General features: G+C 47.0%; 5 protein-coding genes, 1 long non-coding RNA gene and 1 pseudogene across 7 annotated transcripts; 5 read left to right on the top strand and 2 right to left on the bottom strand.

The window, feature by feature from the left end:
- The first annotated feature begins 9,189 nt into the window (after positions 1-9,189).
- Positions 9,190-11,305, top strand: LOC120683928. The gene is made up of 4 exons (XR_005678989.1): positions 9,190-9,612; positions 9,732-9,950; positions 10,059-10,372; positions 10,959-11,305. It is a non-coding gene; the product is annotated as an uncharacterized LOC120683928 (long non-coding RNA).
- Positions 11,306-13,802: 2,497 nt separating this feature from the next.
- Positions 13,803-18,595, top strand: LOC120682661 (uncharacterized membrane protein At3g27390-like). Its single transcript, XM_039964634.1, has 9 exons — positions 13,803-14,266; positions 14,408-14,516; positions 14,722-14,917; positions 15,051-15,184; positions 15,488-15,776; positions 15,866-15,972; positions 16,083-16,260; positions 17,476-17,918; positions 18,058-18,595. The coding sequence occupies exons 1-9, from the start codon at positions 14,140-14,142 to the stop codon at positions 18,224-18,226; spliced, it is 1,752 nt and encodes a 583-aa protein (XP_039820568.1). The 5' UTR covers positions 13,803-14,139; the 3' UTR covers positions 18,227-18,595.
- A 4,260-nt stretch (positions 18,596-22,855) lies between these two features.
- LOC120681553 (probable protein phosphatase 2C 40) lies at positions 22,856-27,547 on the top strand. 2 transcript variants are annotated; one of them, XM_039963072.1, is made up of 9 exons: positions 22,856-23,506; positions 23,628-23,799; positions 24,087-24,237; positions 24,324-24,387; positions 24,967-25,074; positions 25,481-25,606; positions 25,700-25,947; positions 26,644-26,846; positions 27,153-27,547. In XM_039963072.1, exons 1-9 carry the CDS (start codon positions 23,216-23,218, stop codon positions 27,191-27,193), a joined length of 1,404 nt encoding a protein of 467 aa, XP_039819006.1. In that variant the 5' UTR covers positions 22,856-23,215; the 3' UTR covers positions 27,194-27,547. The 2 variants fall into 2 exon arrangements, with proteins under 2 accessions (XP_039819006.1, XP_039819007.1); XM_039963073.1 differs by having other exon boundaries at positions 22,859-23,506; positions 26,931-27,547.
- Positions 27,548-27,986: 439 nt separating this feature from the next.
- On the bottom strand, positions 27,987-33,556 carry LOC120681158 (annotated as a pseudogene).
- A 5,961-nt stretch (positions 33,557-39,517) lies between these two features.
- LOC120683039 (probable fucosyltransferase 7) lies at positions 39,518-41,683 on the top strand. The gene is made up of 2 exons (XM_039965049.1): positions 39,518-39,837; positions 40,067-41,683. The coding sequence occupies exons 1-2, from the start codon at positions 39,615-39,617 to the stop codon at positions 41,557-41,559; spliced, it is 1,716 nt and encodes a 571-aa protein (XP_039820983.1). The 5' UTR covers positions 39,518-39,614; the 3' UTR covers positions 41,560-41,683.
- Positions 41,684-45,730: 4,047 nt separating this feature from the next.
- On the top strand, positions 45,731-48,000 carry LOC120682551 (probable fucosyltransferase 7). The gene is made up of 2 exons (XM_039964510.1): positions 45,731-46,405; positions 46,514-48,000. Exons 1-2 carry the CDS (start codon positions 46,213-46,215, stop codon positions 47,977-47,979), a joined length of 1,659 nt encoding a protein of 552 aa, XP_039820444.1. The 5' UTR covers positions 45,731-46,212; the 3' UTR covers positions 47,980-48,000.
- A 36-nt stretch (positions 48,001-48,036) lies between these two features.
- On the bottom strand, positions 48,037-51,964 carry LOC120682552 (mitochondrial uncoupling protein 3-like). The gene is made up of 2 exons (XM_039964511.1): positions 51,515-51,964; positions 48,037-48,833 (listed from the first exon to the last, which is right to left on the bottom strand). Exons 1-2 carry the CDS (start codon positions 51,881-51,883, stop codon positions 48,297-48,299), a joined length of 906 nt encoding a protein of 301 aa, XP_039820445.1. The 5' UTR covers positions 51,884-51,964; the 3' UTR covers positions 48,037-48,296.
- Positions 51,965-52,584: the final 620 nt, after the last annotated feature.

Below are 52,584 nucleotides of genomic sequence, written 5' to 3'. Positions count from 1 at the left end.
TAGATAAATCTATAACTCAGTCATATATGATCTAATAATCATAAAATTTTTACTATAGCTCAATCATATAATGATTAGCCCACCATAAAAATTTCACCATAATGGGACGACGAAAACTGTAGCTATAAATTAATTACAGAAAAGTATATATCTAAAGTTACAGTAAAAAAATTGTACTAAAGTATACCATATAATATATTTACTGCGTATATCTACTCATGTGGAGTCCAACAAAATTGGATTTTCTATTTTATGATTTTTTTGTGATTTACTATGATTTTTCAAAGATTCAACTGAATTTTTTTTAAAAAGAAAAAGACAAAACTACGGTTACTGTAGCAAACAGTCTTCAAAACCGCTCGAGGGAGGTAAAATGGACGGTTTGAAAAGTTGAGGGAGGTGAAATACCCGGTTTTATAGTTGTAGGAGGAAAACCAAATTTTGGTGATAGTTGGAGGAGGTCAAATAGACTTTTGCCTTTCAGATAAGCCCGCCTGTTGAACAACTGAGGCCCAATGGGCTAGGATGGAAAAGAACTCGGTCAAACTGACTGGCTCCAGGGCCCCCATGGACAAGCACTTCCTCCATCCGTGATGGAGACGGCGTAGTTAGCCCTTGTTTGTTTTCCCCATGCTATTCCATTCTACAAAAGAATCTCACATGTATAGTGTACTAAATGAAATTTATTTGTAAAATTTTTTCAGGGATGGGTATAATTTTTCGCAACGAATTTAATCGATGATTTGCTATAGTGATGCTGCAGTAACCATCCTCTAATCGCGCGGTCAAAGGCCTCATTAGATTCTTCAGGGTCACTAGTGCAGGGGTTCTGAAGTTGTTTTTTGTAAACTGACTTTGTTTGACACCATAATTAGCAGTCAAAATATCACTATTCACTAACACAACACAAAATAAACGGGGCCTTAACCTCTTGGTTCTCTCCGGGCAGGCTCCAGCATGGCGCTGACAAAGGGTTGCCCATCTAGAACGGAAGAAACCCAGCCTACGCCGCTCAGCCGCTGGCTGCCTTCTTCCATGGACCATGGCCATCTGCTTCTGGAAACTTTGACGTGCCGGCTTAATTCCTTCGCGTCCCGATCGAGTCGCCGGCCGTGCGCGCGCGGCGGCGGCCTGCGGATGTGCGTGTGGCAACAAGGGCGCAGACGCATGCGTATCTGTCGGAGATGACCATTGCCAGATGCGGGCACCATGGAGTTCACACCTGATCTGCCACTCCTCTTTGCGAGCGATCACACCTGTGTCCTGAGAAAAACGGGTTTTGTCTTGAGTTCTTGGCCGGGTGATGGACGGCCGATGCCGTCTGCGATGCAGACGTGTGTTCTGACCTTCTCGACCGGCGGCGTGCGCACGTGTCGACGAATACATTGACTCGACACGTGCACACAACGACGACGACTGGCCTTCTTTCGTTGCCAACAACGTTTACCGGTGCCTTGTAGTACTTGCTCCTGCTAGATTGCTACGTACATGACACGTGTGTGATCACAACATCTGGAAATATACAAAGTGAAATTCGGAGTCTCTTGCCAGCACCTAACTGAGTCTGGGAGAGAAATTAAGAAACCACCAGTGTGATGCAAGCCGTGACACCAGGCACGCGCAGGGCGCGGCCTACCAGCCCGTGACATCGGAAAGGAAGGCGAGTGCCCCCTTTGGCTATAGCGGCCAATCTTGGTTTCCGTGTCAGCATCCAATAGACACGCACGAGCGTCGTCAGCATGGAGCCATCGCCAGCGTGGTGTCGTGCCGTGTCCCAGCTGGGAGCTCCACGTCTCGCGGCCGGGGCCAGTCACCTGCTCCCTCCTGGTCCTCTCCTGCACGCTGCTCGGAACGCTGCCATCTATGGATGGCAGTGGGTCGGGTTCGGAGCGGGTATCCGCGGGTTTCGGGTTTGCGGGTTTCGGATTCGGTTTTTAGTTTAGACCCGCGGATTTGCGGGTTCGGGTACCCAAAATCCTTCGGGTTTGGGGCGGATCCCAGAAATAACCCGCGGAGCTCCATTTGGGGCCCGAAATCTTCAGCCCAGCAAAGGCCCATCTAGCAACCCTAGCAATATATACTTGGAATCTTATCCTCTCCACCTCACCCTCATCCTCGAGCTGCCTCCTTCAAGCACGCCACCGCATCTGGCCACCCATGCCCTGCCAGCTCGTCGGCGCCCCCCGCTCGCCGGCTGCCGCGAGCGCCGCCGGCCCCGCCTGCTCGCCGGCCCCGCCTGCTCGCGGGCTGCCGCCGGCTCCCGTCGGCGCCGCCCGCCCCGCCCCGCCTCGCTGCCTGCTCGCCGGCGCCACCGGCCCTGCCCCTGCTCGCCGGCTGCCGCCGGCTCCCGTCGCCGCCGCCCGCCCCGCCCCGCCTCGCTGGCTGCCGCCGGCTCCCGTCGCCGCCGCCCGCCCTGCCCCGCCTCGCTGGCTGCTCGCCGGCGCCACCGGCCCTGCCCCTCCTTGCCCAGCCCCGCCGTCGGCTCTCGCTGGTGCCGCCCGCCCCGTCTCGCCGAAGTCGCCGCCTGCTCGCGCGAGCTCCGGCCGCCCCGCCCCCACACGCATGTCGGCCGGCGCCGGGAGCCGTCTGCGGCAGGCCTGCCCCGCACCCCGCCCCCGCATGGCTGGCGGAGGGGCAAAAGCCGGCCACGCCCCGCACGCAGGTGCGGGCGTGCGGAGGAGCTTCGTGGAGCGAGCAACCTTATCCTTTGTTGCTAGAACACTTGTTTGTAAAAAAAAATCGGATTTTGGATTATCCGTCGGGTTTCGGGTATCCGCGGGTTTCGGTTTTGGGGATGAATTTTAACCCGAAATAGAGTTCGGGGCGGGTTCGGGTTTCAAGTTCGGGTTTCGGTTTTGGGTGCCCAGTCACTCCACCCGAACCGAACCCGACCCGTTGCCACCCTTACTGCCATCTCCTTGTCCTGGGGGCTGGGGCCATCTCTCGCTATGGTCGTCTGTCTGTGTCTGGCTGTCCTGGAGCTCTCCCTCTCGTTGCCTCCACCACCCCCACAAGAGAACGCGTGTGATTGGCTGACTCATTGGCATCAGGAGCGCGGCATCGATGCCAGGTGGGACTCCTCCGATCTGACGTGGTCGGTTGGCAGTCCGTGCCTGTCGCAGCTAGCGGGCCGGTGCTACTGTGCTAGGAGCCGCCATGGAATGGAATGAAGGCTTTATCAGCAGCCTGGTGGGGCCCACCGGCTAACCCTGTCTGAATCGGAAACCGGAACACGATCCAGATTTTATGTCTAATCCGTCTACGCGTGTGATGCCCCCTTTTGCTCTCCCACAACTTGCATTGAGCCGATCTCACTCGATGCGTTACTGACTCGATCTCCTGCGATGGAATCGCGTGCTCACTTTTTTTTTTTTTTTGAAGTAAGCACTTATTTCGGTGGTGATCAGTCACCGCTTGGCGCGCTTGAGCTGACAGCCTGAAAGTGTTGCTGCATGGCTAAGCCCTGGATCCGGACCGCGGGGTTGAGGAGATGGAGCTGCAGCTGCATGCCAGGCAGCGTTAGAGTTACCTAGCGAGCAGGGAGGAGTGCTGAGGGCATTCTCTGGTTGCGACTTGCGAGTCTTGCACGATGAGGCAAATTGGTGGTTGGCTCACAAGTGACTGCAGCATAATCTAACATTACGCAATCTTTCAGTATCACGGTAACAACAACAGAAAAAGGAACGGGAAAAAACAATCACACGCACACACACACACACACTAGTCAGTCAGCAAAAAATTACCTAGAAACACGCTGCCAGTTAGCAGTTAAGAGTACAAGTTCCCGACGAGTTCTTTCCGCCCTCATACGTTGCATCTTCCCGACGAGTTCATTCGCAGGGAGAGAACAAAAAGGATACGAATCTGATTATAATCTATTATATTATTAAAGGAGTGTTAAAAGAAGCCACCAGATTTGCCGAGAGGGGCTAAAAATTACCACATTAATCTAAAAAAGAGAAGAATTTGCACCGTTGGATTTTATGAAGATCTAACGGTCAAGATTAACCCAAAGAGTTCATATCAGATACGATTAGTATATATAATTTCGAAATAAATAAATTAATAAAACTTGCCTTTGATTAAAAATCCTTACCGAATATGATAAGTAAATAGCTACTTAAAAATTAGCGCTAGGGCACCTCTTCACGTCCAGCGAGGTCATGCTCACCGCCACGATCTCTCCGTGCTGCTCGCCTTCGCCATACTTCTCAACAGGGTGCAGCCCGTCTTCTCAGGCAAGCTGCCGACGAGCCTCACATGTCATGACCTTTTTCCATAGGCCACAAGCTGACATGTACGACATGCTGCATCTTCAATGTTGTTGCAGGGGTGACCATTGGTTCAGGATGGCAAACCGTTGGTCGCATACGTGAACGTCCACTACCTGATCGGATTCCTCTTGATATATATGTTACACGGTTGGCCGCTTCATTTCGGAGTCGGGGTAAAAATACTACAAACACTGGTTACTAGATGATTAAACAACAACATGATGTGTATGTATGGATCGGTAGCATCCATCAGACCATCACGGCATCAATTTTTTTTTGCAAAGCACGACAAATAAGGCAGCGTTAAAAGAAAATCACCACATTCATCGAGAGAGGCTAGACACTACCAAGTTGATCAAATAATAAAAACTGATATTTGATTTCTATTGAGTTTGTGAAGCAAATTATATATATATATATATATATATATATATATATATATATATATATATATATATATATAGCCCATGTAAAATAAAATTATTTAAGATAAATTTAGAAATATGGCTTGAAATTGCCACACTAATAAAAGATAAGTGATAACATTGATTGTTATGACAATCCAATATTTTAAACTATTTTAGAGGGGTTTGTTGAATACAGTATAAAATCTAAAAATAGAAATACAAAAATAAAATATCCAAAAATAGGGCCAGGGCCGGCCCATGCACTATGGGCCAGTCGGGCCGTTCGGCCAGCCCAGCACAATAAAATGGCTATTGGGCCAGGCCTGGGCTGAGAGGTCGGTCCATAGTGCCGGTCCGGCCCAGCACGAAATAGCCATCGGGCCGCATAGGGCCGGGCCAAATTGGGCTGGGCCAAACTGGGCTAGGGCCGGGTTGGGCTGGGCTGCCCATTTGGGCACTTATATCCATCACGACATCAATTTTTTTGCAAAGCACGACAATTAAGACAACGTTAAAAGAAAATCACCACATTCATCGAGAGAGGCTAGACATTACCAAGTTAATCTAAAAAAGAGGAGAATATACACCGTGGAATTTTATGAAGATCTAACAGTCAAGAGTAACTCAAAAAGGCTATATCAAATATAATTTATATATATAATTAAAAAATTGAGAAAAATAGGATTTGATAAAAAAACTTGCCAAATATGATTAGTAAATAATTAAATTAGGAATTAAAAATAAAAAAATCGGACTTGACTACAACCAAATAGCTAAATTTAGAATTTTAAAAAATAGCACTTGAAAAAAGAGTGCAAGTTTACACTAAGATGAGCTTTCCTCCGGTACATTAGTACCGGTTAACTTTTGGTTCGGTACTAAAGTTGGTACGGAGCTATTTTAGTATTGGATCCAAATTAATGCTATTAGTAAATAGCTTTTGAATAAGAAAAATTAAGAGTTGATCAAACAATAAAAACTGATATTCGATTTCTATTGAGTTTGGGAAGCAAATTATATATATATATATATATATATATATATATATATATATATATATATATATAGCCCATGTAAAAATTATTAAGATAGATTTAGAAATATGGATTGAAATTGCTACACTAATAAAAGATAATTGATACCATTGATTCTTATGATAATCCAATATTTTAAATTATTCTAGAGGGGTTTGTTGAATACAGTATAAAATCTAAAAATAGAAATATAAAATAAAAGACCCAAGTAAATAATAAAATAAATTAATGAGAAATAGTATCTAAATTTTGAACAGATTACTTAAATAAAGGGACGTAGGTTACTAAAATTTTAATGCTACCTCCTTTTTTCATGCTACTAGCAGTACTGGTATATACTTTTATAGACATTACCAAGTTAATCTAAATAGAGAAGATATACATTGGATTTTATGAAGATCTTGGCGCATAGTAGAGTTTGCAGCAGAGGAACACGGGCGACGACCCAGGGTCGCTAGGCCCTAGGTTCGCCAATGATACTAAAATATCCAAATAAATAGCTTATATAAAATTTAATTGGTTTAACCTAAAATTAGGATTAAAGAATGAAAGCATTATAAGATTAATATTTTACCATTGGGGTACATAAGGCCAAGCTATCGGTAGAGGACATGGAAATCCTATTGGTCAAAACCAAATGCTGCAAAAGGATGTGGGCATCATAATGGATATATATGCCAGTGAAAGCCAACATGATAAATGGGAACACAGATAACCTACGGATCAATACGAGCAGGTCATGACAGAAAAGCATGATGTAAAGATGAACCATTCTTAGAAGACAAGAACAACAACATATAGAAGGCAAGGCAAAAGAGAAAGTATAAAAGAAGAGACAAGGTAAATAGGGCTAAAAAGACTATGAATACCAATATGGAGCGGTCTAGATCTGTCTTGGGCTAAAGAATTCTATTAGAATATCAAGGAGGGGAGGTTTAGTTCAGAATATTAATGGACTAAACGTGCATCAAGATTGTGATGATTAGAGAGGAAATTGGCTTGCTCAAGGCGTGGAAAAGAGGATGGTCTATTGGTGTATTTGCTAAGAATGATATCAAGACCATAGCAAAAAAAAAACAAAAACCAAAACTTAATGTCATAAAATAATAGTATAGGAATATGAAGTCCGTCCAGCTTAGGGTGTCCACAGGCTTGATCAAATCATGCCGAAGAAAAGTAGGAGAATATAAAAGAGTATAGATCTATTATATGATGTTCATGGATTAGATGTGCACCAAGATCTTGATCATTGATGAGGAAATTAGCTTGCTCAAGGCCCAAGAAATAAGTTGGTATATTGATGTAATTGCTCAAGAAGACAATGGGAGAATAACAACTTAAAAGAATCTACCTCATCACTATGAGAAAAAGGTAAGAAACTACCTAGACCAAAAAAAAAATTATGTACATACTATGATTGCTGAAATCAGACCAGACGCGATATTAGCGCGGACCATCTTACTAGTTATATACAAGAAAAGGATACGAGCATCTGATTTTTTTTATTTTTTAAAGAGGGATACGATCGAATCAGCCGGCGGCGTACCTATACAATACAGTTCGGCGTAGAGAAGTTGGGGGCCAGGTCGCTGCAGCCGGCGGCGTGCCGCATTGCTACTGGCTTACCAGGTCCCCGGCCGGTGACGCGACGGGAACGGGACACGGTGCCCCTGCCGTCCTTGATGATTTATTGGGAGGCGGCGGACGCGACCATTCCCTGAAGCCTCAACTGACCTTTTTTTCTTTTCTTTTGGAAGTAAGACCATTCAATTTGCAGTTTGATCTCCTTTCCCAACTGCTGCTTCAATCACCGGACACCTACCCGTTCCAGGCGTTCTTTATTGATGCTGCCTGGGGGAGGAGGCTGCAATGCGCGCGCGGCAAGGCAGCCTCGTCAATGTCAACCCAGGATAGCTTGCTTCCTAGCTTCTCCACGGTCCGATCCGAGCGTCTGACTTGCGCGCGCGCGTCAACGGTCACCCAAAGCAAACTCAGAAGAATATCGTGTGAACCGTGACAGGGCAATCGAATGGATGGATGTTTTCCGCAGAAACTTCTCTGCGATTGGGAGGTTTCGTGACAGGAGCGGGCGAGCGAGCGGCCGGAGGGGGGAAAAAAATCAGCGGCCCAGTATAGTAGTACCAGCACCCGCCAGAGGTTACATTGTTGGGTGCACGAGTACTTCCTTCGTTTCAAAAAAGAATGCGACTCTCGTCTTTTCAAAAAAGTTAATAAATATTATTATATGAATTAAGTAATATATATTTATACTAGATCTATTTAAAAATATAAAATATTAGTAATCTTTTATATATTTTTGATTAAATTTAAAGTTGTTTGACCCTCGGCATGCGAGAATTACATTCTGTATGTACGAGACAGAGGAAGTAGTACGTAGTATCATTTGTTTTGGCTCATCATTCTCTGTCCCGTCGGACGGTAGTTTACTTGATCTGGAACGGATTATTGTGGTGGTTACCTTCGTATCGCACGTACTCATACCCGCTTCATTAGTTTTTCTTCTTCCAGAGCAGGTGACACTAGGAGTCTTGACTTCCACGAAAGAAGAGAAAAGAAAAAGGAAGAAAACGGGTGTCGCCAGTAGGTGATGGTGCACGTTTTTTTTAGTTTTTATTTTAGTAAAACAGGCCATTGCCCTGCCGCTCCTTTATTTTTTAAGAAGAAGCGAAGCGAGGGTGTTACGAGTCGATTACGAGCGATCCGAGCTGTCACGGCGCACGGGCCGACTGGGCCGCGCGGGTTAATGTAGCGCACGGCTAGGGTAGCGCCGCGGCTCAGCTTCTTTAGTCCTACACTGGAAACGGAAAGGGAGCCGAACCAACTTAAATAGCCGGTTCTTGGGAAGCTAATAACCCCGGTTCGAACCTTTTGCGTGAAGCGAGGATGAAAGCGCAAGAGAGTTATTTAGCAGGTGTGGTTTACTCAACGTGTGAGCACGTCGACGCGTGGAAACACAGCGCGGTTTCACACCACGTACGGACAGAAGTGCGCGTACATGAGCACGTCGACGCGTGTAAACACAGATGCCAACAGTATGTGGATGGACACACATGGACTGCTTGGCAGTGAACCCACGGGCGTGACACATGGGATCGTAGCACTAAACGTATGAGACGTGACTTAAGAGAGGAGTTCCTGCTCCTTTGTCCAGACTGGAAGCTTGCAACGAAAACGAAGTCTCGTTTTCAGATGGCTCCAACTGGACTCTTGGCCAGCTAGTGGCAGGCCTGGGCGCCTGGCCCCTAGATATCTGCCTCCGTCCTGAATTGTGTCGGACGCGCAACAAGTCCCCATCCCACAGGGGAAATTAAAATGAGCCGCCCGTGGCCATTCCGCCGGATATCTGAACGGACAGACACCCATCCTGTTCGACCGCTCGTTCTTGGGATACAGAATCGTCATTGAATTTTCTTCCCTTCTCTATTATATATATTTAAATTATTAAAAGAAGAATACATCAGTATACGGGCCCACGTGATGGGCAAAAAAAATCTTGATCTCGATGTTTCTTCTCCGACCGGCCATCTTGCATCTTCCTGGCCTCGAGATAGAGATCCAAGGACAGTGGAGCCGCCGCCACGCCGGCGAGGTGCAGGAACTGGGGAGGTCTCGGAGGCGGCGTGACCGGGGTGCCGGTGCGAGCGCAGTGGTGGCGCCGGCGGCCGGCGGATAAGGAGGCGGCCGCATACGACTTCGACGCGGACCGCAGACCAGCGCTAATCTCGTCGGGGCCTCCGACCAGCTCTAGTGTCGCCGGGGGCCGCCGCGATGAAGCCTCTCGACCGCGGCGGGGAAGCGGTTGGTGGAATCTTCCTCGGCGTTGACCTCACGAAGCCGGCCGGCCGCCCGGCACGTTGTCTCCCTCGGCGCACTAAGGTTGGATCCTGAACCTTGGAATTCGAGGGGACTAGAAACGATTTCCCCCATTTTTTGCCCCCTCCAATCCGTTGGTTGGTCGTGTCGATTGGCAGTGATCTGATCTGTTGATTTCATAGGGGCGTGGGGCTCATGGTGTGCTTCCAGTTTAAGCTCTGGTGGATGGCGCAACGGATAGGCGAGGAGTATGCAGGTGTTATCGGTATCGATTTCAACAAAGATCGATTACTGGATCTTAACGAAGATATGATGCAATCAGAGCAGCAAGCCTTGGATGCGCCAGCAACGAAAGAGGATTTGGAAACGGGCTCACTGGGCCAACAAGACGGAATGGGAAGGTACGTTCTAGCATATGAGTAGTCATGTTCTCGATGAATTAGTCGTGTGCATTTGCAAATGTTCCATGATTTAGACAGTGAGCAGCATGATTCATCATGTGGCTTCAGTGAATCAAGCAAACCATATGGGGGGCAGAACAAATTGTCCGTATACGTGCAGAGGAACGGCGATGACGACTAAACGGCAGCCAGATCTCGTGCATTGTGTTGAATCTTGCTTAGCAAAGCTGCTGCGGCTGGATCTGGCATCCAGGCCAAGTGCTCCATGTGTTCACGCTGCACTGAAGCTCGAGCTCCTGCCTCTGGGTGCGCAAGCTGCAGTGCTTCCTTGAGGGAGCATCACTTGTTCCTGTGCATTGCCTCAATAAGCAGTAACTGGTGGAGGGCGATGCTAGGCATCACAGCACAATGCCGGCCAAGAGGTAATCTGTGAACCTCAATTTATGATTCTTGTGTGTTCGTTTATTGCAAGAAAAAGATATAACTTTCTACACCAAATAGGATGCTTCATTGTGTATCGAACATTTAGATTGATTCTTGTTTGAGAAACAGTCTCATCATATTGAGGTGAACAAATTTCGAAATTTTTTATTGGCACAAAATATGTGCAGCCTTTTATTCCACTCTTGGCTAATTCCTTTTTGTGGTTTGTAAAGAATATGCATCTAAATATTTTAGGCAATAGTCTATTTGCACAAGAATACGCGGAGTCTTGTACCTTTTTAATTTGTATTAGTTGTTTATGAAGAATGAGGATCAACACACATTTTATTGTGATATTCCGTGTGCACAAAACTATGTGCAATCTAGTATATTTCTATTGCTTGATTTATTTCATAGCTTGTAAAAAATGATATGTGCACACAAATTTGTGCATCTCCTATTTTCAATAGTCTCGACATTTTCTATCTGCACTAAAATATATGCATCTCACATGTTCCATGGTTTGGACATTTTTCTATCTGCATCAAAATGATATGTGCATATTCATGTTTTTATTATTTACAGTTGGATCAAGTCAGGTGCGCAAGGGAAGCACTCGACCTCTCATCTAGCCCAACCTGCAGTCGTCCACATATGTCATAGAGCAAAGAGCACGTGTGTAACAATTACTATTATTTCATGTTTGATAACATATTTGCGTCACCCGCAAATTTTGGTAAATATCTTTTGCATAGATATTGATTAAAATATAATTAAATATTTTTAGCATCCAAAAATATATGTGCATCTTGAACAAATAATATCTCAAATCGTGTGATGCACAAATAGTTGTGCATGACCTCATGTAATTAGTTGTACGTGTTAGTGTACCAAATAATTGATTGGATGATGCTCTCAATTTCTTGCAAAAATATTTGTATTCGTGTGTTAAATATTTTGATATTCTTTATTTCTTCATGCACAAAGTTATTTTCCTTTATTTTGTGATTCACAAAAAGTTGGCGCACTTATGAGGAGAAATTTAATTGCTCAACTGTTGAAGTTCTTTTATTTTTCTTTATTTTAATCTGCTAGGGCGTGATGAAATTGGACCGCCAGTCCTATTTACTATGGGTTCTAATATTGAAGATTCCAACTCTGAGTACCGGGTTATACAAGTGGTGTTCTACAAGTGTTGTACTGTGCGAGATTCCCTCTCCGGAAACCTCTGAAGCCACGCGTCCACCTGCTCCCTCGGTCCATGTGCATTAAAATATAACGACACAACTCGAATACGTTGCAAGCTGTTCCTACATACACTTAATGTACACCCATCGTACCTCCAGTCGCTGATCTCAACGTCATCCCCACCGTACAGATAGCCGGCGCATTGGCGCCGCGCGGCACAAAATCCGCTCTCCACAGTTGTCGTGGTCGGAGCCACAAAAGGCCCTGCACGTGTCGGCCGCTTGTGGCTGGAGCAGGGGCTGCCCTGCAGCACCTGGGTAGGCAGGGTAGCGGAAGCGGAGGCTGCTGCTGACACGAGCCAGCCGCACTGCCACAGCCAGTGAGCCAGAGCCAAGGGAAAGCGAAGCGTGGACTCGGGTGCCGAGCCGAACGCCGTTACCCGCCGGCCACATGAGGCGCCGTCCCGAACCTTGGTGGTGACGACAAAGCTACAACTGTTTGTACCGTGGAGTAAAAAAAAAAACACACTGTTTCTACTGTCCGATCACCGGTACTCTGAATTGTCCAGACTCCCGGGTTGATGGCTGATCAACTGAAAAGAGACAAAAGCGGATGAGTCCAGCAGGGCGGCCGTGTTTGGCCAATTTCGCGCATATTTTTTGAGAAGAGAATTTCGTATGCATGAAGTATTAAATAAAGTCTATTTGTAAAATTTTTTCAGGGACGGGTGTAACTTTTCGAAGAGAATCTCGTATGCATGGAGTATTAAATAAAGTCTATTTGCAAAATCTTTTCAGGGACGGGTGTAACTTTTCGCGATGAATCTAATGACGGTAATTAATTGATGATTTGCTACAGTGATACTACAGTAACCTTCCTCTAATCACGCGGTCAAAGACCTCATTAGATTCGTCTCGCGATTTACACGGGGTTGTGGAGGTGATTTTGTAATTAGACTTTATTTAATACTGGTAATCAGTGGTCAAAGTAGGGTGAAAAATTTTTCACCCTACAACCAAACGCGGCCAGTAGGTCGATGTGGAGATTCAAAATTGGACGGCTTGGGAAACCGCCGCAGGCCAACTTCGGCTACTCAAAGAATCCATTGAAGGCCAGGACTCAACAGTTGGCATAAAAGGAATATGGAAGTGACGGTGTGGTCATCGAGAATACTAGTTAACTAGAGAAAAATGACAAGAAGGTTTGACAGTAACGGAAAGGAGATTTGGAGACAAAAGCAGCTGTTTTATACAGTATGCCCCACTCATATAAAATTACTATCATACTTGCAATACCTTTTTTCGAGTTCTCTTAAGCTAATATATGTCCATAAAATACAATAAGTAATTAAGTTTTTTTCCCTAGTATGCACTAGCCTAATTGAAGATCTTATGAGCACCCAGTTTCTAGGTCCCAACTATTTCTCTCCAAATTAATATCTTATCCAGGACAAGGGATCAACGAACTTGTATGACACGGTTCTGCACCTCCAATTTTATTTAGAAATGGTACGTATAACCCAATAACCTACGTAGTTGACGTTTTCAGATTGTATAGTAGATTAATTTTTTTTTGAAACTTTCGTCTACTCGACTCCAGAGGCAGCGAAAGTTTTTACGAGAACCTAGAACCAGAGATTAATCCCAGCACGAGCTTCTAAGGTGCCTGTCAATTCATTCACCTTCACCCCATCGCTTGCGGATAAACCCTGGCCACCGTGTCATGTCACCCTTTACCTGCCGTGCCGTTAACTCTGACCTCCACTCCCCGCTGAACCTGAACGCCGTCAGCCCGTCAGTTGCCACGGGGCCCACCGGGGGCGCAGACAAAAACTCTCCAACCCCTTGTTTGTTGCATAATTTAAAATTCTAAATATTTTTTCTGACACCTGCATGGAGATTTAAATCTAGACGAAATAAAAAACGCATTGCACGATTTGCCTGTAAAATCACGAGTCGAATCTAATGAATCTAATTAGGTCGTAATTAGATGCTAAATTGCTACAATAATACTACAGTAAACAGCCTCTAATGACAGATTAATTAGGCTCATTAGATTCGTCTCGCGATTTACAGATGAGCTCTGTAATTAATTTTGTGATTAGTCTATATTTAATATTTCAAATATAAAAAAAATCAAAAAATTTACACCGAGCAACAACAAGGCCAGCTGCTTGCAGCAGGGCGAGCAACCGCCGGTTTGACCCGCCCGCGAGGTTTATAAGCGGCGGCTTCCACGGGGACGGGCTTGTCGCGCAAGCCGCTCACGTTTTCCCGCGCCGGACGCCGCCTCCGGCTGCCTGCTCGGTCTCGGATTCCCTCGACCCAAAGCGAGAAGAGGAGAGGACCGGCGGGGCGGGCGCTTGTTTTCCTGTCCGCCTCTTTCTCTCGTCTCGCGCTCTCCGTCCGCGACGATAGTTTGGGGGGAGAGTCGCTTCGTCTCTTGATTCCGGCGGCGGAGGCGTGGTTCGCCCGTAAGTCCTTGGCGGCGGCGGAGGCGGGGGCCGTCGATGTGAGGGAGTCCTCTGGCAGCAGAGCGTCCGTCGGCGGCGGGCGGCGGGCGGCGGCGGCGGCGATCGATGGACTCGGTGAAGGCATGGGCGGCGGCAAACTACGCGGAGCCCATGACGTCGATGCAGCAGTCGCTCCGCGTCGCCTACGTGGTCTTCGCCTTCTGCGCCGCCTTCTTCCTCGGCGGCATCAAAGGCACGCCCCCCTCCTTGTGAATTGCTGCCGCGTCTTGGTCTCGCCATGTTTTGATTTCTGAGCCTCCTGCCGTGCTTGGGGGGGGCTTCTGCGCCTGCGTGTGCTGAATAAACTTTGCTGGCTTCTCGGATGGATGTGCAGCGATGGTGGTCGGCCCCGTGGCCGCGGCGCTGATGATCCTGGGCAACGTCGGCGTCATACTCGTGCTCTTCCCGGCGCACGTCTGGTGGACAATCTACTCGCTCATCAAGTAAGCCACCGAAGCAAACTCCGGTTGCTGTGTTCATGCTCCGTCAATTCGTCCTCTTTTCTCCCGGTTGCAGTGAGAATCCTCTTGGCGAACTATTTGATTTTGCTGTCCCCTTTGTTCCCAAAAACTCGTTTTTTTTGTTGCTAATTGCATGGTCGCGAGGACGAATTGTCATACTGTTTGACTGATGGCATTCTTTATCCAGGACTGACCGCATCAACGCGGGCCTGAAACTGGCCGTGCTCCTCGCGCTGCCGGTCCTGTTCGTCCTCTGGCTGGGGCTCGGCATCTTCGGCAGCGCGCTGGCGGCGCTCGGCTACGGCTTCTTCGCGCCGTGGATCTCCACCTTCGAGGCGTTCCGGCAGGAGAGCGAGGCCAAGAAGTTCGTGCACGGCATTGTGGTAAGGCAGTGCTCCTCCTCCAGAGCACCATCCTCCTGCGGCTCGACGCAGGCCGGAGGGCGTTCAGGTGCTGCGGCTGGTAATCATGCATGCCTCATAACTGACAACGCGGAGATGGTTCCGGATGGAGCAGGACGGGACATGGGGCACGATCAAGGGCAGCTGCACGGTGGTTAGGGACTTCGCGGACATGTGCTTCCACTCCTACCCGGTCTACCTCAAGGAGCTGCGCGAGAGCTCCCAGGATCGTGAGCCCCATTCGATAAGGTACCTGTCTGCCTGTCCTCCCGCTGGTTGCCAGTTGTTTAGGATTAGCTCCGTGTTGTGTGTAATCCTTTGTGACAAGGATGGGTTTGTCACGACAGGGACGTGCTTAGCCATTTTATTCTTGTCTGCTCTAAAATACCCCTGTCCTGGTAGTGTGTCATGTCTCGTGTTAGACTGCTACTGAAGTATATTCTGCACAAATCCCACCATCATGATTGTTGCGCAACGCACATCGCCTGCGTTTTCTTGAAATCAATACTGCAATTGGCACATTCAAAAAATCATCTTGAATGTTGTTTGCAGGTTGCTGGATGTGCCTTCATGTATAGTTGTTGCTCTCCTGGGGTTGGTCGTGGACATATCGCTCTACACGGTGATCGCGCTGATCAAGAGCCCCTACATGCTCTTCAAAGGCTGGCAGAGGCTGCTGCACGACCTCATCAGCCGCGAGGGCCCGTTCCTTGAAACAGTTTGCGTGCCGATCGCTGGCCTGGCCATCCTTTTCTGGCCACTGGTGGTGGTTGGGAGCGTCCTGTTGGCTATCGTATCGAGCATTTTCGTGGGCCTCTACGGAGCAGTCATTGTCTTCCAGGTTACTAAACTGCCAGAGATGAATTATTGCTAAACTGTGGGAAAGATTATGTGATCCAACTTACAATTTTTCTTGCCTTATTGTTGCAGGAAAAATCGTTTCAAAGGGGAGTTTCATATGTCGTGGCCATGGTTGCAGAGTTCGATGAGTACACCAATGATTGGCTTTACCTCCGTGAAGGAACAATTCTCCCAAAGTACAGCATTTCCCTTGACCATTTTGATCTGAACATCCTGATGTCCTTTGTCATGTGCTTCTTCCTCACTGCCCGATTGTTTAACCTTCTATCTTTTGAACAATTATTAGGCCTTCCTACAGAAAGAGGAAATCATCCAACTCTACAGAGTTCTCAGTCAGAACAAATGCCTCTGTCAAAGGCGCTGAATATCCTTCTGGTTCCAGTGAAGCACCAGCAATGTTGGTTCCGAATTTGGCTCCTGCAAGATCAGTAAGAGAGGCTATACAAGAAGTCAAAATGGTCCAGGTATGTTTCCTTCTTTCATGAATCATGCGTTTAATTCATGGCATTCCCATCTTGTCTGCAAACTTCACACAATTTACTCAGACACAAATTATTCGGGCTTTCACCTTAGAAAACTTTTCTGATACTCCCTGCAAACTTGGTAAAAATCTGTGTTTCATGTTATGAGCTGTGTAATTTCCTATAATTCTAGTTATAGTTCACACTTTTTTTTTTACTTAATGTATGCAAACGTCTTCCTGTGTATTCTAAAGAGAGGAAGTTGCTGCTACTCATCAATGTTTCCCCTGTCTTCAGAGCAAAGCAGTGTCGAGTTCAGAGATTTCAAGGGGCCTGTTCCTAATTTTATGCGTGTTAATGTCACAAAAGAAAGAAGCACTTTTTCGATTGCTGTGCACATGCTATCTTTTATTAGGTTTGCTTGCTCCATGTAAGGTACTAATATCATGAATGGGACTATACTGTGAACTATACTGCTCCACCACCCAAGTAGGCGATAGCAAGACAAATTTGTGTTGCTGTGGTCACGCTTTCTTTGGTAGGTGAGCCTATTCTAATTGAGGAAATTGCATGAATGAAGGAGGCACACAAGAGTAGCTACAGGTAGACGTTTGAATTGTTGCATTGATGGTATCTTAGATTAGGTGGGCTATTTCTAAGCGAAGCAATAACATGATTCACAAACGAAAGGAACCTCATAAAAGAAGCAATTGCAAATTTGCAATGCTTCTTTGTATGGGACGCGTTGTATTGTGACCACTATAAAGAACAGATAAGCCTATCCCAAGTGGCAGTTAGTTTATTGATTAATAATCAGGTTATCCAGTTCTTTAATGAATGGTAGTTTAGTAGTTCGTGTTGGTAGATGTCCTGTCAGGTGAAGTTTAGGGATTTTCAGTGTTGATAATTCAATATTGATTTACTATAGCAGAAAAATCTTAATAATAATGACTCTGTTCGGCTGGCCGTGGCTGGTGTCTGGTGTTGATTTGTTGTGAGAGAAAAGTACTGCTGACTAGTGGTTAGTGCTGATTTGGTGTGAGAGAAAAATATTATTGACTGGTCAGCTGACAAGCCAGCCGACTAGTATGCATATTGTACTCCGATGATTCCAGCAGTTTGACTTGCTTTGTAGCAAAGATGATACAATTATACAGCCTCCTATGTTTCTCACTCGCAATCATGCCTGAAGTCCTAATTCGGCCCCTTGTTTTGCAGATATGGGAGAACACGATGAAGGCATGCGAGCAGAGGGGCAGGGACCTTCTGAACCTGAATGTCATAACGGCCGTCGGCCTGTCCGAGTGGCTGAGGGGAAAGGAAAGCGGCCACGAGACCATAAGCCTGGGCCTGCCTTCCTACTCCCTGCTGTGCAGCGTGCTGCAATCGATCAAGGCCGGCGCCGGGGGGCTGCTGATGGGCAACGTCGAGGTGAACCAGTTCAACAGGCCCCAGGACCGGCTGCTGGACTGGTTCTTCCACCCCGTGCTCGTGCTGAAGGAGCAGATCCAGGTGCTGAACATGACGGAGGAGGAGGTGAGGTTCCTGGAGAAGCTGACCCTCTTCGTCGGCAACGCCGCGAGCGCTAGCGGGTGGGACAACGGCGCCGAGGTGCCCCAGGATCCCGTGAGGCTGGCGCAGATTCAGGCCATCAGTAGAAGGTGCACTTGCTGCCCCCCTGATGCTGTTTCTTCAGAGAACCATGCCTGATTTCTTCAGTGCAACCATCTCGCATTCAGTTCATCTTGCTCGTCTGTGTCAGTCCCTGTTCTGATGGTGGTGACGCGCATGTATTGGCAGGCTGGTCGGGATCGTGAGGAGCCTGTCCAAGTTCCCGACGTACAGGAGGAGGTACAGGCACGTCGTGAAGCTGCTCATCGCGTACTCCATCGAGAGGGATGGCTCGTGCAGGTCGTCGGCGTCGAACCACTCTGTTTCGTTCTTCGAAATAACACAGGTCGACGTGTAAATTTCGGAGCGATCCCGAACTGCAATTAAAGCCATCTTAGGATCAGATAGCTCCAGTTTTTTTCGTTCTTTCTTTTTTCTTCAGTAAATACCGCACGCCGTTTTGCCAGTGCCTGCCCTTTGTGTATCTTAAGCCTAGTAAGGAGGTTTCTGTACTAGACTTAGTCGACTTGTCGTCGTTACAGACAGGAGATAGGCGCCATTTTGCAGATGTTGATCGGACAGAGGCGTTCACGTGCCGAAACTTCAGGCACAAGTCAGCCGCTGCACCGCACACTTGTACATTTTTTTTCTTTTGTGTATAGCTTGTCAATCCAATGCACATGTGTTGTTCTCTTATCCCTCGAACAAAAGCTGCGACCTTTCCTCACACGGTTCATACTTTCTTTTATCTTTTATCTAACAAGAAAAGGTCCATCGATCGCCTGTCGAAAGCTGGCACAGCGGGCACCTGGCACCACAGGAGCAACCGAGGAACTGAGGGTGTGTTTAGTTGGTGAAAAAATTTGGATTTCGGTACTATAGCATATTTCGTTGTTACTTGACAAATAATATCCAATTATGGACTAATTAGGCTTGAAAAATTCAGCTCGTGCTAATCAATTAGACTGTATAATTAGTAATTTTTTCAATTACATTTAATGCTCTATGCATGTGTCCGCTGAATATCTCTTTCAGACGGGCTTTGGTGGATAATAAACTCAGGGAATGGCTTACTCTAGTAGCACAGATTTCATATTTTAATCTGGTGGCAGGATCAGATACTTTTAATTGGAACCTAACCAAATCTGGGTTGTTCACAGTCCGTTCCATGTATCTGCATCTCATAAATAATCAGCCACCTATCCGAAATAAGTTAATCTGGAAAATTAAGATTCCTCTAAAAATTAAAAATTTCCTTTGGCTTTTACAAAGGAGAATTATGTTAATCAAAGACAATCTCGCTAGGAAAAACTGTAAAGGTAGCCAAAAATATTGTGGCTGTAACAGCAATGAGACTATTAAACACCTTTTCCTGGATTGCCATTATGCTAGAATGGTTTGGAGGATTGTGTATCTGGCTACTGGTTTAACTCAACCTATTTCAATAAACCATATGTTCGGTTATGGCTTTCTAATCAAAATAAAAAGATTAGATTCTTGATTTGGGTTGGTGTTGCTGCTTTTTGCTGGGCCATTTGGCGTTGTCGAAATGATATTGTTTTCAACAAAATCAGAATTAATTCGATTATGCAGGTGATCTTCAGAGGAACGTACTGGATGCGTTTCTGGACGCAGCTGCAGCGTGATGAGCAAGCCAAAAACATACTCTCCTCGCTGAGCAAACTTCTTCAAGTGGTGGCTTTGGAACAAGCGAAAGAAGGGTGGAAGCATCCTTATCGTCTACTTTAGTTCTTTTTGTCATTTGAATAGGCTGTGCTCTTTCGGTTTTCTATAGAACTTTATAATAATTGGTATTGTATGTCTCGCGACGTAGAGGCAGGATGTTTATCCTTTATCTAAAAAAATGTGTCCGAAGTAACCAGCTGCCATCCAAAGACCAGCAGCCGAATCGGTCAGTCTCATCCGTGGTCTCGGAATTATTTTAAGTTCTATCACGTCGAATGTTCCGATACCAATTAAAAAGATTAAATATAAACTAATTACAAAACTAACTGCACGTCACTCATGAAAAATTTCAGAGATTATAGCTTATTTTATCATTAATTTATATTTAAAATTCAGTTTCAGTGGAAAGTGTCATCGCACATATCGCAGTTACCAAAAATACCACATCAAATTGACACTGGAATGACATAGTCACTTTCAGTATATAGCGTCATAGCATAGTTTCATAGATAAATACATTATTAAATGATGCAATGCTTGTGTGATCAAATATTTCATGACTCAACGAAGATCGGTCTCAGTGGAAGCGTTATCCTCGTGTTTTGACTTGGCAACCATGCCATGAAAGGGTCACGATGAAGTCCCGAATCATCTCTCTCCTCTTAACTCTATTGCCAAATTAGTCATTTTATTGATGTGTCGTAGCCTTATACTTATGACATTCTTATGATGTTAGCACTGAGACTAATCTTAACGTTCAAATATTAGATTCGATGTGACAAGACTTAAAATAAACCAAGAAACCAAACACCTCTTGAAACGTCCCCGAGGCCAGGCCCCGATTTCCTCCTCCGCTCGGCCAATCCGGCCGAGATTCACGGGGCGCTATGCCCCCTGTCGCCTGGTTCGTCCAGTAGCTGAACTTTCCTGTGCGCCCATTCGGACATTGGGAGCTATACCAAGCTGCGCTTGTGCTGACACCAGCTGGAGGACTCGGATTCGCCGTTGAAACGGACTGTTCCGATCAGACCCGTTCTCCGTTATGCCCGGCCGGCCGGCCTGCTGTTCCTGCTCAGTTCGTCGCCTGAAACTCCAACGAAATTTCCAGTGCATTGTAGCTTTATTAACAGCTTGGTGACAGTATGCGACGAGGTCTCGTGGCTCTCGACCTCTCGACGATCGAGCTTATTGCCAGAAACGTTCAGCGCCGTGGCAATCGGCGGCCGGCCTCGCACGGGCTCCGTCGTCGTCTCTCCACGCACAACCACCAGCGTAGGGACACAGCAACCAAGTCGTAAGCAGAGACACCAACTTGGGAGGAAGAAGACAGGGGCTAAACCAAGTGTAGAGAACACAACAACAGGGCTCTTCTCATCTTTGTGGAGGATACAAGAGGCCAGGTGTGTAAACCGGTTCCAAGCTGGAAAGGGAGGTGACAGGAATGGCACCAGAAACGTTGCTGTTTGGATCCGGTCACGGAGGCAGCTCGCGTCGATCCCGCCAAGTTGACGCGAGGTAGGAAACATGCAAGCAGGAGTCGGTCGATGATAAGGAACGGGCGAAATCAGACGGGCGCTTCCTCGGTTGCATCCACGCAAACACACAAAGAAAACCGAACGAAAGCTCTGCTCGATTACCCTTTGCTTTTCAGCCTTGGATCGTTAGTTTCTTGTTTTCTTTTGTGGAGTTTGACTGAAGCTTTCTTGTTAGGATCACAATCATAGAAAGATTTGTCGCAGAAACACAGGGAATAAAATACAGAGCTTGACATTGGATGGCCGGATCCTTAGTTTTTCAGTCGGTCCACACTGATGAACTAGTACAGTGCAAGGGCATCATGGCTAGTACCTAACGGAAGACGGAGACTTGACGTCAAACAATCAACAAACAGAAAAAAACAATTTACGCCCTTCAAGTATAGCTAAAGTAAGAATAACCTCTAAACTATAACCTGATTCAGTTTACTCCTTAAACTGTACCATTTAGTTCATTTTACCCTCGTAATACAATTTATCTTTTTTTCCTGTTGAATTTTAATTTCAAATTTTACAAGGAGTAGTGGACATCACAAGGAAGAGCGGCCTAGTGCAGCGGTAGAGTCTTACCACCTGTGACCGGAAGATTCCGGGTTCGAGTCACGCTCACCTCGCATTGCACAGGCGAGGGTAAGGCTTGCCATTGACATCCTTCCCTAGACTCCGCAAGACTCCGCACAGTGCGGAGCTCTCTGCACTAAGTGTCTTTTTTTAGTGGACATCACGATACATATTAAAAAATTATTATAAGATTTCATCGTTATTTTTTCATATTTTTGAACTCCAATAATTAATTTATTATTTAATATTATAACCTATCAAAATAATAATAAAAAATATGATGTATTTTTTCTAACATGTGTTGTGATGTGCTCTATCAGTTTGTTAAATTTTAACTTAAAACTCCACTTGTATATGGAGAAATAAAAGAAAAGATGAATTGTATTAGGGATAATTTGAACCGTAGGACATAGTTTGACGAGTAAAATGAATCAAATAATAGTTTAGGAGATATCTAGACTTTGGCTATAGTTGGGGGTAGATGTGATCATGGGCTACCAACCCGACGAACCAGATCCGACCCTAGTCCCTTTGAAGATTCTCGTGAGTCGCGATGCAAGCCCCGGGCATAAAGGGAATGCTTCAGTTTGGAAAAAAGGAAATCTGGAAATGCTTCCGAGAATCTAGCGCTTGTTTAGATGTATAAAAGTGAATCCGTAAAATACTGTAGTACTTTCATTTGTATTGGTAATTATTGTCCCGCAATAAATTAACTAGACTCAAAAAATTTGTCTCACAAATTATAGACAAATTATAAAATTAATTATTTTGTTTAGCTATATTTAATATTTCATGCATGCGTTCAAAGAATCGATGTGACGTTGAATCTTGTAAAGTTTTGGAATTTTGGAGGAAACTAAACGAGAGCCTAATAAATGCACATCAGATCCTGCCTTTTGGGACAGTAACGCCTCCGCAGCCACGGTCCACATGCAAAGGGAGCAGAAAATTCATTCATACTGGTGCTGGTGTGCAGCAGCTGCAGGTCGCTTGCCCAAGACCCCGGACGGCTCCCCGGCGAGGACCGAGACGCACCAGTCGTCACGACCGCGCTCCCAGTGGCCGGCAGCCCAGTGCGCGCACCCGCTCGGCGCCTCGGCCGTGCTCACCGCCCACCCTTGAGTCCTTGACCCACCCCAACTGCCGCGCCCCGGGCGTTAAACCGCACGCGCCCCGCCCGGGTCATCAGTGCGCCGCGGCCGCTTTGCGGGGATTTCGTTTCACCCGAGAGTGCGAGGCCGGCGCGCGTGGGAGCGGGCTGGATTTGCGCGTCCTGTACCGCGCGCCCCATGTGACGGGTCGCTCGCCCGCTCTCCCTCTCCATAGCCCCTCCCTCCCTCATCCCGCAGCGCAGAGCGAGCAGGCAAAGCAAGGCGCCGAGCGGGGCAGTGCGGGGTCCCCGGCCAGCCAAACCCCGCCCACCACCCCACCCCCCAAAAAGGCGAGCGCGGCAGGCAGCGGGCGGAGGCCGGAAAGGCGGGTGCGCGCTCGTGCTCGTGCTCCCCGACCAGGCCAGGCCAGGCCACAGCGCGCTAGCTAGGCGCCAGCGCGGCGGGGGTGGCGATATGCTGCGCGGCGCCCGCGGCCGGGATCTGACGCCGGCGGACCGTGACGCGGCCGGGGTGGGGTGGGACAGGAGCGGGATGTCGGCGACGCCGCGGGCCGGGAGCGTGGCGCTCGGGGACCTGCTGCGGCGGGAGGCGTCGGCGGAGCGCGCCGCGGCGGGCGGGGCCGAGCGGCCCACCGTCGCGGCGGGGCAGGCCGGGCGCGCCAAGAAGGGCGAGGACCTCGCGCTGCTCAAGCCCGCCTGCGAGCGCCGCCCCGGCGCGCCGTCCACCTCCTTCTCCGCCTTCGCCGTAAGCGCTCCGCCCCCTCGTCCCCTCTCTCGCTCTCGACCGATTTCCCCCCAATGCTACTCCGCTTGCTTCGGGTTCTGAGACGGTTCGCTGCTCTGCTGTCCGGTTCGCCTCTCCTCAGCTGTTCGACGGGCACAACGGCAGCGCCGCCGCGGTGTACGCCAAGGAGCACCTCCTCGGCAACGTGCTCGGCTGCGTCCCCGCCGATCTGAGCCGGGACGAGTGGCTCGCCGCGCTCCCGAGGGCGCTCGTCGCGGGCTTCGTCAAGACCGACAAGGACTTCCAGACTAAAGGTGACCCAAATTCCTTCCATGCATGGAAATGGAACTCAACTGACTGATTGCTTGGTGCCCTCCCGAGCAACTACTACATAGCAAGTACTCCTTCACCGTACCAGTTCAGTAGAGTACCAACACATCTATCTGGCGTCCTGTTAAAAAAAAAACTGGCGTCTCTATGGCCAGGCGGCAGTTAGGTGCTTCATTCGAATTGACCGTGTGCATGGTCTGGTGGCACGCCGTACTAACCAGTACAAGAGCCGAGCCTTGCTTGTCAACTAACGTGGTATCTTTCATTTCAGCTCATTCCTCAGGGACAACCGTGACGCTCGTCATAATTGACGGCTCTGTTGTGACTGTTGCTTCTGTGGGCGATTCGCGTTGTGTCCTTGAAGCTGAGGGATCCATCTACTATTTGTCGGCTGACCATCGTTTTGATGCCAGTGTAGAGGAGTAAGATTGCTTTCTCACTGAGCCTGGCGTCGGCCTCTGTTGTCTATACGTTTGGCTCCTCTCAGTGGTTAGTTTTTGATTTGCAGGGTTGGACGTGTAACAGAATGCGGAGGCGAAGTTGGAAGGCTAAATGTCGTCGGTGGTGCCGAGGTTTGTTCTTTTGCCTTTTGTGGCCACTCAAAATTTTCCCATCTAATTTTTGCAGTTGGTAGGCAAAGAGTTGTCTTTATTGAAAAACAGCCGGCATGTTTTTTTGTTGTTGTTCAGTTTTTGGTACAATATTCAAAATTTTTTTGTTGAAGTTTTTGAGGCGGTGCTTTTTTTTCCCCGGAAAACAGCCTTGGGAAGTTTGATGTCTGTAGTGGTTAATATGGCGTATATCGAGTTATTCAACATTTAGTGTTTTCATTGGGTAAGTGGTGCTTCAAGTCATGCTAGATGGTAGCGGGATGCAGCTTTTGTTTTTGTTGTTTGACTAAAATGATGCAGCTCTTAAATTGACAAGCAAATCTCTGTTTCTGCACCTAGTATCCATTCTATTATTTTATTATTATTTTTGAATTTATGTGACTGATAAGTCAACCTGCGTGTGAGTACTGTCTTGGACATTTTAGTAGCCACATTTATTAGATAGCTTCCATATGTTTTCTTTTACGGTGGCATCTTTTGGTTTGTAGATCTGATTTACACCTTTCTCTTGATCCATGATTCCTTATTTCCTCCATCCAGATTGGTCCCCTTAGATGTTGGCCAGGTGGTCTGTGCCTGTCAAGATCAATTGGTGATCAGGACGTAGGCGAATTTATAATTCCTGTTCCTTATGTGAGGCAGATGAAGGTACACACCATTTCTGGAGAATACCAAATTCCAAAGTTTTGCAGATATACAAAATGATCTACTGTTTTGATATTCTTATTATTTCATCACCTGTACTCTTGTTGCTATGTGATTGTCCTTGTAAATTGGTTAATGTTTGAGGTCAAACCGTACTCTATTCTGTATATTTACCTGGTTACATTCAGATGTTAGATCATTTTGTCAAGTTCGATATCTTGCAGTATCTATGAAGTGACTGCCGGTTTTCATTCTTACTTCATTAGTTCCAAAATTAGTCCATTGCTGTAGGCTTGTAACTATGTTTTCTTTATGACAGGATTATTATGTGGTTTTCTCTGAGTACCTTTTAACTCATTTTAGTTTGATCACATTCCGAAAAATTATAGTCTCATAATCCTTGCTGCAGTTGTCTAATTCTGGAGGCCGCCTTATTATTGCAAGTGACGGTGTTTGGGATGCTTTAACTGCCGAAATGGCTTTTAGTTGCGCACGAGGTCTTTCTCCCGAGGCTGCAGCTGATCAAATTGTCAAAGTACAGTACTAATACCCTACTTGACCATCATAACACATGTCCTGAAATCCTCTGCGGTACTATTCCTAACTATCCATTGTTTCCACTTTCCAGGAAGCAGTGGCATCAAAAGGATTGAGAGACGATACAACTTGCATTGTCATTGATATAATACCACCAGAGAAACCAAAATCCAATATAGAATCTCCAAAAACACCAGGAAAAGGCCTTGGCCTTCTCAAAAGTTTCTTTTTGAGGAAAACATTGTCTGCCTCATTATCTGTTGCTGATAAGGATAATTATCCTGAGCCAGACTTGGTGGAGGAAGTCTTCGAGGACGGATGTCCATCCCTTTCAAGGAGGTTTGTAGCCTTACCTCATCTTGATGATGGATGCATAACAGTTGGCAAATAAATTGACTATCATTTATGGAGCACCATTTCACAACTGCTAAGGTGCTTGTAGCTAGCAAAGAAGTATGTTGTTTCCTGCTACTTGCTTGATTCCATTTGAGCTGGAAGTATTTACCTTTTCATGGAGCACCTTGTCATGTGCAACTGAAAAGGACCTCTCCTGGATGCAGAAATTGTTTGTGCTGGAGTACAAACTATGTTTTTTTTAAATGGTCGATGACATGCCGTGACTACAAAAATTTAGTTCCTGACAGAGCATAACAAATGCTTTTGTCAAGTATATAACAGGGAAGTTAATAGTGTTATAATTTGGGACTCTAGGTGCTATACTTGTTGTTATTTGAGTATGTGCTGCTATGTTACTTCAAGCATGTCGTTCCCCATACATTTCTCAATCTATGACATATCTTTAACTGATTGCTGTAGTGTTTTCATTTGCATTTATATTAATTTATAAATTTCTCAAAGTCATCAAGGAGCAACTTTTAATTATGGCGATTTTATGATGTGAGAAGGCCATGAGATGATGAAATAAGTGAAAACAAGATTGTTTTCTCAAAACATCATGTGGAGTTGGTGCCCCAGAAGCATCCCAATTTTTAGATCATGATGGCACGTCTAACATTTGGTATCTGGTGAATGCAGGCTTAATTCTGAATATCCAGTCCGGAATATGTTCAAACTCTTTGCATGCGCAATTTGCCAAATTGACTTGGAATCTGGTCAGGGGATATCCATACATGAGGGTTTGTCAAAGCCCGGCAAGCTGCGTCCCTGGGATGGCCCTTTCCTTTGTCACAGTTGCCAGGAAAAGAAAGAGGCAATGGAGGGGAAGCGTCACTCACGAGGTATATATTTGTCCAAGTTATATTTCATACCTTTTATCAAATCCAGCAGTATTAGCAATCAAATCATTAATATTACATTCACAGATTCCTCATCAAGAAATAGCGGGTCAAGTGAATAGTACCCAAGGCCAGGAGTCATCTTGATGCAACCAACTAGTGGTGTGCACCAGGGCTAATGCTTTTGTTGCAATCAGCATTATCCCTGTAACAACAGATGTTGGGAGGCACTGTGTCTAGCCTATATATATTGAAGAAGTTATACAGTACTGGATTGTAGAAGCAAATCTGATCGACTCTTGATATCAGGGCTCTGGCAGTGGCAGACAGGCGTGATGCGAAGAGATTAGCAAACAATGTTGACGATGGCCAATAGTCATGTAAATTATTCATGGTATAGAGGTGTGAGTGACAAATAGCTGCGGTTTTGTAATTCTCGACTAGGATTAGGCATTGAGACCCTGTAATTCAACTGGGAGACCTAAATTGAAGGTCAACAACAATGTAGCCCGTTCTCATGTAGAATGTATGATGCCCTATAATCATCATGATTCAACACTGTAATTACTACATCCGAGAAGACCGGTGTAGACCTGATGATTTCTTTTACGTGTAAGCATTGTAAATACTGCGCTGGCATGCCATGCTGTACTGAAATGCTGCACTTGAACCTCGAGTGAAGAAGAATTGTTCATGGTTGTCTATCTTGTCCCTCTTTTTGTCCCTCTTGTTTCCCTTGATGACCTACAACTGTTTTGATAAGGATTCTGTGGTTTGTGTGGCTTGACCAGATGTAGGGAATGTCACTAGAATTTCGTTTTCCTTAATGCAGTGTCGCGTGCTTACTGGTGTACAATTGTGTGGCTGATGATAGGCGTAGTGGCTGGTGTCTCCTTTGATGCTATCTTGACGGCGTTTAAGGGGGCAAGCGGAGCCCTCCGCCATGGCAGCCAAGACCGACTAGAGGGAGCGTGACATCCACCTGGAATCTTGGTGCGCGCAGTGGCCGCCGTGGTCCGTGATGCACGGCAATGGTCGCCGCGCTTTGGAATGTTGCATTTTGTAGGATTTTCTGGAATATTATTATAGGATTGTGCGCATTATTTGAAAGAAATCCCAGTGTTTTGAGTTTTAACTCAAGGCTAAAGTACTAAAGTATCCGTATATTACATGACCACATTGTTACTGTGTTCGTTCTGTAATTACAATATGCCTTCTTGGTGTTCAATGTTTTCCTTTGATGGTACACAATGTGCACAATCCGGCAACAGCTGAATTGCCTATCCGTACTGTACAGCTCAGCTCTTCTTGTAGAACTGAGATTTCAATCCGTTATGTGCTAGTATTTTACCTGTTTGGCATATGGATGGATGCAAAATCACATCTGGTTTTCCCCGATGTAGTGTCGTGTTTACTGGATGCTGTCTCCACTCATGCTGCCTGAAGGACTTGCTGCGGCTGCGGCTGCTGCTGCCCTCTTCTTGCGTATTCATATGGGGTGTGTGTTCAAAACCTTCACCCGGAACATGACCTGTACGTTTGTGAATTCGATCAGGACTTGGAAGAAATGGTTTCGCAACAATTCAAGCCTCAATGATATAAATTTGATCAGCTGAATAATTGGCCACACAAGGGGGACGAACCAAAAATGTGAAGGAAAAAAAACAGAAAGTGGTAAGAGGGAGCGAAGTTGAGCTACCTTCTTATCGTAACCGAACTGAATGAGATCAGAAGGGCGGAAACGAACTGGGAAGTTTGGTGGCATGCGGTCAAGTCTACCTGCATTGCTGGATACTCAAATGAACGTGATTGAGTAAAATCTTGTTACTGAAATCCTAGAGCAAAGTCATAAAACCATGCAATTTTCAGGACTTACTCAGTAATCCAGGTGCCATGTTCGCTTCCAAGATCAGTCACATAGAAAGCCTTATTCTTGCACGTGATGGTAGCATGTCTTTCTGAAATCTGCAAGGAAGTTCATAAACTAAAGGCTGGCACTGACAGCTTATTGGCCAAAGCCTTATACAATTATGCAATGCAACGCACGAGAAGTTGGTTAAAAACCCTGTCATCATTTGGCTTAACGAACCTGTGGCAAGGACAATGATAGGGAAGAACCAGACTCACTGGGATCTGACTGGCTCCTGCAGAAGAAAATGCAGCTATTTTTATTCCAGAAAGCCTAAATTGAGTGCAATTAGCAGAAAAATGATTTTGCTATTTAGACCTACCCAACAGAGAGTGACCACTGTTCGTCCCTGAATAAACGAACTGGTTGCAAGCAACTGCTTTTTCCTCGGCTTGTGGGGAAGAGGTACCATCTGCGAATAGTATTTTTCTATGAATATTTTTAAAGGTGCTGACATCAAGGAATAAATCAAACATTTTGCTTAACTAAAATGTAATTAGAGAAGAAGTGAAGATCACACTCTCCACCCATAGCTTCTTCCATTGCATCGTCATCCTCCAACCATTGATAAAGCTTGTCATTTGCCTTCAACATGATGCTAAGTTTCAGTAAAATTTTCATGATGCGACCAACTGACCATATTTTATAGTTCATATAGAAATATACCTTGTCAGAAAGTAGGCATCTTAAAGGTCTTCCTTCTAGCTTTGAGCTGTACACCATGAAAAGATTCAATTACACAATGAGAGAGATAGAGAGAGAGTTTTGTTTGTTTGTTTGTTTTTAGAACGGGACATATAAAAACAACGAGAGAGAGAGAGAGAGAGAGTTGGGCTTGTGTTTGTTTGTTTGTTTTTAGAACGGGACATCTAAAACCAACGGAAAACTTACTTCGGTGAAACAATATTATCCTAACGTTAAACAGTCGATTACATATTGTTTAGGTATTTGTTTGGCCTAGATATTTATTCGGTATAAACAGTCCTTTTAAATAGGATAAACAGTTGATTAAACGACTTTGCTAGCCACCGTGTAACCTTTACATGCTGTCGAGACATGTTAAAATCCTATTCAGACGAACGGTGACCTAAAATGAGAACAATTTTTTGTCAATTAGAAGTTTTTATGTACCTGTTACCAGTAAGCACCCAACTCAGCATCATATCCATTCCATACTTAATGAGGAGTCTGCTGCTCTTGGTCAATAACTACAGGTGAAAATAACATCATAAAGATAAAATTAATTTAGTTATGCAGTTCAAATTATTTCAGTGTCAGTTCTTCAGTGATGCTCTTACAGGGTTATAATGAGGCAATTCAGAACCTTGTCTCATAAATCGAATAAAATTGTCGATAGCATACTTAAAAACTAATTTTAATTTGGATCGCCGACAAAATCAACTCTATGTATTGAGCCATATAAAACCGTTATGTTTATGACATACCGCTAAAGGTTCCAGACCAACACCCGAATGTGGTATATAAACGGTAGCCATGATTGCTGCCATTCTTGCCAATCCATGTATAATAGCAACACGCAGCCTTCTCTCCTTCTCGTAACTGCAGATCCAATATGCAAACATTAATTATGCCTGCCAGTCAACTTACTGAATAGTAGTATTTTTTTTAATCATGCACTAGGTTAATTGCATGGTCTGTATTGAATATCGATAGAGAAGGTGATCAAACTTTATGAATTTACAAGGACAAACAAAGGCACACCTCAAATGCATACAACACAATAATAGCTTTGGAGTTGAATTCAGTTGAAAGGTTGAAATATAAACCAGTGGACGCTGAAAGCAAGACTATATAAATGCAGCTAACATGTTCCTCCATTCTAAAATATAAGACATTATAATTTCGTCCTAAGTCAAACTTCTCCAATTTAACCAAGTGTATTAAAAAATGCAGCAATGTGTACAAAATTAAATGAGTTTCATTAAATCCACCATAAAATATACTCCCTCCGTTCGGAAATGATCTACATATTTTGACTAGAGAAAGTCAAACTTTATAAACTTTGACTAATAATTAGTTAAATTATATGTATAATTAGTTTATAAAATTTATGTCAATACATATGTATTCAAAGAGGTTTTGAGATGACATTGAGTTATTCGTAATTGACATTATATTCTAAGAGTGATTAATAAGTCAAACTTTACTTCGAATGACTTTCTCTAGTCAAAATATGTAGATCATTTCCGAACGGAGGGAGTATCTTGGAGGTGTATTTATTTGATACCGTGGATGTGAAAATATTTTTACAAATTTGGAAAAAATCAAAGAAGTTTTTATTTTTGAGCTAAGCTAAAACATCTTACATAGTGGTTCGGTGGGAGTACAACATTTCAAAGTAATTACCGCTTCAGGGAGGAAACTATGTCCATAGGAGCTCCAGACTTGACGCTCTCCTGCCAAGCACTCTCAAGCTCTACAGCCAGCTGGTAACCATCCTGCGAAGACAATGCTATTGTGGTAAGTACCAGATCTCAACACCACAACATATCCACCGTGATGATAGTGATTCCATAGCCATGGGAAACTAATGAAATAGCAAACCTCAATAGCCATGCAGCCAGCTTGACCAAGATTTGGCTGCATAGCGTGGACAGAATCACCAAGCAAGGTCACACGACCTCTCCCCCAATTCATAATTGGTGGACGGTCATATATATCTCTGCGAAGAATGGCGTCCTCTTCAGTTGCATTGATCAGATCTACGACAATGTCGCACCAGCCGCCGAATATCTCTAGCAATCTTTTCTTTTTGCCTGCAGTTAATGTATGGCATGTTGGGTGTACATATCAAAAACATTGTCCTCATTTTCGTCACAACTTACGACGTGAAAGTGTTAATTTCACTAATAAAGCATGGAAGCTTAGCTGTAAACACTCACCATTTTCAGGGTCAGTCCCACCAGCCTCTTCTTTGTGAAAAGCATACCATTGCACTTTACTGGCACCAACATCTGAAAAGCCGAAGTATTGTTTGCGACCAAGTAATAATCGAAACCTAAAACAGAGAGAAAAAAAAGAATTGGAATGCATTATTATATCCCCAATAAAAGTTCAAAATCTCTAAAAATAGCATTAATCATCCCATGCAACATACCCAACTGTGTCAATATCAGGAGGCACAAAGTCTGCAACTCCAGTGTAGCATGTATAACCTGAATAAGTGGCTTCCGAATGCCCGAATAGTTTCTTCCTCACCTATCAAGTGAAGGGAAACTAGCTCAGGCAAATCAGGACTTTTATGTGCTTGTTTCTGACCAAAGGGAGAAGTGGAGATAATCACGTTGTAGAATAACGACGAATGGAGATACAAACAAATATGGCCGAATAAGCACGAATGTGGTGAGTTTCCTCGTTGTAGAATATAATCCACTCGTTGTGAGTCTCGTAATTGTAGTTTTGGTCACCAAACGATGCTAAACAAGCTGGCTCGAAGAACTCCAACGGCACATGTTAGGTCTGTGGTTCAGCTAGGTTTGGGAGGTTTTCTCAACCGGGAAATCGGTTACTTCCTCTTAAAAAAATAAAAAATGGTTGAGACTATCATACGATTCATACCCTACCCGGTCGAGTTTAATTGCAGTTTTGGTCAAATGACGTTTCATTCTTAGCGATACATCCATAATAACTTTATCACTCTCAAGAAATTGTCAACCCAATTCGTAGATATTCATTTTTTCTCGACCGTACTTTCATTAAGAGTAAGCTCTCGTAGGTTTGTATTTTATCTGTGATTCGTAACCAACAATATTAGATGTATGGACCTGACCAGATGTAGGGACATGAGGTTTATGTAAGTTCGGGCCACCAATGCAAGTAATGCCCTACAATTTATTTGCTGTTGATTGCAGTATACCAATTCACGGCCATAAAATCAATTTCGTACGAAAATATTTCCAAATATAATTAAATGTTAGTCAAATATTGACATGTTTGAATCTAAGGTTACATGTTAGAGTACGTTAGCATACTGGTAGCAGTTGACGCTACCGACCAAATGACCGATTCTGCGTACCCGCCAATAAGCCGTTGTCAAAGCTTTCCACAGAAACGAGGCACAAAAGGTCAGATTTTTTTAAGAAAAAAACGAAGCCTCCTTGGCGGTAAGCAGTGTACAAAAAGTTTGCTGTCGCGCCGGAACAGCCCTGCCTTCTTAGTCCCTTACCAGGAGCCGGAGACGCCGTCGACGAAGCCGTTGATGCGGTCCCCCGTGACGCAGCCGGCGTCCATGACCTCCTCGGCCGCGGCGGCGTCGATGGCCTCGAGCGCTGCGAGCGCGTTGCTCTGCAGCTGGATCGGGCCGCGGTACCTCCCTTCCCCGCGGACGGCGCTCACATCCCGCTCCAGCACCAGCACGTCGAACCCCCTCCGCTTGGCGGCGAGCGCGAACGCTAGCCCGCCGATGCCGCCGCCGGCAACCAGGACGCGCGCCTTGGGCTCCGGCGCCGGCGTGGCCGCCGCGGCGACGAGCCTCGCGCGGCCAGGACCGCGCCGCGGACTAGCGGACGTGGAGGGGAGCGCGAGCAGGGTCCGGGCGCGGCAGGAAGCGCCGAGGAGCGAGGTCACCGTCGAAGAGGTCGCCATGGTAGCAGGGACAGGGAGTGCCAGCACAAGACTATCGGTGCCGGGGAAGAAGGGTATTTGAAGCAGAGTGCACGGAGAGTCGGAGACCGAGACAGCGCCGTCGCTTTTCGGCCTGGAGTTCATGGGCCCCGTCCCGACGGCGACGGCGAGGAGCGAGTGGTGGCTCGTTGGAGCGCGGCTGGGTGGGCAAGGGACGAACAGTGCGCGGGCGGGGCCGGGCCGCTTTGCTTGGTTGTGAATCATGGACGATCACGTTGCAACAACCCAAGAAGTTGTCGTTACTATGTGTCTGGCTGTTCGGCTGGGCATTTATGGCTGGCTGAGCTGGGCTGCAACACTGTTCGCCAAGCAGCCCCAGCTCGTAAGTACCAGGTGGCAGCAGGGGGCAAAATCATATTTTTCTATTTAGAGAAAAAACTAGTGCATTTTAATTGGCAAAATTTGAAAACTGGATCAGCTCTAAGGAAATTTTTGTTTTACTCTAGTGTACGTGCAGCATAGTACTGAACATAGCTTTGTCTACAAATACTCAGGGTCACATGCGCGCGTGCGTGGTCCACTTGCTTCTAGGCCTATCACATGGCTGGAGGAGCTGCCGCTGGCTGGAGCAAACGTGAGGGGATGGGTCACCGGCGGACGATCCATCGAGCCGTGCCGTTCCCATGCAAAACGCGCCCAGCCAGCGGCGGCAGCTCCAGCCAGCCAGCCGAACGGAGAGTTCGAATCACCCGAAAATATCCCTCTTTGTACGGTAGTAGCGAACGGTCACAACACATTAGACCGCTCCCTTGTGGAATAATCATAAAGGTCTTCACGAAATTAAAGCCCATTTCTCTATTAGAATGTATCTTGCCGCCCTTTCAGTTCTCACGATTTAGCATCTAGCAAGGTTGCTGAAGTCTCGAAGAGGGCATCTTTGATTCTCAGGCAAGGCGGCCTTTTACATGTGCACAATGTAAAAAAATACGGCGACATGCCAGCAGGCTGGGCAGGGCAGTACGAATTCAGTAAAGGTGCCATGGGCCAACTTTACCCGTAAACCCCGTAAACCAAAAAAACATCACATCGAATATTTTGACACATGCATGGAGTAATAAATAAAGTCTATTTACAATTTTTTTTGTATGGATGGGCTGTAAATTACGAGACGAATCTAATGAACCTACTCAATCCATGATTTGCAACAGTGATGCTACAGTAACTATCCACTAATTATGGATTTATTAGCATCATTAGATTCATCTCGCGATTTACAAGCCATCTGTGCAAAAAATTTTGTAAATAGACTTCATTTAGTACTTCAAATTAGTAAGATTCCATTACAAATTTTTTTTGCGTTGGAACTAAACACGGCCATGGCTATCCCTTCCTCTATCTCTCTAACTTGAGAGACTGTTCCAATTCGAGCCTCTCGATGTTTTCTTTTTTTGAAAAGCTTGCAGGAACACTGCTATATCAAGAGAGTAGAAGCAAACCTAGAGTCTTATAGAATTAATATTACACAAAAAGGAGTTTACTGAAGCTCAAAAAAAAGACTAATCATGAAACTAAGATAACTCTGGCCCTCCACATGCCATCTTCCTGACGATCACTCATCCGTTCAAAAACTCATCGGTTCCTTTACGTCCAAATGTTCCAAGCACCGTCTTTGGCAAAAGTGCCAGCTCTTTCTGCCACCGCCCACCAGTCCAAGATCTCTACTCCACCGTCCGGCTTCTGCACAAGGTTTGACAATATGGACGGGACATTACTAGCTAGGATAAGACGACGAAATGGTCTTCGTGCCTCTTTGCTGATCTGCCAAGCTGCTTAAATTGGACAGTGTACATGGGACCACGTCCTGCCACCGAGATCATGCTCATCCTGCGTACAGTTTACAACAGCCATGTACTGTATTTTTTTTTTATAAGAGTGGACCAGAGCCCGAGCCATGGCAGCATGCCCGCAGCCGACGGAGATCGCGTGCAGTCGCTACCGCGAACTGAGCCATCCATTTTCTCAGCGGGCGGACCAGATTTATTGCTACAGTGATGATACAGTAGTAAACAGTACCTAGCGAACAATGATGCTACAGTGCTACACAGTAGTGAACAGTGACCTCCCTCTGCTCCGGCGACCGCTTAAGTTGCAGTCGCTATAGCGACTGCACAGGACCTCGATCCGCCGGCAGCTAGGGTCGCATCTCGGCCGGCGGCAGGAGCAGATCGGGCACGGGGCTTGAGCGCTCGGCTATAGACATTTGAAGGTCTCTCCGTTTCGGTACCAATTGGTCAACTGATAGGGGACACGGTGACACAGTGAGGATCAATGAGCGAGTACTGTGAGGCACATGTGGACGTAAAGAAAATCGGATTTATTTAAGGACAAGTCTAAAAAAAGGAAGGAGGAAGAGGAGGACAACACACTAGCGATTAACCTGTTAGATAACTAGCCAATTTTCGGTATATTTTAATTTCAAATATTATTAGCAATTTTATGGCATAAATGAGTGATATTGTGTGAACAAAATATGTGCTTGTGTTTATGTTATTCTCACTACTAAACATTAACAAATTAATAAATCAGAATAAGTTTAGAATGTATCCCAAGGCGGGACTCTAGCACTGGGTGTGCCGTTCCCATGACTGGACATTGTGTCAGTCAGGGCGGTTCGATGTAGCCGAACTTAGTCGATGCAGTGCAGATGGCCGTCGGAAAGTAGTCGAGACGATCTTGATGTTCACTTGAGAACATAGGTACGGCCACCAGAAAGTAGAGGACTTAGGCGTTCGTCCACCAGGAAGTCGAGGATGTAGACGTTCGTTCGGCCACCGGGAAGTAGACGAAGTAGTCGATGAGGGAGCGAGCAGTCGCGCCAAGACGCTCCCCAAAAACCTGATTGCCCGCTATCCCGAGCAGGATCTCAGCGTTGCAGAGGTTTCGGAGGTCTGGCGCGCTCCCCAAAAACCTGATTGCCCCGTTATCCCAAGCAGGATCTCAGCGTTTGCAGAGGTTTCGGAGGTCTGCTCTCGCCAGAGCTGTGCCCGCAGCGCTAGATGAGCGATAGTTTACTGGTGCAATGACTCACAGCATTCAACAGCAAAACATTCTCATCTCATCACGCACCCGCACCGCCCGTCCGGCCTCGGTGAGGCGAGGCGAGCGAGCGAGCGAGCGCGTGCGTGTGGTTCACCAATCTCCTCCTACCAGCTTCACACGTGGTGTACACAGGGTCCATTAAGTCGGTTGAGATCCTTCTCAAATCCCAATACGAAATTAAACATTTGATTCCCTAACATTTAATAGTGGACTTTTAATTCTTTTAATTGCAATTGATGAAAATAAATGGGCCAAGCCCATAATTCCAACATAACCGACGCGCTAGGTTGGGATCAACCGATCAAGTACGTGATAGCAGAGGAAAACAAATATAATTATTACTTTCCTCTCAAAAAAGTACAATTATTAGTTTAACGAGCTGCCTAATTTTCCAGTTAATGTTGACATAAGGGCCATACAGAATAATTTTATTCAACTCATTTTGCGTGAAATGTCGTTTCTACTGGATGGTAGCGTACATGACCTATGAATTTGTTATATTTCAACTCAATTTGAATGAATTCTATTCATGGAACTGTAACTTAATTCATGGCATTTGTATAGACATTTAATAAGCTTTAATTCATTTGGCATGAATTGTAAGTATTCAATCTTTATATAAAATTTTGTGAGTAATATTGGTTATCGGTCTCGGTTGTTACCAACATAGTAACATGGATTGAAGGTCAATGCAAGTCCTTAGCCATCATACCGGTTAAAAACAACCAGGTGTGATCTCTATTATACTCTTTTACATCTCGTGTGTGTCATTTACTGTATTCGTTTGGCTGTGGCTCGTGGCTGGTGCTGATTTGTTATGAGAGAACAATACTGCTGACTGTCTGATTGCTTGATAGCTGGTAGCCCCGCAATACGCACAATGACGGATCTTAAACCCCTACCACTCGTTGAGCACCAAACCCGCCCCGTCACCTCGCCCCTATCCTTGAGGTCATTCGCCCTGTCGTTGCTCCTTCCTCAGATCTCTATCTGCCCAATTGGCACGTTCGTGTAATTAGTTAACATTTAGCACATATAACTAGTCTCCACGTTTGCTCTCAAGACCTAGAAATTTTCACATTTAATCGAAGAAAAAAATTAAAATTACCCATCATTGCCATTACGAAAAAATATATTTATAAATTACCCACCAGCCATTAAAATATATTTCTACTTATAAATATAAATCTATCCATTGTTTTCCATATCAGCTACATATCGTGCATACCTATAGGATACTAGCTACACAAACAATTAATATGTTTTACCAAACGTGTATCTTATTATATTACCAAAATTACAAATGCACCTTCACGATTATATTATTATTAGTCAAAATAAATAAGATAATTCTAGACTTTGCACTATATTAGACTACCACCCTCCAAAGATTTGTTGCCGGCATTACTACAAGACACTACCATACCTCACAATTAACACCATAAGCTCAAAAAAATTAACACCAACAAACGGAGCCTCCACGTTCGCTCTCAAGGTCTAAAAATTCCCACATTAATCGAAGAAAAAAGAAAAATTAAAATTACACACCGTTGCCATTACGAAAAAATTAGCCTAAAATACCCATATACATGTTTATAAATTACCCACAAGTACCAATAAAAATATATTTCTATTTATAAATATAAATCTATCTATTTTTTTGCATATCAAGCTACATATCATACATACTTATAAGATACTAGCTACACAAACAATTAACATATTTTACCACACGTATATCTTATTATATTACCAAAATTCCAAATACACCTTCATGATTATATTATTATTAGTAAAAATAAACAAGATAATTCTAGACTTTACACTATATTAGACTACCACCCTCCAAAGGTTTGTTGCCGACATTGCTACAAAACACTACCGCACCTCACAATTAACACTACAAGTTCAAAAAAATATCACCACAAGTAGATCAGGAACTATGACAATATCGATTAGGCCATGATTGGTATAGTAAGTTCATCAGGCTTGAACACGAACATAGGGTGCTGAAATTCTGAACCAAATTTTTGCTCTGCACTATGAAAATTTGTTGGCTTCCAAAAAGCAAGAAACTTGAATCGATTGTTCCCAACAAAAACTAGACCATGGAGGCATGACGCCATGCAACAGATGATAGAATTAAACATAGTAGCAATAGACGACTAAGAGGATCATAAAGTAGGAAAGCTAGCAAAAGAACAACTGAGTCAATTGAACACTTGAACTGAGCAGTGGGCGGCATTACTATAAGGGCTGGTAGATAAGAAACATGTTACTACTACTACAGCGCATGGTAATAACTAAGATCAAGGAGATAGGCAGTTGTGACAGGATTAGGGTTATGCACTTGCCATGTGGCACATTATTGACAAAGAAAGATGTAGGCAAAAGGAGGCACCACTGCACTAGCAACAAAGAAACACTATTGATTATTGAAGCAAAAGTAACATGTGATGAGAAATATTTAAGTTTATGAATAATAATTAGATAAAAAATATAAGATATATTTGGAATATCAATACTAGCCGTGCCAATACGCGGGCCACTCACTAGTTATGTAATTATTAGAAAAACTAGTTTGTGTAAGCAGCTAGAATGTACTCCTAGATGCGCAGTAAGTAATTTAGTTATGTACATATGCATTTTGGTAGAAAAGAGCACATTTTTTTTGTATTTTGGACTCCATTGCAGACAGAAATTAGCTATAGGTTACAAAATCGTACATGTCGTCCTGAAAGCCCCTACGCACGTACTTCCTCCGTTCCAAAATATAGGTCGTTTTGATTTTTCTAGATTTATAGTATTTACTATACATCTAGATATAATATATGTCTAGGTACATAGTAAAATATATAAATCTAAAAAAGTCAAAACGACCTACATTTTAGAACGGAGGGAGTATATGCCTTGCTGATGGCCACCATGCATGGACTTTGGCACGATCGAAGCATTGACCCAGCAAGTCTATCCTACTACATGTTGCGTCATCTTCAAGCTGCAAGGTCTCTCACTTCATAAGAAGCACGCCGAATTGATCCCTAGCTCTATTAGCAGGCAGAGTGATCCCGCGCTGAAAAAAGGGCAGCCGCACCAGCACCACACATATAGCTAGCCGGCCGGCCGCCAGCGAAGTAGTTTTGTTCACGTTCCTAGCTAGCTAGCGAGGCAGCCAAGTGATGGATCAGAACAAGGCGATGCGGTCTCACTTGTCGCCGTGTCGTGGGCTGGAGGCGCGCCGGCGGTGGTACCGAGCGGCGGCGCGGCCGACGGTGCTGGTGGTCGCGGCGAGCGTGGCGGCGGCGCTGCTCATGGCCGGCTTCCTCTTCGGCGTCCGGCTGACGCCCTCGGGCGGCAACACTGCCTGGGTCTCGGCCGGAGTACGTGACGTTCTCAAAGCCGGTACGTATGCTTATTCATACGTGAGCACGGTTGAAACTGAGCATGTTTTTGTTGAGATTAATGTGCCAAACGTGACTGTTAGTGAGTGTGCTCTATATCTTCTATGTACATGAAATTTTAGAAGCATCTGGCATGAGCTAGCCACAAGCAACGTGCGTGCAATAGCTTCTTCTTTTTTTTAAAAAAAAGAAGGAAAAAGTTTTGATCTCCTTTTCTGCGTGCATGGTAGTGTCCAACGACCAGAACGGCCAGGGCGCCGCCGCCGGTCCGCTGGCGACGGTGCCGGATCCCGGCGACCGCCTTCTGGGAGGACTCCTCGCGCCGGAATTCGATGACAGCTCCTGCCTCAGCCGCTACCGCGCCGCGCTCTACCGCCGGCCGTCGGTGCACGCCATCTCCTCCCACCTCGTCTTCGCGCTCCGCCGCTACGAGTCGCTGCACCGCCGCTGCGGCCCCGGCACCCCTGCCTACGCGCGCGCCGTCGAACGCCTGCGCGCGCCGCCCAACGCCTCGGCGGCCACTCCGTCTTCTTCCTCGGCGGCCGGGTGCAGCTACCTCGTGTGGAACCCGATCGAGGGCCTCGGCAACCGCATCCTCACCATCACCTCCGGCTTCCTCTACGCGCTCCTCACCGACCGCGTGCTCCTCCTCCACAGCAGCGGCGGCGCCCTGGACGACCTCTTCTGCGAGCCGTTCCCGGGCTCCACGTGGATCCTGGAAGAAGACGAAAGCTTCCCCATCCCCGGCATGGGGCACCTCACCGCCGGACACCACGAGAGCCTCCGCTCCGTGCTGAGGCGCGGCGAGGACCCCGGCGCGGCGCCGTGGCTGTACGTCCACCTGCGACACGACTACAGCAAGGTCCACCAGGACCAGCAGTTCTTCTGCGACGACCTGCAGGCCCAGCTGCGGCGCGTGCCGTGGCTCGTGTTCCAGTCGGACAACTACTTCGTGCCGGCGCTGTTCCTGATCCCGGGGCTCGAGCGGGAGCTCGGCCGCATGTTCCCGCGCCGCGACCTCGTGTTCCACCACCTCGGCCGCTACCTCTTCCACCCGAGCAACACGGTGTGGGGCATGGTGACGCGGTACCACGACGAGTACTTCGCCAAGGCGGACGAGCGCGTGGGCATCCAGGTGCGCAGGTTCCGCTGGGCGCCCATCTCGACCGACGAGCTCTACGGCCAGATCCTCAACTGCTCGCAACGCGAGGGCATCCTGCCCTTCCCCGGCGCCGCCGCCGGGGGCTCCAACGACGGCCAGCTGGCGAAGCAGAAGGCCGTGCTCGTCGTGTCCCTGCACGGTGAGTACTCGGAGAAGCTCAGGGACCTGTACCAGAAGAACGGATCGGCGGGCAGGGAGGCGGTGAGCGTGCACCAGCCGACGCACCTGGGCGCGCAGCGATCCGGCGAGCAACAGCACAACCAGAAGGCGCTCGCGGAGATGGTGCTGCTCAGCTTCTCGGACGCGGTGGTCACCACCGCCGTCTCGACGTTCGGGTACGTCGGCCAGGGTCTGGCGGGGCTGAGACCGTGGGTGCTCATGAACCCCGTCAACGGGAAGGCGCCCGGAACGCCGTGCCGGCACGCCGCTACTATGGAGCCGTGCTTCCACACGCCGCCGACCTACGACTGTCGCGCGAGGGCCAAAGGTGACGTCGGCAGAATTGTGCGGCACATCCGACACTGCGAGGACTTCCCGCAGGGCGTGCAGTTGGTGGAGTGATGAACTATTTATCATGTAACAAGCAAATACATCTGTGCTTGCTACGGGAGAGGGTTGTTTTTTCAGTGACCGTGCCTGAGCATGTTTTTCATTAAGAGGGAGCTACGAGAAAGGGTTGTATGTTTGTATTATCACATTCACATGATAACGGTAAACACGATTTTATAAAACTGTGATACATCATCATACACTATTTATCCAATTGTAACTAGATGTACTATACATTATGAATTTAAATAAAAACACCTTATTCAGGCATAATGAACTAGATGTATTCAAAGTAGATATCGAGGTGTTCTTGTTCATGAACTACATGTATTCATGGATAAGCATAATAGATGAATTTGCCAGTCCTCCCTGATCTTCACTTGCGTCTTGGATTTCGAATCTTCACGAAGTGCATGTTTTTTTAAGAAAAGGGGTAGGGGTCCCTACTGATTAAATATATTAAAAATAAAAAAGTCTTGCAGCGAGAAAACAAATCAAAAGACAAAAAAGGAAATGAAAAAAACAAAAAGATTACACAAGGCTTCTAGCAATTCAGACATAGCTAGTTTATTTCTAGCTTTTGCTCTTAGAATAACTAAGTGAGCAAGACAATTATTTGACGAAGCCTGGAAGCCTTTGAAGATGAAGTCATTGCATTGCATCCAAATACACCAGCACATTATAGAATGATGATTTCCATGAAGAAAGATACACCCAATGATACTCCCAATTGATTCCTGAAATGTCCCAAGGCTGTGAAGGGGGTCAAAAGACCAAACATGTAATTGAATAGTTGCCCAGCAGGCATGAGCAAAAATGCATTCTAAGAATAGGTGTACGAGGCTTTCTTCCACATTTGGGTTGCAGCAAACATAGTGATATGATGGCAAAACCATATTTCTTCTCTTAAGAAAATTTCTTGTGCTGAGTTTGTGTTGGAGGAGAAGCTAAAAGAAAACTTTGTGTTTATTTTGGCAAGCTGAGGCCCCAAGACATTTGAAAGCTGGCTGAACAATCATGTTGCCAGTTAAGTGAGTATAAGCTTTGGAGGAGGAGAAGGCTCAACCCCAAATATAGGACCAAAAGTCATGTTCCTGAGTATCATGCAGTTTAGAGAGACCATGTGTCAGCCCTATGAGTTGCTTGCAGCAGTGCTTCCACTAAGATAGGTAAACACAGAACTTCTGGGCCAGTAGCATCTCTTGCAGCCTTGAGAAAGATATTATTACTTTTGACAAAGGAGAAAAATTCAGGGTTATGCGATCTTGGCACTCTGAAGTTCCAGAGGTCTTCCCAAAAAAGGCAAGTAGCACCATCAAGAACATTTGCCATGCCTTTGAATGAGCTTAGGAGCTTTAAAATATCTTTCCACCAGAAGAAGCTTTTTTTCTAATTGGATGGTATAGATCTATCATTATAATAGGAATCCCAAATCAAGTGCACCCATGGGATGTCCTGTCTGTTGAAAAACCTATATAAGTTTTTCAAAAGCAGGGCTGCATTATGTGTCTGAAGGTTTATAACTCCCAACTCTCTTTCTTTCTTAGGTAAACAAACTAATTCCCATGCAGCCTTGGGTGGTTCTTTGCATTTAATATCTGCCCCTTGCTAGAGGCAGTGTTTTCTGTACTTGTCTACCTTCTTAATCACAATTTTTGAAGCTGGAAGGTGCTCATGAAGTACGGGAGTGCAGAGAAAATGGCATTTGTGATTTCCAGTCTGCCAGCTTGAGAAAGAAGGGCTGAGGTGCTAGAGAGCCTTTTTCACACCTTTTAACTAGATGAAGGCAATCTATGACTTTGAGTTTTGTTAAACCAAGTGGTAGACCTATGCAAGTGAAGGGAAAAGAACCCACCAACACACAGCCAAATGATTGGGCTAGAGTGGCATGTTGCATATATTGAGGGCTGCTATAACCTCATATCCCTGATTTTGTGGTGCATTTAGTTTGATGGCCATGGGTGAAGAAAGAAGTAAAAAGTTTAAGCGCAACTAGAAACACTTTATATGTGGCGGTACATAGTTTCACTATTGATTGAGCAGCAACCATGGGCCCATGATGGTTGTATAAAAAGGACGCCATACCCTTGTTTTTTTTGGCGCCAATACTTTTTTTGTGTCTGTAAAACATGGTGCAAGTTAACTCTTCCACGTGTTCTCTTATGTCATTCTCAATGCAAAGTTTTGTTGCGCAGTTTTCAATATGTTCCATATCATCATCTAAGGGCATTTGAATTGATGAATAAAACTAGATCTCACAATGGAAAATTTCATTTCATAATTTTATAGGCCAATATTTTTTTTATGAAACAGGAGTATTGATTATATATTTTTTTTGAAGGGTCACCGGAAGGGGAGAGGATCCCCCACCTGATTTTTCATTGCTTATGTGGCCCAAGATGGCCTGATGAAAAAGGTTTTGTTACAGGGTGTAGTATAGTTTTACATTGCCTGATGAAAAATAGAGCACCAAACATCTCCAAGCGCCGCGTCGGCACGGGGAAGCCTGCATGCCCACAGCCTGGCTAGGCCTGGGCACTTAAAACCGAAAAACCGAAACCGAACCCGAACCGAACCGAATAAACCGAATTGTCGGTCTATTCGGTTTTCGGTTTTCGGTTTCGGTTCCTAAAATCAAATTGTTCGGGTTTCGGTGTCGGGTTCGGTTCCAGCCTCTTGGAACCCGAATAGACTCAAAGAACCGAAATGTAGATGAACCCCACAAGAGCCGCGTGTTTTGGAATCCGAACCGAACCGAATAAACCGAATTTCGGATCCTCATCCTATAGGTCCTCAACCTGCTCTCTATCTCCTCGGGTATTTCGGTGGACCGAAAAACCGAACCGAAATTTTCGGTCTATTAGGGTTCGGTTCCTGTAAATTTTCTAGAAACTTCGGTTCTCATTTTTTGGAACCCGAAATTTGCGTAACCCGAATAGACCGAACCGAATTACCCTAATAGACCGAATGCCCAGCCCTAAGCCTGGCTTCAGCTTTGCAGTTTTGCAGTAGTTGGATCACTATTGCGTCTTCTCCTCGGAAGACAACACCATTCCGTCGCTTCCACAACTGCCAGCAGCACAGCAGCACAAAAGTCTCAAAGTGCAGAGCCGGGATGTGCGGCGGCCTGCTCAAGTGGTGGAGCTCGCCCACATCAAAATCGCTGGGCACCAGGAACCCCAGCCGCCTCCAGAAGTTGGCAGCAGCAGGGCACCAAAAGAGTAGGTGCAAAGAAGTTTCAGGCTGATGCTGGCATAGTTCACAGGTCGCCTCCTCAAGGACCTTCCGCTTCTGCTTGGTCGCATGGGACAAGGTGCGCGACACCAAAGACCAGGGGGCTTGGGAATCAGAGATCTCGGCATTCAGAATACTTGCCTCCTACTCAAGCTCATCCACAAGTTGTTTACAGCTGGCCAGTCGTCGTGGGCCGTATGGGTGAAAGAACGTGTTAACCTTGCTTCGTTTGATGGGGATCTCTTGGGACATCATTGGGGCGTGCTCAAGGAACTATTGCCTGTTTATCAGGCAATCACCACGGTGGCAATTGGTGACGGACGGACTACCTCCTTCTGGCATGACGTTTGGGCCGGCGATGAGAGCCTTGCTGAGTACTGATTATATATTAAAATAAAGGGAACTGTTGTACAATAGGACAAGTTAAGGAAACAAAAAATGAAACAAAGGAAATCAAGAAGATTACAATAAAGCTTCTACCCATAACGACATAGCTTCTTTATGCTTGACCTTTGCTCTTAGAATAACTAGAGCAAACTCCTGTTTGAAATGATTCACGCAGTTCATTGGACATGGTAGAACATCTCTGAAGATGAAGTCATTTCTTTAAGTGTTGCATAGGCCAATATATTATTTAAATGTTGCACTTAAATGATCAATAAGAGTGCATGAAATGAGTGGAGATGAGAGCAAACTCTCTCGGTGCTCCCTCTGTTTGTGACGACGACAACGTTGATTCTGGGGCAAGGCAGCCTTTCACATGTCCACATTGTAAAGTACGCTGACATGCCAGCAGGTTCCGCTAACTTCCTTGACCAAGCATTTGTACGAACAGGGTAAAGGTGCCTTGGTTCTTGAGTAAGGAGCTTCTCGAGGTTTGACATTGTGGACGAAAAAAGGATAAAGACGAAATGGTCTGCACTCCTCTTTGCTGGTTCGCCAAGCTTCTTAGGCCATCCGCAGTGAGGCAAAGGAAATAGCTAGAATGAAGGCAAAATATTTTACCTTCTGGTCCCATCTGTTCTCCTCACAGGTACTCGATGCGTGTGAAATCGCCCGGCGATTTGCTCGTCGCTGGCTGCTTGGCTCCCTCTCTCCGTCTTCCACGTCGAGCTGAGCCGGCGACATCGCCTGCCATTGCGGACGCCCTTAAAACTCAACAGTCGGAACGGGTCCTGCAGTCAAAATCATGCTCTCATATTGCGTACAGTTCACAGCCCTGTAATATTGATGGTAGTTTGGCCTGTCCTGGTGGTGCATCCGGCTTCGCCACGATCGAAGCATTGACCCTACATTCGCTTGCTTCCGTCCAGCTATCGCATTGCGTCCTCGAGGTGCAAGCTATAGCTATAGCTCCATAACTAGGCACGAAGATGGCAGCAAGCCAGAGGCAGTCGATCAGCGGCGGACCGGAGGCCGAGCCGTGGTACCATGGGGGCACGTCGGTCGCAGCTCGCCGGCAGGACCAGATCGTCGGCCGTGCAGCCGACGACGGTGCTGCTGACCGCGGCGATCGTTGCGGCCGTGCTGATCATGGCCGCCGTCCTCTTCGGCGCCCGGTGGACGCCCTCCAGCGACGCCGGGACATGGGTCTCGGCCGGAGTCCGCGTCGTCATGAACGCCGGTAGATATCCTCGGCTCCTCGCACGTTTTAGTGATAACTTGGTAGACGATGTTCACATAAAATTGGAAGCGCTTGCTTAAAAAACTACTTGTTCTGTGTGCACGTCAGTGTCTGACCAGGGCGCCGCCGTCCCGTTGGCGACGGTGCCGGACCCCGGCGACAGGCTCCTGGGCGGCCTCCTCTCGCCGGACTTCGACGACCGCTCCTGCCTCAGCCGCTACCGCGCCGCGCGCTACCGCCGGGCGTCACTGCACGCGCTCTCGCCGCACCTCGTCGCCGCCCTCCGCCGGTACGAGTCCCTCCACCGCCTCTGCGGCCCCGGCACCCCAGCCTACGCGCGCGCCGTCGAGCGCCTCCGCGCGCCGCCCAACGCCTCCAGCGGCGACGGCGGCGCCGATCCCTCCGGCGCCCCGTGCAACTACCTCGTGTGGACCCCGAACGCGGGGCTCGGCAACCGCATCCTCTCCATCACCGCCGGCTTCCTCTACGCGCTCCTCACCGACCGCGTCCTCCTCCTCGACGGCAGCAGCGGCGACCTCGACGACCTCTTCTGCGAGCCGTTCCCGAGCTCCACGTGGATCCTGCCGCGCGGGGACCTCCCCGTCCGCGGGAAGCTCGCCGTCGACACCCCCGAGAGCCTCGGCAACACGCTGGGCCGCGGCGAGGCGCCCCGCGCCGCGGCGCCGTGGCTGTACGCGCACCTCGTGCACAACTACAACGCCCAGGACAAGCTCTTCTTCTGCGACGACGTGCAGGCCCAGCTGCGGCGCGTGCCCTGGCTCGTGTTCCAGGCGGACAACTACTTCGTGCCGGGCTTGTTCCTGATCCCGCGGTTCGAGCGGGAGCTCGCGCGCATGTTCCCCCGCCGCGACGCCGTGTTCCACCACCTCGGCCGCTACCTCTTCCACCCGAGCAACACGGTGTGGGGCATGGTGGAGCGGTACCACGGCGCCGGCTTCGCCAAGGCGGACGAGCGCGTGGGGATCCAGGTGCGCACGTTCAAGTGGGCGCCCATCTCCACCGGCGAGTTCTACGGCCAGATCCTCAAGTGCACGCACCGCGAGGGCATCCTGCCCGCCGCCGTCGCGCCCGCGGCCAACACCTCTGAGGCGGCGAGGCGCAGGGCGGTGGTCGTCGTGTCCCTGCACGGAGAGTACTCCGAGATGCTCAGGAACCTGTACCACGAGCACGGCACGGCGGCGGGGGAGGCGGTGAGCGTGTTCCAGCCGACGCACCTGGGCGAGCAGCACATCGGCGACAAGCAGCAGAACCAGAAGGCGCTCGCGGAGATGGTGCTCCTCAGCTTCTCCGACGTGGTGGTCACCACCGGCGTCTCGACGTTCGGGTATGTCAGCCAGGGGCTGGCCGGGCTGAGACCGTGGGTGCTGATGCGCCCCAACCACGGGAAGGCGCCGGACACGCCGTGCAAGCTGGCCCCCACCATTGAGCCGTGCTTCCACAGGCCGCCCAACTACGACTGCCGGGCCAAGGCCAGATGTGACACCGGCAGGATAGTCCAGCACATCCGGCACTGCGAGGACTTCCCGGAGGGTGTCCAGTTGCTGGAGTCATGAGCTACTGCTATTTAGTTCCATGCATCACATAGTCATTTTTGTTACTCTCGTATACTGTGATTAATTAAAGGTTATGAATAAACCTCTATATAGATGACAAATGAGACTGTCTGAATTACAAAAACTGTCAAAATACAAAGTGAGGCATAGCAATTTCATTTACATTTTCCCTCGGAGACAATAAGGATACACGCGCATAGTCAAGTAAATGCGCATATAAAGGGTTGTATCCTACATGAAACCACAATGAAGGTGTAGAAATGTAAACTTCCGTGATCTAAGAGCCTCTCGAATGAGACCCAGCCACCATTATCAGATCAGAATGATGAAATACCTGATGCACGGCGCAATTTCTCATATGAAACCCAGAACACAAACTGCCACGGGCCAAGCCTCGCCCATGTGGGTAAGAAACCCTTCCACAAAGCCCTTATGCCCTCATGTCTGACGGTCTTGACCAAACAATCGTAAGAACTCCTGTATAGAGCTTTGCCCTCCTTCCCCTGGTTCATCATCCTAGTTTTGACTACATCTGCTGGACAGCTCAAGGTTGTAGCGGACAGTCCAGACGCGACAGAGGCCAATGTGTGAGCATATAGATTGTCATCGCATATCTGCCTGCGAATGATGAAATGTTTTGCTTGATCGTAGCATGTCAATTCACCAATGTTGACAAGAAATGCCCGTTGCGCGTTGGGAACAACCCCCTTCCAAAGTCCTAGAAAGCCCTCAGCTCGTATAATCTTTGTGAAGGCATCTGTGATTCCAGTGTACCGTGGTTGAATACCTTGGCTTAACAACCTGCTGTCTGCTTGCATCCTTACCTTGACGAGGTCAGCAGGGCTCGCCACCACCTGCACTGCAGAGTGGCAGGAATAAAAATACTAATTGTGAAGCTAGGAAATTTTAGCAGTTAGCAACTTTTACATAAAGCATGCAAAATATGATTTTGGAAAGTCAACAGCAGACCATAATTATTTAAAACATCACATTTCAACTAATACCATGTTATCATTAAAAGAAATTGAGTATCTGAGGATCCCTACTCCTCCAATGAGCTCCGGAAAAAAACCAAGTCAAGCTGACTGATGGTATGCATATGTGCTGACCTATTCTTCCCATTCAACCAAAAGATAAAGCCCTTCGCACCAGGACCTATTCAGGATGTCTATTTTGTTTCCAGTTTCATTGGTAAATTTATTAATGAGGACTAATTTAGGCCTGAACAAAACTGCTAGTTGAGTCACCTTTCTATATTTTGTCCAACCATATTCACTCACTGTCGGTACCCTGTAGCAGGGATACCTACTCCTACTGCAGAAAGACAGGACTCGTGTAGTTATCCGCAACTGCGCGCAAAGGAGCTGAGCAGCCGGACCCCTGTTGTCCGGGCTCCACCTCACCAGACCAACGGCCCCGGACCCACCCCCTGCTCGGGGAAGGGTCCGGTGTCGCCACGTGTCCCTTGAGGAGGGATGCTCAGCACCAGCGGCCGGAGGCACGGACCTCCCCTGGTGGCTCCGGGACCTCCACATGTCTCCCGGACCCCCTAAGCGCACGCGCCAGCACTCCGCCCAGGAGGGATCCAGAGCTGCCACGTGCCCCACTACAGCTAGCGCGGGCGCAGGCGCGAGTCTTCCGCCGGAAGACTCGCCCACCCACCGCATTTAATGCGAGAGGCTGAGGCGTGCTCTACCGCCACAGAGCACGGGGCAGCCTTTGCAAGACTCCACTATTGGTCGCATATTAACAAGGTGCACAGTGCAGCCGCAGGCGCCGCACACGCGGTGTACGTTAGTCTGCCGCATTAAATGGATACGACGATACGGCCCTTTCCATCATGCCGCCTACGCCGCAAGCTACGCGGCATGAACAACATGCATGGCGCAGCCTACCCGGCTAGCTGCAAGCGCCGCACCAATATGACAGGGCAAGACCACGCCGGTCAGAGGATCTGCGCCGGTCAGTACATCCATGCGGACGAGGCAGCGAAATCCCGGAATAAGATCTTCCTCAGGCGTAGCACCATAATAGCGCTAGGCGCTACGTTATTTAAATACATCCACATTGGGCCCACCTGTCGGGGTCCCAACGGCTATGTACGTGCCTCCCTTTGACTATGAAAGGGGAGCACACGCTAGTCTCAGGACAAGTTGACGCAGACTCTCTCCCTCACACTCTCAGCTTACCAGCTAGAACCACTCTCAAGCAATCTCTGGTGAGGACAGGCAATACAACACACAGTGGATGTAGGATATTACACTCCGGCGGCCCGAACCACTCTAAACCTTCTGTGTTCATCGTGTTCTTGCATCTAGATCGGACTAATCCTAGCTACCCCCGAGTTCATTCTCCCTCAGGGCTTAGGCGGGTGCATTCTGCCACCCGGCTGGGTTTACCACCCGACACTCACCATCATGGGAATCACCAGCTCCTCCAGTATCGTCCCATCCATCGCTATGTATGAATCACATTGAGGCACCTCTTTACAAGATCTAGACCTAGAAACTGACAAGCTGCACCTTAGCACCCTCTACAAGTCTTGGTATGATCTGATAGTTCATCAAGGCCTAGGGAGCAGTGACAGGGACCTGATTGTGGTAAGTACCTTTGCCAAGAGGGCCCTGTCAGCAGCTGCCAACTGTTGGGGAGGACCAGAGGTGTTGGAAGCAAATGATCATATTATGAGGGTTGAAGAATGCAAGCACATGTAGATAGTGATATGCCTGGACGATATACTGTAGTTTTTGGCTTGTAGCTACTGCTACTGTTCAATGCTGAATCATTGTGCCATACAACAATTGAACAAAAAATCTAGACTGAGGGTGCGCTTCTTTATCATCCACCACACCACTTCAATATTGAGGCTGATGATTAATTGATGACAGGGATCAATTAAAAAGTTCAGCCATATTAATTGATGATTAATTGAACAAAAAATCTCAGCATTGTTTGAAATGAACAGCTTGTGAAACTAAAAAGCATGTGAAGCAACTATGGTTTGGAGCTTTGGATCCTCTCTCATCCATTTCAAAGTTCAGGGCCTACTAACCCGAAATAAGTTTTTATCTATCACTAATCAAACTGTGATAGTAACATCACAATCTATCTGCAAATCTAACTTGGAATTGCAGGTTTGTTTTTCAGAACTCGCCTGATTTCTTCAGACAGGGATCCTCTGCAGTACTGCTCTTTGTAGTTGAGTCACTGACATGTGGGTCCGGTCCTGCATGTCAGTGACTCAGTGCAGGAGCATCTACTGCATAGGAGTCTCATCCGATTTATTCGTGTCACCTTCTCTGACCACTGTATTTGCATGTTGTTATTTCTCACTGCTTCACATTGTGAGTGTGAGGACATAACAAATTATCTACAAATCACAAGTAGAATTAGATATTTGCTATGCATAACTCGCTCGAATTTTTTTATCGAGTCCAAGCCACCTTCTGTGGCTACTGTATTTGCATTATTTGACTGGGCATTGATATAACGGGAACATAAAGTGACCTTTGCTAAATTCCTAAGAAAATTTTACCTGCGCAGCAATGCCGGAGAGTCCCCCGGCGAGCGCCTTCTCGACGACGCTGGCCTCCCGGCCCCCGCTGGCGAGGGTGGACCGGAGATGCTCGTACCCCACGATGCGGACCGGGGTGTACATCAGGTGGCGGAGTACGGCGGGGGAGAAGCCCCGGTACACCCCGCCGTCGCGGGCGAGCTCGACCGCGACGCGTATCACGCCGCCCCCGCCCGCGCCCCCGGGGCCGCGGTGGAGCTGGAGCCGCGTCTTGAGGGCGTCCAAGGGGTTGGTGGAGGCCTCCGCCATGGCGGCCGAGACGGACGAGAGGGAGACCTTGACCAGGGTCCCCCGGCGGCCGCCGCCGGCCTCGGCGTTGTCGGTTGGCATCTCTGGGCTTGTCTGGCGAGGGAGCGATTAGATTTTTTTAGGGGTAGGAAACTCATCTCGCGAATTGCAACACAACTTCTGAAACCGACGCAAATTGGAACCTAAATTCTGACAAAAGTGCTGAGTACATCCTGACAAAAGAATCTAAAATAGCACTCCTTGCCAGAATATGCACCTCCAGCCTAACCAGATTCTCGTCGTTCCTGGACCTGGACGAACTCCATCTTCAGAAATTCAGCGTCAAAGTTGAACAAGTTTGATTTAAAATAAATCTAATATGACATGTAAAAAAATAGAGGGAGTAGAGTCTATCTAGTTGTATAGATAAAAATATGCACCAATGAAATCAAAACGATGGAGAAAGTATATTCATATATGGTCCTTTTCCGTTTATGTTGGTTGCATCACACATCTAAGGGATCGCTTACTGCGAGTGCACTGTGAGTGCCTATGTGCAATCGAAAAAAAAAGAGAGTAAACGATGGTAAAGCTACGGCACTATGTGATGTTGTTGGGTGTCCGGTCGGGACCCAGGCCCGTATCTGGGCACGTGCAGGCCGTGCGACCGCACAGGGCCTCCGAATTCGAAGGGCCCCCAAAATATTAGGTATATATTAGATATAGTCATGTCAACACTTTAATTTAGTTGATTGTTTGACCCAATTTGTGGCAAAACATTGCCCAAATTGCTCCTAAAAGAT

This window comes from Panicum virgatum, chromosome 7N (assembly GCF_016808335.1).
Source record: "Panicum virgatum strain AP13 chromosome 7N, P.virgatum_v5, whole genome shotgun sequence".
NCBI lineage: Eukaryota > Viridiplantae > Streptophyta > Magnoliopsida > Poales > Poaceae > Panicum > Panicum virgatum.
Note: the sequence above shows the minus strand (reverse complement) of the source record. Positions and strands in the feature narration are given on the sequence as shown.

Coding starts and splice junctions, on each gene's coding strand:
- LOC120682661 (XM_039964634.1), top strand. CDS start 14,140: ATGGACTCGGTGAAGGCATGGGCGGCGGCAAACTACGCGGAGCCCATG. Junction 15,973..16,082: donor GAAGGAACAATTCTCCCAAA/GTACAGCATTTC, acceptor AACAATTATTAG/GCCTTCCTACAGAAAGAGGA. Junction 17,919..18,057: donor ATTCAGGCCATCAGTAGAAG/GTGCACTTGCTG, acceptor ATGTATTGGCAG/GCTGGTCGGGATCGTGAGGA.
- LOC120681553 (XM_039963072.1), top strand. CDS start 23,216: ATGCTGCGCGGCGCCCGCGGCCGGGATCTGACGCCGGCGGACCGTGAC. Junction 23,507..23,627: donor CCTCCTTCTCCGCCTTCGCC/GTAAGCGCTCCG, acceptor GCCTCTCCTCAG/CTGTTCGACGGGCACAACGG. Junction 23,800..24,086: donor CAAGGACTTCCAGACTAAAG/GTGACCCAAATT, acceptor CTTTCATTTCAG/CTCATTCCTCAGGGACAACC.
- LOC120683039 (XM_039965049.1), top strand. CDS start 39,615: ATGGATCAGAACAAGGCGATGCGGTCTCACTTGTCGCCGTGTCGTGGG. Junction 39,838..40,066: donor ACGTGACGTTCTCAAAGCCG/GTACGTATGCTT, acceptor CGTGCATGGTAG/TGTCCAACGACCAGAACGGC.
- LOC120682551 (XM_039964510.1), top strand. CDS start 46,213: ATGGGGGCACGTCGGTCGCAGCTCGCCGGCAGGACCAGATCGTCGGCC. Junction 46,406..46,513: donor CCGCGTCGTCATGAACGCCG/GTAGATATCCTC, acceptor TGTGCACGTCAG/TGTCTGACCAGGGCGCCGCC.
- LOC120682552 (XM_039964511.1), bottom strand. CDS start 51,883: ATGCCAACCGACAACGCCGAGGCCGGCGGCGGCCGCCGGGGGACCCTG. Junction 48,834..51,514: donor TCTCCGGCATTGCTGCGCAG/GTAAAATTTTCT, acceptor TCTGCAGTGCAG/GTGGTGGCGAGCCCTGCTGA.